Here is a 72,089-nt window from a genome sequence, read left to right as displayed (position 1 = left end):
TGGCCATCTCCAGAGCGGCGTTCTCTCTCTCCTTTTCGGTTTGTCGCGGTTCTGTTTCAGTTTGCTTTTCGCAGGCCCCCCCTCTCCATCGCCCCGCCCCGCCCCAACGTCTCCGGAGCCCCTGCCAGGCCTCTCTGAGAAGCAGCAGCACCCTATCTGTGGGGGAAGTCACTCACTTGTGCTGGTGTTTTGTTTGGTCCTTTTTAAAATAAAAATTTAAATTCTAAACCTTTATTTAACCAGGAGGGCTTTACTGAGATAGAAATCTCTTTTGCAAGGGAGACCTGGCCAAGTCAGCAGCCATACATTGTTACAATATACAGTCCCCGTACAGCGTATGTGACATATACAACAATAATGCATACGCATCAAATTCAAATACGGTTTTCTTTTAAGAAAAGCGACACCACAGTCACTGCATTCTCTACAGCGCATTTAAAATCACCCGAAGATATAAATGTGTGTAATTTTAGCTCCTTCTGCAGAACACACTCCTTCTGCCCTGAACCCCAAATGCTAGACGGGATTTGGGGGCGGGGGGGGGGGGGGGGGGCTCGTGCCAATCCCCACGCTTCAAGGTTAAACGGGACAATTAACATTACGAGCAAATTAATTCAGTGCAAAACCGTGTTAGCTTAACGTGTGCTGCATTGATTTAATTGATGTATTTATATAGTACGTGCCTATCCTGCCAAAATGGCTTTGAGTTACCGTGACGCTGGTCCGTTTCGACCTCTGAGCTGCTGGATCAGCAACTTTTCCCCCTCGTTTATATATTGGTCGCCGAGATCTGTCCCAAAGAAGAGATTATGGACCGGCTAGGCGATCACAGTTTTCACACGTCTGCGTAGAAACAAACCGCTGTCTCGTTGTGGAACGATCCGTTGTCCCTTCTGATTGGACTACCTGGCAACGTAAGGGGCGAGGATTTTAGGTAATTTAATCATCCCAACACTGAATCCACTGAGTCCCATCTACATTTCGCCAGGTCCAGTCTGGCCAGTAATGAAATTCCTCGTCAAGGGGTTCCCCCCCCCCCCCCCCGCCATTCCGACTTTCGTCCCGTCCCCCTAATCCCAGCCGGATTCGGGCAGCATTCCGGCCGGATTAAGGCTCTCCCGTTTCACAGGACCACTGCACATTCACGTCCATTAAGGCGTGCCCCCCCCCCCACACCCCACCCCACCCCGTTTCCTTCCCCGCCCCAGTAAAGAAAAAGAAACAACTGTTAATTACGCAGTCTCGAACGCAGAGGCACCAACATTATCTTAATTCTTCTCACGCCCCCTTGAAGGAGAAATATAGCTTTTGTTCGGCGTGGCGAGGAACGATGTGGGAGAAATGACAGGAACACGGTCTAATGACAGGCCTGGTGCTCGCAGCAGCTGTTTTACGCATGTTTACCCAGCCGCAAGCCGTATAACTATCGAAGAAAGGTAATCTAATAACTCCATTAAAGAGTGTATACCCACATACGCACACAGAAGGTGTGTGTTGGAGATGAACGAGTGGCCCAGAGTACAGGACAAGGTGGTCATGTGACATCCACTCATACTATTATTGGGTAGCTTCAGAGGTGTTGAAGATCAGCATAAATCGGGTAGGCAATAATTTTTCAAAATTAAGAACTGTGTTTTCTTCATAGGGGGGACATTTCTCAAACTTCTCAACTTCTCAAAATGAACTAAAATTTCCTTTAAACTTTTCTATTCTCAGAAACTCACACAAAGGTGAGCAAAAAGGTAGTATAAAAATAAACAGTGCAGGTAATTTTACGATATTGTATCGTTCAAAAATGTGGGTTTTTCTTTGGTACATCCGATCATTATATAAACAACATCCTGTTCATAACGTCCTGTTTAAAGATGCTAGGCTGGGTTACATAATAATTTCAGCTAAGCAGGCCACAAGAGGAGACTTCACTGGCACCAATAGTGATTATTTCTGTGGGTCTGTTTGGCAGAGCCCTACTGACCAGGACAGCCAACCTTCCTGAAGTTTCCCTAGCAACAGTGTCCAAGGTGATGTCAGCATAGAACTCTGAGGGAAAGATATCATCAGCCAACAGTGGACACTGCAGGACGGTCACGTATGCACGTTCGCTTTAAGTGCAAAGTAAATAAACAGGCAAGCAAGGGTCAGTTGATGGCAAATTGCGTAACGTAATTTGAGAGCAGTCCGTCTAATCAAAAGCAGCGGTCACTCAGTACCCTCCTAAGTGGCTTTTCTTCACGTTTCCATTCATGTGACTAATTTCGCGAGTGCCTTTCACTTTGAAAGCGCTGTGCAGTCTCTTACATGTTGCGGTTGACAAACTGTCGGCTAGCAGTTCCACAGAACTCAGCGGGTCGAGAGGGTGTGAATTGACATATCTGACAGGACTACGCCGGCTGTTATTGGTGGGCACAAATCCAGATCTATGAACCCAAAAGCCACAAGCGTTGTCAGTTGGAGTTACAGGGAAAGGAAGTGTGAACACTTTTTTTTATTCCAGGAGACCAAATTGGCATGCTCAGATATTACATGATTACGACTTACACAAGCGAGAACAGGGCTTTTTCTAACGATTCTGTCAGCCGTAATTCAACCGTCAATAAAAAAATCTTTGAACACCTCAATTAATGCTTTAAAAAAACTGGCCCCATATGTACAAAATACTTGTAGATAATTTAAACAATTTTAACATTTGATTACTTGGCAACCTGAAGCATAAATCATTAATGTACCACACGATAAAAGCTAACTACTTACTGAGCTATCCTACAAAAACATTCACGACAGAAGCAATAGCCTTTGCAACAAAAGATCATGTATTTCAGCCATTACCCTAGTTTTGCATCACATTTATTTAGCAGACTCTTTTATCCAAAGCGACGTACAAAAAAGTGCATTTCAGGGTCATGGACAACTGCAAAACGCAGGTTCAATAAGGTACAATACTTATTTTGTACAGCTATTTCTAGCATTCCTTTGCCCATTCGGCCATAACGAAAGGGTTAAATACTCTACTTAAATACTGTAGCTTATTCTTCTGCCTAGTTTGTTTTGTAGAGGTTAGGTCAGAATAGTGTTCACTGTGTGAACTGTGTTCTTGGCTAGAAATAGCTGTACAAAATAAGTATTGTGCCTTACTGAACCCGTGTTTAGCAGTTGTCTATGACCATGAAATGCACTTTTTGTACGTCGCTTTGGATAAAAGCGTCTGCCAAATGAATGTAATGTAATGTACTCACCGTACGCCCCATGTTTGCACTGTATGATGGGTACTGTACGTGAGGCCCATGTAACTATGGTGACGAAACAGGACCGTGCCAGTGCTGATTGCGGCCGGTAGCTCCGTAGGGCGATGCACAGTTGTTGGTTGGATTGCCTCGCCCGGGGGGGAAGGGAAGGTTTAGTCGGACTGGGTTCCACGCATCGTTAACTAGTGACCCCTGCTGATTAATCGGACGCCCACAGATTGTAGTCAAAAGTCAAAAGCGGCAGTGTAGCGCAGTGGGTAAGGTACTGGGCTTGTAACCGAAAGGTCACAGGTTCGATTTATGGGTAGGAACTGCCGTTGGACCCTTCAGCAAGGTACTTAACCTGCATTGCTTCAGTATATATCCAGCTGTGTAAATGGATGCAATGTAAATCCTATGTAAAAAATCCAGTGTAAGTCGCTCTGGATAAGAGCGTCTGCTAAATGCTTGTAATGTAAAAGGTCTTCCTCCAACTCCACTCAATGCCACCTTAGCAGTAGTCAGCAGTGCATGGAGAAGTAGCAATTGGGGTGGGGGGTTGGATATGCTCAGCCCTGCACTGAACACCAAATATATAAAAAATAAAAATATCATAAAATGTTCTGAAATCTTTCGTTCTTATTTACTCTTGAGAGGAAATGTATCTTTGTTTGACGCTGGCAGTCTTGGATCTTTGTTTGACGCTGGCAGTCTTGGATCTTTGTTTGACACTGTCCGTCTTGTATCATTGTTTCACGCTGGCAGTCTTGGATCTTCGATACTAGCACTCTTGTATCTTTGTTTTACACTGGCAGTCTTGTATCTTTGTTTGATACTGGCAGTCTTGGATCTTTGACACTAGCACTCTCGCATCTTTGTTTGACACTTGCAGTCTTGTATCTTTGTTTGACCGAGCATGGAACATTCCCCAGGTCCTGCACTTGCCCACGGCCAACACATGATGTTGGGGGACTCAAACCGTTGACCCCGTGGTGCTGGGTCCAGTGTGCTGAACTCCACCCCCATCCACGTCGATTCAGCAGCACGCTTGAATCTCTGGCCTCAGCACTAGGATCAGTGCAGGAGAGTTCATGAGGACAGTACATGAATGAGGTGTCCATCTGACATTTGAATGAGGAAGTTGGTTTTCTTGGTATCCCCCCCCACACTTCCCACCACACACACACGCGCACACAAACACATTTGATGTGCTTCTGCCGCCTCCTGCAAATCTCTAAAGTAGTCCAGCAGAACCAGCACGAAGGTCAATAGTTCCAACACTGCTGCAGTGACAGAACCATGCTGTGAACATGGATATAGGCAGTTCTGACCTCTTGCAACAGCGACCAGCTAACCTGGTTGACAGTAAAGCCAAGATGGATATGGAGTACAGATATTTTGAAAATGAGCACAATTTTTTGTGCTCCATGTGCTAATGAGTGTAGTACTCAAAATAATAACACCTTTCAATACCTTTCTCTCCTCACACACACACACACAATGCATGCAAGTGCACACACACCCACAGAGTGCTGAGCGAAAGCTCTCATGTTTACCAAAACACACACACACACACACACACACACGCACACACACAATGCAAGCAACGAACCAGTAATTTGAGATTAGGGATGCATTAAATTAACTGACGCCGGTGATGAATAATGAATGCAGGCTTGTTCACAGCGGCTTTTAATCATCAGCTATTCAGAGATGGCACAAGAAAGGTCCTCACTTTGTGTGTGTGTGTCTGCGTGTGTGTGTGTGTGTGTGTGTGTGTGTGTGAGGTATTGAAAGGGCTTTCACTTTTAGGGCCCCAAAACAGGGGATGGGTAAAGCCTCCAGTAACAGTCACACAGGAATGCCCTTAAATGTCCTTTTGCAGAGCTGCCCACGTGACCCAAAAGGAGAACGGGTACATACCGTACCTGAGAGGGGGGGGTGCACGAGGGAGCAGAGATCAATCAGAACAGCCCCCCAGACCGAGTGGTTAACGGGACCATGTTAAGATAAAGGCATCGAAACACCAAAAAAAAAAAAACACTGATAATTTAGCATCTCGGGCAAGGAGTGCGCTGGATCGAATGGGACAGGGTATTTGGGAGGGGGGTCGAGGCACGGCAGACAGCTGAAGGGAGAGTCCAGGAGTCCGGGCTTCTGTTCTGTGGTGCGGACGGTAGACGAGCCCAGGAGAGTAAGGGCGTCTTTACACCTATAGTTCGTTTGCTCTGGTCTGTTTATGAGTTTGTAAACTTGGAGCGTTTTCCCCTTGGTTCGGTTTCTTTTCGCGCAGAGAAAAATCCAAGCGAACCAAAACGCATCACTGCAAATCCACGTGAGAACGTTCACTCCTCTTATTGGTCAGATGCGTCTGGGGCGGGAGCTAGAAAAGTAAACACAGGAAGAAGGGTCCTGTGTTCTGGACTAGTGCATATTTCTGTGAGAGAAACATTGCTATGCACTTTTAACATGGAGCAACGGCAGAGTTAGCATAAGCTGCTACGGTTTGCGTGCTCTGCCGCATCCCAGAATGCAAAGCACGCCCGGCCACAGGAGGAGCCGTTCAGCTCAAACTTGAGTACATCTGCTAGTTGGGTCGGACCGCGTTCCCACCACAAACGAACCGCTCCAGAGTTCGTTTGGGACCGGATCCGAGACCACCTCCTCTCAAGACCGGATCCGAGACCACCTCCTCTCAAGGGTCTCGGTGCGGTTGTTTTTGGTCCGCACCAGAGTGCGATTACTGGGGGGGGGGGGGGGGGATGGGGAAACGAACTAGAGTCCGATTTAACCGGGCTAAAAAGCGCAGGCGTGGAAAACGCCCTAAGTCGCTGAGGGTAGCGGCCGAATCGAGCAGGGCGGCTTCCGCAGTTCATAGATTCTCAAGGGCTGACTCGCGCTCGAGCGCTCGTTCTCTGTCAGCCGCGGTGCCGATCACGCCCGGACGGTTAAAACCATGACGGCTGGCCAGGTAAAGCACTCCAAAAGCCATTTTCTCAGTTTTACCCTTCGCTTAGTTCCTGCAGTTAGGTTTTGTAGGGCAGTGTAGCTCGGGCAGATCCGGCCTGGAAGTCTCGGGCGGCTTGAGAAACTCCTCGTTTGAGGGGCCTGATTCTTCATGTCCTGGGACAGGCCAGGAAAAAAATGTTATTTTTTTTTTTTTTTTTTTAGAAAGTCTATTCATGGAGTGCCTCATCAGCATAAAGTCAGAGAAAGGAAATGAATCCAGCACGCCTTAGCCAAGGCTAGTTACACCGAATATATTTTAACTGACAATTCTGTCAAAAACGATTCGGGCGCAGCGTGTACTGCTACGCTCGTGCACGGCACAGAAAAGAGACGAGAACAAGAAACTAAAACAAGGCAGTCCGCAGAGGAGAAGAAAGGGGTTTCCGGTCTTCCTCTGTCATCACCAGTTATTGTACAGTTATATTGTTCTAAATGAGGTGTCTCAGTCAAGATGTATAAATATGGAAAACAGTAAGAGGAAGCAGATCTCGTGCTTACCTCTTGACGGCCAGAGTATACATCCTCTTGGAATACAGGAAGCTGAGCCTGCAACAGCTTAAAAACTCAGCACAAGGCCTTTACCATACAGCAAGACAGGAACAACTGCTGTTGGGGTCAACTTTACAGTTCACAGTGCACAGCATTTTTTTTAATTTTTTTTTTTTAGTTGGAGCTACTGTAATATCCCTATAAAAACAAAGGACAGAATAGTAGCAATATTCTTTAGGATGGGGGGGGGAGGGGGGGGGAGGGTAACAGAGGCAGGAACAGCACTCCAACAGCGCCCCCTGCAGGGAGAATTAACTAGGTAAGTGAGATGTGTTCCTGTCCGACTGGTGGTCCTGCAGGCCGGCCGGCAGGCCAGAGCAGTCGAATGCCTACAGACCCCGGGGAGGAGTCTGACGGGGCGGAGGGCTCTGTCATCACTCCTGTGCCCCTAAGGCCCCCAACCGTCCAGATGCTCGGACAACACTCCGGTTCCACGAAGAGCAGGACAAGAAGCTTCCAGAACCAGTAAATTAAAAAAGTGCTTCCACTTTTATTTCCTGCTTGGTCTCCCATGTGTCAGCATTCAAGGGGAGAATCGCTGTCTGTCAAAGCCAGATAAGAAATGGATCAAATTACGCACATTATTCTGAACAGAAGGTGAAAAGGGAAGCAACTTTTGGTGAAAACCAAAATCGGCTTCATCGTTTCCCATGGAGGGGAGGGATTCAGCCAGACAGGAAGACAGCATTTCATCACGCACCAGTGACACCTACTGGTTGGCCAGGCACCTTGCACGTTCACCTGTTCATCTATACATTAAGGGATGATTCAGCACGTGAAAAACCTTTCAGCAAGTGCAAAACCAATAACACGACCAATGATTGGTTGCGGTATGCTTTTTGCACCAGTCATTGGTTGTGTTGTTAGTTTTGCGTACGCTAAGAGGGTTTTTGCACATGCTCAAGGTCTTAGTAAATCAGGCCCAAAGTGTTTTCCTCTGCCTCACACAGACACTTGACATCACTTGTTTAAGAGGACAGCACATGCTTGTTTGTGGTCTCCTGAATAGACAGAGGGGGCTTGCAGCAATTGGGGAAAGCCTTTAAAAAAAAAGAGAAACAGCTCAATGCTAAATGTTAGCATTTTCTTTCCACCGAAAGGTGTGTTCATTCACCAGTTTTAGCCCGCACGTAGCAGGAGAGCCACCCGCTTTCTCACAGTGGCAGTGCCCTTTTGAGAGAGCCCGGCTGTGCATTTAGCACTTTAGCAGCAGCCCTTGGGCTCTGTTAAAAAGCACGGCTCTTAAAGGTCCCCCGCGACCCAGAGGCTCTCAGCAGGAGCGCAGCCCCATCCCCGGTCAGCCTCGGTCAATCAGCCCGGGGAGCTGAGCCCACAGTCACACCCAAAACCTTGCAGGGGGGGGGATGTTAAGAGAGCGGCCCAGGGAGCTCCAGGCTTCTCTTTTTAGGACGTCCGCTTGACAGGGTAAACAACGAGAGATTCAGCGGCGGAAGGACCAATCGGAGGCGGACGTGTCGCTGCGCTGACACACACGACACACACATGCCCGCCATTGGTGGAAAGTCGGCGGGAGATGCGGAGCGCTGGCCGTCGGGTGTCACCGTCGGTAAAATTCACAAGGTCAGCAGTTCAAGGTCAAGGTCAGGGCCAGCGGTCGGCACCTGAGAGGGTCACCCCTATGAGTGGGGACTGAGCCCTATGGCCTGGCCTTATAGCCACATCTTTAGCCGATTATGATCGAGAAGTGGCAGTTATTCTTGAGAAGTGGCAGTTATTCTTGAGAAGTGGCAGTTATTAATGAGAAGTGGCAGTTATTCTTGAGAAGTGGCAGTTATTCACACTCACTCTCCTGTCGTTCACACTTCGGCTGATAGCATCAAGGAGACGCACTTGCAGTTTCAGCTTCGCACATGGGAGTAGGTCGAAAGGTCAAAAAAGCCAAAACTGCTCGGGCAATCAGGGAAAAACCCGCTCAAGGAAACCAGTGCGTTTCACGCTAGCCGCTGTCCCTTCTGACCTTGGCTGGGCGGCAGCGTAGTATAATTGGCAAGGAGGTCTTCAAACCTAAAGGTCGCAGGTCCGATTCCCCGGCAGGACACTGCTGTCGTACCCTTGGAGCAAGGTTACTTAACCTGCGTTGCTTCAGTATACATCCAGCCGTATAACTGGATACAGTGTAAATACTATGTGGAAGGTTGCGCAAGTCGCTCTGGATAAGAGCGTCTGCTAAACGCCTGTATCGTAACGGCTGTTCGTTTCAATGGGAACCGAAGCGAGGACGCAGAGCCTGCTGCGGCTGGAGCTCCAGACGCTGCGGCTAACCGCAGGTTTGCACGCCGCGTCATCCTTCGACGGCGGCCCGCGGCGGGACACGCAGTCCCGCCTGAGGCCATGGCTTCAGCGTGGACGAGGGCGACCTGCATCAACAGCAGCCTCGCCCAAATCGCTTCCATACTCAGTAACAAGGGCCGTGAGGAAGATTAGGCTCCTCCCACACCACGAGAGGAACCGCTACAAAAATGGCAACAGCGGTAATAGGTCAGGTGACCGTTCACTCTGATCATCTGATTGGTGGTCAAAGACAGGTGGGAAAAAGCCCCAGGAGTGCATTTAGTAGTGCGTGTCCCTCACAAGTCCAGGACCCACATGTCACCCTGCAGAGCCAGCTTCCCCCCCCCGGGAAAGGGGGGGGTCACGGACAGCGTCCCCGTCCCCCAGCTGCGAGACAGGAAGGGTCGCAGAACAAACACATGACCGCATCGGCTTTTTTCACGCGACCGAAAAGAGAAAAGGACGCAGGAACGCGGAAAAAAAAAAAAAAAAGCAGCGTCCGCTACGTCCGTCCCCGTAAGCCTTCCCCCCTTCCTGTGCTTAGCAGGGAGGAAACGGCGCTCTATTCTCTCTCTCTCTCGTGTTCTTTTTTTTTTTTTTTCTCCTTCCTCTTTGTAATCCGCAGGAAGGTCAGCTGACTTTCAGGAACCAATGAGCACGGGGGCCAGCGGGGGCCCCGACATTCCATGTGGCTGAGCCCTTCGGCCGCAGCAGACTGCCGGAATGTCAGACACCTTTCTCCCAGCTGTTGCAGTTACTCAGCATTCCCAATGAAGGCGGCGTGTGGGGGGGCGAGGCAGGGGGGGAGGGGAGGGGTGGTTTAGGGAGAAAAGGAGGGAGGACAGGCAGCGGGACCGGGGGAGCGGGAGGGGGGGAGGGGGGCACCGAGTTCATTGCGCAGGATGCTTTGAAGATGAAGTAATAGCAGGATGTGGGAAGTAAAATGGGGGGGGGGGATGTGGGGGGGGGGCAGTGAAATGCGATAGCCACATCCCGCAAAATGCCACAAACACACGGAAGTAGGCTGAGCGAACTCTATTTTAAATATGGGCATGCCGTTTCCGGAACGTACCGGTCAGAGAGAGAGAGACGGGCCAGGCACAGAAACACCCCACCCCCCACAACCGACCCCCATAACCACACAGCTACACAAAAACACAATGAATTAGGCGCATAGGGGTCTGAAGAAATGATATAAACTTCAACCATTTGCCTCTGCCCCCCCATAAACTGGCATGATGAGACTTACAAAGGCTTTTGTTACCGAAAACAAAGCTACACTCCTCTGTGACTCTTCTGCAGTCTTTGGAGGAAAGGACCACACAAAGGAACTGCAAAGTATGAAAACTTCACAGTTTTCAACGATTGACCCAGAGCTATCGTTACAGTTTGCTCACTATCTCCTTCCAGAAGATACCAAATTGAATGCGAAGAGCAAGGCAGTGCAGATTTCGTAAATGTTTTCTTTAATATGTAAAAGAAATTTCATCTCCCTACATCTGAACTATTTCAAATCTGTGGCATATAGGAGTGTATGTACGTAGAGAGTCTGAGTCAAGCCCATTCAATAAATAAAAAAAAACATAAGTTTAAAGTGACATTTAAAATAATACAAGGGACAAAATTACAGAGCTCAAGAGTTCAGTGCAGAACTGAAAGTTCAAATGGAGAGAGAACAGAGAAAGAGTGACCTCTTCTGGTATACATCTTCCTCCCTCTTTCCCTCTCCTTCCATCCCTCTCTTCTTCTCTCCCACCCCTGCATGATACACCCCAGGGGGACCCTGCTCTCCATCAGCAATGACTCACAACAAACACAGTGAAAGTGGCCCATTTCAGATTACTGGATATGAATGCATGTGTGCGTTTGTGTGTGTGTGTGTGAGAGCGAGAGAGAGAGAGCGAGAGAGAGAGGGAGGGAAGAAGGGAGAGCATGTGAGAGAGGGAGGGAGGGAGAGAGAGCATGTGAGAGAGAGAGGGAGGGAGGGAAAGAGCAAGAGACTGAACGCAAACAGCACACAAATGAGTCACTGACCCACCAACGCTGCATCAGTACCAAACGCTCGTGAGTTCATCACTTTCTCAGACACAGTCATCCGAATCCAGGCCAAATATCCCGCAGCCCCAGTAACAGTCTTTCCTAATTTGGGAGTCGGAGACTACTCTCAAAGCTAAGAATGCAATCAGTTTCTTAATGCCTTGCAGATATTGGCACAGACTGGGGAAAAACATGAACATTGAACATCTATTTTATACGACAGTATTATTAGCACTTTAAACATATTCAACTAATAACTATATCAAAACCCAGGGCTGATTATGCATTTTTATTCTCACAGTATTTCATTAATATTTTAACCCTTTGGTTTTTTGGAATGTTTTTTTTTTTTCTTCAAAATTTTAAGTGAGTGTTCATGAACTCCACTGCTTTCAATTAACCGTTAGTGACGGTTACATCAGTGATTAGAACGTTCACTCAAGGACATTCTAATCTGTGACCTCACACCTCAAGGGGTTAAAGAAATCTGAATTGCAAGCGCTTTATTTGATCCTGTTCGGAAAGAGGCAACGTATGCACTCAGGGAGCGGTCCATCACTGTCCACAGCACTTGCATACCAACGGCGTAACCACGCATTTGCGGTGTACGCAGCGCGTGGGAGAGACACGCCCACTACAGTAACTCAGGATCACGGATCCGTACATCCCGGACACCCAGTGCTGCGTAGCTCCTAGGAACCGATGACGTTTGCTTTCATCAGACTGGAAAATCCGCAGCACCCTCTCCCTACCCCGATATACCCCCCCCCCCCTCCCCGAATTGTGAAATCGACGCACGGACGGGAATGGGACGTCCAGGAGGAAGGAGCCAAATCCCCACACCCTCCATTACGGCTGTCCGCCTGCGTCGATGACCACTGTGTTCCGGACAAGCGGAGGGGTGGACCGAGCCAAACTCCATTCCGATAAAGTCTGCGCACCGTCACATCTTTTTTTTCATTTTCTCCCCAATTTTTAGTCCTTATAGCAATTCCCCCGCATGTATCACGCAGTCCTGGTCGATGCGCTATCCTCTGTTGGTCTGGGGAGGGTGGAGCCTCCTCCTCCGATACGGCTGGAGTCGCCAGCCGCTTCTCTTCACCTGACAGCGAGGAGTTTCACTGGGAGAGCGTAACGCGCGCGGAGGTTCACGCCATCTCCCCCAGATCCCCTCCTTGCTGAACAGGCGCCCCGACCAACCAGTAGGAGTCGCTAATACAACGATCAGGACTCATACCCTCACCGGCTTTCCACCCGCGAACACAGCCACGCCGGAAGTACCGCCGCCGGGGATTGAACCCGGGTCTCTGCTGCGGTAGGCGAGTGCTTATACCGCTACACTACCCAGATGGCCCTGCGCACGGTCGAATGGCCAGACAAGGTAATCAGGCCAGGTTTAAGTCATTTTCTAGGCTATTGAACCCAATTAAATGCTTAAGCTGTGATTTGTAATCAGGGAAAATATTTTTAAAAAAGAAATAGATCCATACATAAACATGAAGTTAAATGGGGTAAACAGGAGTGCTATTAAGTTATTTAGAGGCTGTAGCCTGGGGGGGGGGGGGGGGGGGGGGCTGGAGACTGATGCCACCGCTGTGAGATGCCCGCCTCACACACAGTGTGGAAATAAACCGAAAAAACAAAAAGGAATGAAAACGAAGCGCGATGGAAAATGAATGCAGACCGAGTTTAGATAAAAAGCTTTATTTTCTTTCTGTCGACAGCCACCCACTGCACATACACGCGCAGTCACAGCCATCCACTGCGCATACACGCGCAGACACAGCCATCCACTGAGCATACATGCGCAGACACAGCCATCCACTGCACATACATGAAGTCATAGCCATCCACTGCGCATATATGTGCAGTCACAGCCATCCACTGCGCATATATGCGCAGTCACAGCCATCAACTGCGCATATATGCGCAGTCACAGCCATCCACTGCGCATATACGTGCAGTCACAGCCATCCACTGCGCATATATGTGCAGTCACAGGAATCCACTGCTTATATGCGCACAGAGACCACTGCGCGTACATACAGTCACAGCCATCCACTGCGCATACATGCAGTCACAGGAATCAGCTGCGGATAGACGCGCAGTGACAGCATCCACTGTGCATACACGTGCAATCCCAGCATCCACAGCGCATACACGCAGTCACCTCTGAGTCCCTTGTCTCTGCTCATCACAGTTCAGAATTAGTTCTCAAATGAAAAATAAAAATTACAGCTCGTACAAAAAAAAAACATAAAAATCAAAGCTTATAAAAAGATTTTTCTTTTAAATCTCAAACAATCTCCATCACCCTACTTGTAGGTACCTTTTTGTATAAAAAAAACATAACTTAAATTTTTTTTATGGACTTCACACACAAGTCAAGCAGAGGAAAAAGTGAAGAAATGAGAATATTAGAGCTAACCAAAGATAATATTATACATTTAATATTTCCAAATGTTCAAGTCTAATATTACTCTCACTCTGACATGTAGAACAGTAGCTACCATACTGACACATGGCCTTTCAGCTATTCAGCTTGTTCTATCGAGTACAATTTTGGCACAGAAAAGACTTAATGTGCTCAATGTTACAGCAAGAACATTTTGTAAAAAATAAAAAATAAAAAAATTTAAAAAGTGGGGCGAAAGAGCAAGCCACTTTACAGATTTTCTGAAAAATTGCTTTTTTAAAAAAAAAAAAAAACAGTCTGTACATCATTGTAATTTAAGTACACCTCTCGGGGTGGGTGCTATTGCAACATGGACTTAATTTGCTTGGAGGTAGTCTCATCGTTCAGATGTTTCGTTGTGTACCTGTGTGTTGGGGGGGGGGGGGGGGGGGGGGGGGGGTGAGGGGGGAGCGGACAATGATGTATTTAGAGAGACAGATTAAGACTTCAAATGACTGAAGGACTGTAAATGTAACTGGATGATTTTTTAAAATCTATTGAGAATATTCCAATTGGTACATTAATGATGTTGATAATTGCGAATTGTATGATTGTTCTTTGTCCACAAAACCAATAAACAGGATGCATTATTTTGCTTTTGAAAAAGTACAATACACTGCCTTTTAAATCATCTACTGCACATATTCCAGTGATATGAAAATGGAGATATGATTGGCTGTCAGAACTGAAATCCTGACCTTTTTAAACTTGCGAACGGCCCTGGAGGGCACGGATTATCATGTGACGTGGATGGGAGCGCCTGATTGGCACAAGGCCTTGCCGCAGCAGGGAGAACGCCAAAGACAGTGTGCGTGTGAAGCTGAGAAGGAGCTGGTCACATGACCCTAGAGAGCCAGGGCCTGGAGGCCAGAGCATGACTCATCCAATTAGGGAGGGTCTGCCCCCTAGCAACAACAAACACTGACCAATACTTTTATTGGCCGGAGCGAATCAGAACAGTGACCCAGCAATAGTGCTTATATCTACAGCAGATGATCTTAGGTTTACTCTGAAAGTACGTACAGTCTCAAATTGTATCTGTTAGTCTGTCGGGCGCAAAAAAAAAAAAGAAGACCATGAAAATGATGTTGCTCACCAACAATGATGGCAATGTAAGTTCATCTTATGTCCTTTGCCTATTTATAGCGATTTTTATTTATACATGAGTCTATTTTTTTTGCCCTGAACGGCCAAATATAGATGGACTGTAACAATATACTGTATCTGGTGCATAATATAGACAGCAAAGCACTGTGTGGGCTTCGCATTACATTTAAAAACTATACGCACCAGGAAGACGATTCATTTTAATTTTATTCAATAATTAGCTAAAGGGGGTTGCATCTAATTGGCAAACATTACAGCTCTTAATCCATAATGCATTTATCCACAGCAGCAGTCTGGCGGACTTGCTGACCTTGCCTCTTCAATTAAAAGCGCGCTGCCAGAGTGGCATTACCAAGACCCCTCTGTCACATTCAATCTGGGCCCGTGTGTCGACAAAAGCTTGAGGAATTTGTTTTTAAAAATTGAATTTACCCTTGCATTTAACTTTAACGCTAGAGTAAAAAAAAAAAAAAAAAAAAGAAGAAGACCAAAACTAGCCTTGGTGAGCACATAAAACAGGGAACAGTAAATAAGGCCAGAATGTCCTGTGGCTATAAAGGTGCCTCAGCTGACCAGAACTGTACCCAGCACAATCAACACTGCAATAACTGCAACCCTCAACTGATTTACCTCGGCCTGCCTGCCAGTGGGCTCGCTTTCAAACGTTCACTGGCCATAATCAGTATTGAAAGCATAATTTACGTAGTTTTTGCCAGCTTTAGAACAACCGTCACAAATGCACAACTGTCAGGTAAAGCAATCAGTGGTTTGACTTGGAGGTTTTATGCCACAGATTAGAGGCTAGAGATTTTTTAAAAAGACAGACCTGAGAGCATTGAGAAGGCCTTCTACGCTGTTGGGGGGCTGGTCTCGGAGAACCTTGATGCATCCTTTCATCTGTCCCAACAACAAAAAAAAAAATATTGAAAAAGTAAATAAGTAAAACTCTTCAGTCCGTAAGGGGGCTCATTGAAGTGGTGAAAGAGAGAGAGAGGTTGTGAGGGGAGCGGACTCAGTAAACAAAAGCTGGAATCCAGACATCCAGAGGGGCGAAAATCTAGGCTAAGAGGTGTTTGGACATAAAAGGACTACGTTCACCCCAAAATAGCTCAGGTTTGACCCGGACATAACCCGGCAACGTCCTAGTCGGCTAGAAAAATTTCGCTTTTCCAACCAAACGTTAGCCGGGTGTTTTCACCGATGATCGCCTAGACGGCGTTCCACTCGAACTAGACGACTTTTCGCCACGAGAAAACGTTCGCTCACGTCGATTTTGGAGGACTTGACGAAGGCCCCGGCGGGGTTGACGTAGTCGTACAGGATGATGACGCCCACCATCACGCGCAGGCAGAAGGACGCGGTCTCCTCGCTGGCGAAGCGGCTGCGGTACTCCCTGAAACGGACAGAAACCCGGTGAGGGAAACCCTCTCACTGCTCACCTTCACACACACACGCGTCAGCAGTAGCGTAACGGGTAAGGAGTTGGTCTGGTAACCTAAAGATTGCAGGTTCGATCCCCCCGGTAGGGCACTGCTGTTCAGCAAGGTACTTAACCTGCATTGCTTCAGTATGTATCCACCGGTATAAATGTATGCAATGTAAATGCTATGTAGAAGTTGTGTAAGTCGCTCTGGATAAGAGTGTCTGCTAAAACTTGTAATGCAACATCACAGCTGGCTGCAGGCATCAACGGTGTACGCAGTCATCTAGGGCCACAGCCCTCCGTGGGCCACACAACTCAAGTTTATAGTTTTTTAGTGAGACATTTCAATTGTACAGTATTGTTATTTATGCCTGTGGTAATTGGTTCCCTAGTCCGGACCTCTCTCCCCAGCCTTGGTCCACAGTACACATAGACGTCTAAATAAGTCTAAATAATATTAGCACCATTGCTAAAGAATACAACGTGAGAAAATGCTGGTATGGTTATCGATGGATTTAAACTAAAATTTACTGTTGAGAAAACGAGAGTAAGTTATTCAAAAATTAATGCCACAGGAATGAATACGTACAAGAGTCAAATTCTTTACACTGCAGTAAATTATATTTTGATATATCACTTTCCATGTTTGTGAATAACCTCCATTCGCACTGCTTTCACAACTCAGAGGTTCTACTACAGTAGATACAGATGGATACAACAGACAATACACACAATAAATAAAACATTAAAAAATAAAAAACTTACGGTGTTTCCAACATGACTTTACACACACTTGCCATTGTGCTTAAGCAGTCTGTTGTGTTCTCTAGTGGTAAATCCTTGTTCTGTTTAAGCCAACAAAAAAAAACATGTTTTTCCTTCAAACTTTACACAAGATGGCACAATCAATTTGCAAGACATTTCAATAAGCAAGCTATCTTTCGGCTGCCATTTAGAAATACTGAGAACTGCATCAACAAGAAGAGCAAAGAGAAATAGTTCATAGCAATAACCAGTGTGGTCCAAATGAAACAAAAAAATTCAGATACTCATGTGTGCATACAATTGCACGTGCATTTAAAATGACACTACTGCTCATCTTAATTAGAACCCTCACCTCCCCTCACAAAATGAAAACGATTGGCGAACGGCAGTGTCAATCGCACAACCGTCCAATGGGCTCACCTCCGAGACAAACTTTAATGTGGCGTCGCTCAATGTTTTCAACATGGGCGTGGCCTCAGCGTAGAACAGAGACATCCGATTGGCCAGCTCGTTGTTAACTTCGTTTTCTCCGACTGCCTGAAAGTAAATTAACTATGGTATGATTTCAGAGCCATTCATTTTTCAAAAGCATTCCAAAAATCTCACTGATGCACTGGATTTGACCTTTTAAAGCCACTAACTTGCTGATTCAATGCATAGTAAAATGAAATGAAAAATGTAGCACATATTTGAAAAGTACACTGCATTTCATTTTGAATGACCAGACTATTGATTAAATGAGCTCATTTATGAGGACATAGGATAAATCCAATCTCATTCAACTGTGCAGTTTACAGCTAGCACTTAAAGCAATGGGATAAAAACTTATGGAATGCAAAGACATTCAACATTCACACCATGGTGGTGGTATTAATGTTCTTCCAACAATACAAAGAAGCACTTCATCAACTGTCACTTTGAACCGCTCGTGATAATGTCATCTGCAGGTATTATTGAAGAGCTACCAAGATGTTTCCATGGGTAGAGATATATTTTACAGTAATTGAGAAGCAGTCTCTTGCTGTAAGTCCGTCTGACGAATGAGACGCTCAGGTTTAGCAGGGCGAAACGGTTGGACTAACTGGGACAAAGGCTCGGTACAAAATGGGCCTGTTCCCCCAGAGGGCCACAGAAATAACAGACCAGGGGAGGATTCACTTTCCTGTCATTTGCTGAAAAATTCAATGCTTTCCTTGCCCCTATTACTCTACTTTTGTATTTTGTACGATATTGCGAAGGTTGGATTTGACTTCCCATCACCCAGTATATTTTTTAGGGGGACTGTAGAGGTTTCCGTGGTGACATTCCCACTGGACTGAACTCGTTCAGTATGTATTTTAGTGCAGCTAAATTTACAGTCCAAATCCACACAGAATCTGAATGGCTGGTCACCTCAGAGATAAGAATTCCTTGTTTTTTTTTAATTTTATTTTATGGAGTAAAATGGAATGGGTGCATGACTGAATCTAATTCTGGTCGGTCGCTCATCACTGCAGTCAGGAGCTCTTCACTCTCAGATCGCGGTCACGCTCCCAGGATGCAGCTGGCACCTGATAGGTCGGCTGTATTCTCGCACACGTCGAAAGGCCTGGGGCCTGGATTGGATTAGCATCGGACCCAGACCACGTCTTCGCCCCAGAAACAGGGTGTGCTGAGCTCGTCAGACTACGTGTGTGTGAAAAAAAAAACGTTTTTAATGGTAAGTGCAAGCTGAGGACAAACCTCGATTCGGTTCAAGCCCTGCTGTGAAGTGAGGAGAAGAGGGGGCCTCAGCCCAAGGGAATCGGGGGGGTTTACCAGCCGTCCTCTTTCAGATGGCCTGTGGGGGGGGGGCGGGGGGGCAGGGGGGGCACTCTGTGCACGCATGACCTGCCATCACCCCCCCTTCTCCCACACTGAATGCCAGCTCTTTCAGCTCGGGTCAGGTACGCTGTGCTACACACACGTGCGGTTGCCGACGGCGACGAGCTCCTGGCGCTGGTTCTCGGTTCCTGGTGCGGCGGCGGCAGGTGGCGTCCCCGCAGGGTTTGCGGGCCCCCGACTTCGGAGGCGATAAAAGCGCGGGGGCCCTCCCCCCCCCCGACCCCCCCCTCCCCGCCTCACGGATCAAGTGAGTTCACCCGCCATCACCGCCGCAGCGATGCGAACACGGCGTCCTCACGCGGCGACGGCCGGGTGTCCTCGTCTGCTCTGGGTGCCGCTTCTACACAAGATTTATCACGAGCCAGCGGCCTTCCTGCAGTTCAAAGACTCCTTTTGTTCTTTTTTTTCCCAGCATGCATTTCATTGTATGTACAGAATCGAAGCGGCGGGTGCGAAGCGGCGACCCGTCCCGCGCGGGTACGGGGAGCTCGCGAGCGCTGGCGTGCGTCGGGCGCTCCCCACTGGGGCACGCGAGGCCCAGACCGAATGTGACAGAGCGGTCTCGCTAACGACACTCTGCAAGCGCCTTTAATTGGAGAGGCAAGGTCAGCGAGTCTGGCGCGTCTCCCACAGAGGTGTTCCCCCCCCTCCCTCCAACCCCCCCGGCCGGGCACAACCGGGCCGGGTAAATGAGATTCTGCGGCCCTAAGATTCGGTGTGTTCCACAGTCTCGCAGTCGCAGTAGCCGTCAGTACACGACACGCCCTGCCAGCCTCTCCGCTGAGCCAGCGACTCTCTTTCTCCAAACTGGGGAAGGGGGGAGGGGGGGTTTGGAAAGCGGGCCCTGTGTTTGAGGGAGTGGCCGTGCCTGGGGGGGAGGGGGGGGGGGTAAGGACAGGGCTCACCGGAACGTTCTTGATCCTCATTCGGCTCAGAGTTCGGCGGTAGTAGCTGAAGTCGTTCTGGATGGCGGGGTTGGTCATCTGCAGGGGGGGGGGGGGGGGGGGAGAACAGGGGGGGATTTTCTGTTAGACGCTCGCAAACCAAACACCGCACTGGAGAAAACAGGCCTTATTCCAGACCATCATGAACACCATGGGCACCCTGGGCATGGGGCTGTACAGCAGAGGCCCCCAGCCCTGTTCCTGGAGATCTACTGTCCTGTAGGTTTACCCTCCAAACCTAACAAAGCCACACCTCATTCAACATAGTACAATCAGTCGCGGCAACCTAGGGTTGGAGTGAAAACCTACAGGACCATAGATCTCCAGGGTTGGGCAGCCCTGCTGTACAGGACACCCACATGAAAGGAACCACAGGAGCAGAGACACAGTCAGGCTAACGGGAACGTTGAGCTCACGGGAACACTTCCACTGGGTTTAACTCAACATTCACCAAACTCAACGTTTGTTTTTCTGACATAAATTACACACCCGCAGCCTTCCATTCCCTCCGTCTACACTCAACATCCGCTAGGACTTGTGAAAACAGACAGATCGGCGGCGGTAAGCCAGATTGGCCAGCAGCGGGGGGGGGGGGAGAGGGACGGCGACCGCTATGCTATTTTGAGGAGCGGGTACTGGGTTGGGGCAGCGCGGGGCGTGGGGGCGCAGGGCGTGAGGCGCGGTGGTTCCCCGGCAGGGGGGGACCGTGTTGGGACAGCAGGGCTGTCAGGACGGGCGGGAGAAGGAGCCCTGCTTTTCGGAGGGGGCGCAGCAGTGGGGCTCAAAGCTTCACGGATCCCCGCATTTCAAAGGGGTTGGTTAACGAGGCGACCCTCCCCACCCTCCCCACAGGGAGGCGCCGCTCCTTTGAAGCCCTTCCTTCCAGCAACACCCAGCCCAGACATTTCACCACTGCGTCTCCTCTATGTGCAGTACGTATTACACCCATTCTCTCTCTCTCTCTCTTTATCACTCCCTCTCTATCGCTCTCTCACTCTCTATCACTCGCCCCCTCTCTATCACTCTCTCTCTCATCACTCCCTCTCTCTATCGCTCTCTCACTCTTTATCACTCGCCCTCTCTCTATCGCTCTCTCTCTCTCTTTATCACTCCCTCTCTATCGCTCTCTCACTCGCCCTCTCTCTATCGCTCTCTCTCTCTCTCTCTATCACTCCCTCTCTATCGCTCTCTCACTCTATCACTCTCTCTCTCACTCTCTATCACTCTCACACTTTCTCTCTCTCTATCTCTCTCTATTGCTCTCTCTCTCTCTCTCCATCACTCCCTCTCTATCGCTCTCTCACTCTCTATCACTCGCCCTCTCTCTATCGCTCTCTCTCTCTATCACTCCCTCTCTATCGCTCTCTCACTCGTCTTCTCTCTATCGCTCTCTCACTCTCTATCACTCACCCTCTCTCTATCGCTCTCACACTTTCTCTCTCTCTATCACTCTCCTATCGCTCTCACACACTCCCACTCATTCTCTCTCTCTCTCTCTATCACCCTTTCTCTCTATTTCACTATCTCTCTCTCGCTCTCTCTCTCTCTGAAGAGGAGTGTTTGGGGAGAAGCCATGACATGCTAAGAGCTGTAATGGAATGCGAGATGCGCGCTTCCATGGAGACGCACACGCATGCATGCGACGCATGCAGCCGCCACACTGCTGATGCTGCGGTTCTGAACCCTTTTAACATCGCAGCTGGTACCTGCAGGGGAGCAGATAGGCATGAACTCCACTCTCAGGTGCAAAACCTGCAAGTCTGCATGAGTTTGTACAGGTTTGTCTAGGTTTGTGAAAGTTTGCAAAGGTTTGTGTAAGTTTGCATAGGTTTGCGTAGATTTGTGTAAGTTTGCATAGGTTTGTGTAGGTTTGCATAGGTTTGTGTAGGGTTTGTGTATGTTTGCATAGGTTTGTGTAGGGCTTGGATGCAGAGAAGAAATTTCACACATTAAGCAAAGGATACAGCTCTGAAATAAAAAGAAAAGCAATAATCTTGAACACTCATGCACGCGCACACACACACACAAGCACAAATACACAGACATACACACACATATAAGCACAGACACACAGACAGACACACAGACACTTGATGCTCATGGCTATGAATAGCTGCTACATTATGATAGAATTGTACTTTATCTGACCAGTGTTTGTATTTGTTCCAATATCCTTTAGTATGCACTTATTGTATGTCGCTTTGGATAAAAGCACTGGCCAAATAAAATGTAAATGTAATATAATTATGAATACATGCACACAGACAGATGTGCGCACACACACACACACACACACACGCACACACAAATTAGGTCAGGCAGCTGGGCCGTCAGTGGGAGATTTAGTGGAAGTGGAAGGCCAGCTTGTGCCCCCTCCCTCCACACATTTATCACTGCGGAGAGGAGAGGCAGACTTTACACCTGGGGGGGACCCAGCACCTCAGCTACAGGGGCCAGGGTCTAGGATAACCAAGAGCCCCAGGGAGTACGAGCGAGCGGGTGAGTTTTTGGGTATTGGGTAAGAATAGCAGTGCTTCTTCACATCTCAGACTAGACTCACATGATGACCCACGCAAACAATCCAACAGCAACAGAGCAGGGCGTGGTGTGTCAGTGCAGGGCGTGGACGGAACAGGGTGGGCGTGGTCAGGACAGGGTGGGCGTGGCCAGATAGAGTGGGTGTGGCCAGGCAGGGCGGGATGGGACGGTGCAGGATGGGGCAAGAAAGGGTGGGCGTGACCAGGAAGGGTGGGTGTGGCCAGGCAGGGCGGGATGGGACGGTGCAGGATGGGGCAGGGCAGGGTGGGCGTGGTCAGGTAGAGCCGCGTGGGACAGAGAAGGTTTGGGCAGAAAAGGGTGCGGGGGGGGAGGGTCAGGTAGGGTGGGTGTGGCCAGGTAGAGCGGGCATGGCCAGGCCGGGGCGGGGTCCACCCACCTTCAGCTCGTCGAAGCGCAGCGTGAAGTGCAGGATCTCGGCGAACTGCTTGGCGAGGGCCTGCTCGCGCTCCAGGTGCTGCGTGGGGGTGTAGCGCGTGCTGGTCAGCACCGCCAGGAGGTCACGCAGCGTCGCCTCTGTGACGGACAGGAGAGGAGGGGAAGGGGCGGGGCTTCGGTGAATGGCAGCCTTTCTGTCATTCTAAACCCCCCCCCCCCCCACCCCCGCCTCCCTCCAAAGCGTGGCAGGCTTTTTGGAATGAGCAGCAACATCATTGAGAGCAAATAATAATGTTACAAAGTTACACTGGCCTTATGGAAACTCTGGGGTTTCTTACTGGGGTTCTTAAATTGTACCAAAGTATCGGGGGAAAAAAAACAACTTTTTTTCCCCAAAAGACTCTACAGTCTCCGATGTCTCAAAATGTGCTTCACCAGAAGGGTGGAAGAGGGAGAGATCTGAGGCGACTGATGATGGTAGCGCTGCAGCCGTCAGGATCAACTGACATCAAGTGACTGTCGAACCCGCGCCAAACCCCATCAGACCTCAAGATTTATTGCGAAAACCTGCAGACGACTGCAGAAACCCACAGTGAGCCAATCACAGGCAGCCGTCAAGCAGCGGCATTTCTTAATGACAAGAAAGCACATGACAACATCAACAAAAACTTTAAGACTTATGGAGACTCAAGCCAAATTATAATTCTGGTTGACTGTAATTCTGAATTAAAGTGGTGCTCAAGGTGTCCGGCTTGTGTTATGAGTTCATTCAGCACATTATCTTATCTCAATTATGAAAAAAATGGTTTCTGACCCATAGTGGAACCTGACATATGAGGGTGGCAGTGTAGTACAATGGGAAGGGAACTGGGCTCGTAACCTAAAAATTGTAGATTCAATTCCCAGTGATAACACTGCATAAAACCAAGGAAGTGTTCAGTTGGACAGACCAAGCATTGAAGGGATCAGCATCACAAGGGCCCGAGATTGGTACGATCATTTTCATAAAGCCTTTCTGCATTTAAACAGACTTGTTTTTAAAAAGAAGGGGCTCAAGGCTTCAAGATGGCTTTTGTGGGGGCGGGGGAAGCCCAAAAGGTTTTAAAATGCCTCGAGCTCTCAACATTGAAAATCCCACGAGTGCCAAGCCAAGGCTGGATTACGCAGTAAGTCAAGCGCGTCTGTCAAGATTACCCACACGTTGCCATGGTTAGCAGCGTCATTACATGCAAACAACAAAGAAGCGATACGGATCCCAGACCGCAGTCCCGCGATAACATCCCAGGATTAAGTCATTAACATCACGCGTCTCTGTGTGAGAGACAAAGAGAGAGTGTGTGTGCTTGTGTGTGTGTGAGAGACAAAGGAAGAGTGCGTGTGTGTTTCTGAGTGTATGTGAGAGAGAGTGTGTGTGCATGTGTGTGTGAGAGAGAGAGAGAGAGAGAGAGAGAGAGAGAGAGAGAGAGTGTGTGCATCTGAAATGAGATCCTGTTGACGCGGTGTTTTGTGCTGGAGTGAGCTGGGAGGACACGCCCCGCCCTGCGTGTGCGCTAATCCCATTAAGACGGGCTGGAGCTCTGCCGGATGGCTCTCCCAGCGCGGCAAGCCAGCGCACGCGCTCCGTCCCCCAGGGAGGACAGCCCAGCCGCCAGCCCATCCGTCCTCAGCAAACACGCCCAGCTAACTAACAAACACAGCCACTCTGAGCCCAGCCGCTTCGGGTGTGGCAGTTCGGGAGTTCCGGGAAAATTTGGGATACTCCTGGGACTGTTTTTTGGCGGGGGGGGGGGGGGGGGGGGGGATTTCAGTCCTGTAATCGACTGCGTTCAGCTTCTGCTTGTAATTAAAAAACGAGCAGGGAAGTAAGAGCCTTGATATCTGGGTATCGCTGAAAGCAGCCATTAGAGCTGGGTGGCTTCAGGACTACCGGCCTGGTGCAGACTGCCCCCCCCTCCTCCCCCCCCAGCCGGGAGCGGTCGTTAGTCTGCCCCCCCCCCTTCAGGCTGCGGGTTCACCGAGTTCATCGAGTTCACAGACGGCGCTGTTTCAGAGGGGGCGGGTGCGTCCTGCTCGGGAGAGGCTCGGGGCGCTCTCGTCTGCCTCGAAAAGGAACGGGCGGGGCATCCCCCCCCCTGCCGCCCCCCCCCACCACCGTCCCGGGTTCCTGAGCGGAGTGGAGGAGCGGAACCCGTAACGGAAAGCAGCTGGGGGGGGGGGGGAGGAGGGGGGTTCGCCTGAGGATCTCGCTGGAGCGGCGCCCCACCGGCCCGAAGGGGCCAATCAGCTCTCTCCAAACAAACTCAGCGGCCAGATAAAAAAAAATTAAAAAAAGAGAGCCATCGGGCGGGCACAGTATGTACTGTATCATGCATGAAGCACTGTAAAGCCCCCCCTCCCCCCCCCCCCGGCTTCCTGCTCGCGTTAGCGGAGCACAGTGTAAAGGGAGAGAGCTGACCTACATAGTTACATAACCGGCTGGCGGGGCGGAGCTGGTTTGGGCCGCCGCCGCGATCGATGGAGGGGGGGGGTTGGGTGGAGCGGCAGGACGCGCTTCGCTGGCCGACCTTCTCTGAGGTGAAGGTGGCCGATCTCAGCCCCCCCCCCCCCTCGTCCGCCGCCGTAGCCGCGCCCGTTAGCCAGGCTCCAGCTGCACGTTCTGCAGAGACGCCGACTGCAGCGCGGAACGCAAAGAAGCAGAGCGACTGCGCATACGGCCGCCGCGTCAGCGACTCTGCAGCCGGCCACGGCGGTTCTGAGAGAGGGGTTCTGTGTTTGCTGGTTTGGGGGTGGGGTTCTGTGGGTGCGTGTATGGGGGGTGGGGTTCTGTGTGTGCTGGTTTGGGGGTGGGGTTCTCTGTGTGCTGGTTTGGGGGCGGGGCTCTCTGTGTGCTGGTTTGGGGGTGGGGTTCTGTGTTTGCTGGTTTGGGGGGTGGGGTTCTGTGTATGCTGGTTTGGGGGGTGGGGTTCTGTGTTTGCTGGTTTGGGGGGTGGGGTTCTGTGTATGCTGGTTTGGGGGGTGGGGTTCTGTGTTTGCTGGTTTGGGGGGTGGGGTTCTGTGTGTGCTGGTTTGGGGGTGGGGTTCTCTGTGTGCTGGTTTGGGGGATGAGGTTCTCTGTGTGCTGGTTTGGGGGTGGGGTTCTGTGTTTGCTGGTTTGGGGGGTGGGGTTCTGTGTGTGCTGGTTTGGGGGTGGGGTTCTGTATGTGCTGGTTTGGGGGGTGGGGTTCTGTGTGTGCTGGTTTGGGGGTGGGGTTCTGTGTGTGCTGGTTTGGGGGTGGGGTTCTCTGTGTGCTGGTTTGGGGGTGGGGTTCTCTGTGTGCTGGTTTGGGGGTGGGGTTCTGTGTGTGCTGGTTTGGGGGGTGGGGTTCTGTGTGTGCTGGTTTGGGGGCGGGGCTCTCTGTGTGCTGGTTTGGGGGTGGGGTTCTGTGTTTGCTGGTTTGGGGGTGGGGTTCTGTGTTTGCTGGTTTGGGGGGTGGGGTTCTGTGTATGCTGGTTTGGGGGTGGGGCTCTGTGTGTGCTGGTTTGGGGGGTGGGGTTCTGTGTGTGCTGGTTTGGGGGTGGGGTTCTGTGTATGCTGGTTTGGGGGTGGGGCTCTGTGTGTGCTGGTTTGGGGGTGGGGTTCTGTGTGTGCTGGTGTCGGGGGTGGGGTTCTCTGGGTGCTGGTTTGGGGGCGGGGTTCTGTGTGAGTGGGTGTTTGGGGGCGGGGTTCTGTGTGAGTGGGTGTTTGGGGGCGGGGTTCTGTGTGAGTGGGTGTTTGGGGGCGGGGTTCTGTGTGAGTGGGTGTTTGGGGGCGGGGTTCTGTGTGAGTGGGTGTTTGGGGGCGGGGTTCTGGGGAGCCTGTGCTTACCTAGCCTCATGGAGAACTCGTAGAACTTCTTGAGCATCCCCACCAGCGGCACCACGGCCCCCCAGGACTTCTCCTGCAGGCCCTCATTGCTGGGGTGCTGGATGGCCTGCAGAGGAGAGACCACACAGCGGGTCAGCGGTTTCTCTCCAGGGAGGAGGTGAGACCACACAGCAGCTACTGCGGTTTCTCTCCAGTGAGGAGGTGAGACCACACAGCAGCTACTGCGGTTTCTCTCCAGTGAGGAGGTGAGACCACACAGCGGGTCTGTGGTTTCTCTCCAGTGAGGAGGAGAGACCACACAGCAGGTCAGCGGTTTCTCTCCAGTGAGGAGGTGAGACCACACAGCGGCTCTGTGGTTTCTCTCCAGTGAGGAGGTGAGACCACACAGCAGCTACTGCGGTTTCTCTCCAGTGAGGAGGTGAGACCACACAGCAGCTACTGCAGTTTCTCTCCGATCCCTCAGCAAGCTGGTCCACACTGATCTCCTCAGTGAGGTGAGGTCCACTGATTCTGTGGGTTTGTGCGGATCCCTCTCCTCTACACCTCTTACAATGTTAAAAACACTATACACTACTGAGACAAATACACCACTTATACACTATACATTACTGAGACAAATACACCACTTATACACTATACATTACTGAGACAAATACACCACTTATACACTATACATTACTGAGACAAATACACCACTTATACACTATACATTACTGAGACAAATACACCACTTATACACTATACATTAATGAGACAAATACACCACTTATACACTATACATTACTGAGACAAATACACCACTTATACACTATACATTACTGAGACAAATACACCACTTATACACTATACATTACTGAGACAAATACACCACTTATACACTATACATTACTGAGACAAATACACCACTTATACACTATACATTACTGAGACAAATACACCACTTACACACTATACATTACTGAGACAAATACACCACTTATACACTATACATTACTGAGACAAATACACCACTTACACACTATACATTACCGAGACAAATACACCACTTATACACTATACATTACTGAGACAAATACACCACTTACACACTATACATTACTGAGACAAATACACCACTTATACACTATACATTACTGAGACAAATACACCACTTATACACTATACATTACTGAGACAAATACACCACTTATACACTATACATTACTTACGATAAAAAAAATTTTTTAGTTTCACATACAGAGCTATACATACAGTAGTCCCAAATAAATAAATACATACATCTACCTCTGATTACACAGGAAATTATAACCCAGAGGTGGAAAATCCAGGTCCAGAAAGTAAAAGTCCTCCCCAGTACTTTGTTCCGATCACCTGGATTTGTTAATTAGCACGACTCTTCAGCCAGGAAGTAGAATTACCTGATGAAATCAGCCGGCTGAGTTCTTGGCTGGAGGAAACGCATGGCAGGACTTTTACCTTCCGACCCCTGGACTGTCCACCTCTGATGATGATAACCACAAGGTACTGTAAGCTCTAACCAGACCCATCATGAGGTCCCGTACAGGACCCTTTCCCACAGGGGACCGGACTGTGAGTTAAGAAGGGTTACAGACCCGTATCGGGCTGGTACCAAAACGCCCCCCCACCCCCCCGTCTGCCTCCCCCCTACCTCTCGTATCACCTCCCCCGCTCCATCGTAGGACTGCAGGTCGTCGAGTATTTCCCGGCCGTCCTTCAGGACCACGCTCACCTGCTCCCAGAGCTCCCTCTCCGGCTCAGAGGGCTGGGCGTCTGGGGCGGGGAACAGGAAACGCGTCCGTTACATTACATTACATTTATTTGGCAGACGCTTTTATCCAAAGCGACGTACAAAAAAGTGCATTTCATGGTCATAGACCACTGCTGAACACAGGTTCAGTAAGGTACAATACTTATTTTGCACAGCTATTTCTAACACAGTTTAGTTCACACAGCGAACACTATTCTGACCTAACCTCTGCAAAAGCCAACTAGGCAAAAGAATAAGCTACAGTATTAGGACAAATACAAATCACCAAAAAGGTGCTGGGATGGGGCAACATGTAACAAGTGTCACAAAAAGGGGTCCGTCGCGCTTATTCGGTTTGGCCTGTCCGCCAAAGACCTGGACGACGGCCCTGCGACGCCGCTAACAACGAGTAGCAGACGCGTGGCGTTAAGTGCCATCGATCGCATCGATTAAACGCCTCCGTGATTAACCGCGTTAATTAAAAACTCGCATTGGGTGACACACAAAAAAAAAAAAAGTACGAACGAATAAAAAATGGCTGACGGGCGATGACCAGACGTCTCTCCCCGGACGTTCTGCCTGTGCTCTCGTTGCTATGCGGATGTTAGCTGCGGTACGCAGGGACACGCCCACACTGTGTGAGACTGTGATGGGCTCCACACGCGCAACACAAACCAGGAGGAAACCGTTCAGCCTGACCAATCGAACATGTTACCTGAACCTAATCAACCTTATTTTTTGACTAAAAATAAATGCAAGCATAAACATTTTTTTCCACAAATCCATCTTTTTTTCTAAATCCAGAAATCGTCTAAATCAGGACTGCCCAACCCTGTTCCTGGAGGTCTACCATCCTTGTAGGTTTTCACTCCAACCCTAGCAAAGCACATCACACTCAAGAGTTGAACATCTCACTGAGCTGCTAATTAGTAGAATCTGGTTTAGCAAATTAGGGTTCAAATTAAGACCTACAGGATGGTAAACCTCCAGGAACAGGGTTGGGTTGCCCTGATCTAAATGAATGTGCCAAACTGTTTGTAACGAAAAGGCTGAACACATGTCATTTTGAATTAAGGATCAGTTTTGATTTGACATACCAGTAGAAGCAAAACAGAGACTTTGGTGCTGTCATTTGACACAGCAAGTGCACAGCTGCAAAAACTATTTCAAACTGCGGCAATAAATACTGATTTTTTTTGTCACATCATTGCTTCACCAAGAATGAACACGTCCATCCAACCAGCGAACAAAACTGCAAACATGCTAATCGACAAAAAAAAACATTGTGCAAAAGCCTCTAATTGGCACCATCCATTCCCAACACTGCTTCCTAATTTGCAGGATGAATTATTCAAAAAGCTCATATAGCGTCTGAATGGAAGAGCTGCCATCCCCCTCTCTCTCTCTCTCTCTCTCTCTCTCTCTCTCTCTCTCTCTCCCTCCAGTCAGGAGCAATATGCTCTCCGCTCGCCGCGGTCATAAATACTTAAGCAGCGCGAACATGCAGAGCCATGAAGTCTTTTTGTCGTTCCCCCGGTGGCGGCGGCGGAGGCGCTTTCCCGTTGGCGAGCGATGTGGCGAGAGCGCAGACTGGCGGGCGAGGCTGGCGGGCGAGGCAGGCGGGCGAGGCTGGCGGGCGGGCAGGCGGGCTGGGCCGGGCCAGGCTGGGCCTACCACCCGCTTTCCCACCAACGTTGCGTTTCCATTTCAAGACGTCTTACCAGCTTGGCCCCCACGCCAGTCTGACTGACGTGTTTGGGGTTGCACCGTGTCTGTGTCTGGCTGGTGAGGACTGCGACGGGGGGGTCGGGGGGGGGGGCCCTTTGATGCTAAATGATTAGAAACAGGCCTCGCGCGGGATAATTGGCATTACGTGAGCTCGCGGGTGATGGGGTGGTGGTGCTTTCCCCGTTTGCTATGATTGTTTTTACCGTTGTGGTTTCTTTCATCACATTGTTCTTCTGTTTAATGGCTGAGTAATATAATGTAATGTAATGGCTGAGTGTGCTCTATGCACTGGGAGCGTGACTGTAGGGTATTTTTGAGTGAGGGGACCCATCAGTGTATTGTAAAATTGTGATGAGTAAGGGAAGGGTGTGCGAGTTACGGGAAGCCAGAGGCAGCTAAGAGACCTGAGTACCCCCCAAAAAAACTTGAGTCCCCACTCTGGTCTGCAACCGCAACCCACCCAACAGCCCCCCCCCCCCCTCCCCAAAAGCTAGAGTGCAATTCAAACCCTGCCTGTGTGCCTGTATGTGTGTGTGTGTGTGTGTGTGTGTGTGTGTGTGTGATCGTGTGCATGCATGCAGGTGTGAGTGCTTGCATTAGTCCTTCTATCCAGTCATACTTGTGAGACTTGTGAAAGTGTGTGTGTGTGTGGGTACCATGGTACATGATCTCAGTGTTCATTTCTGTGTGTGTGTGTGTGTGTGAGAGAGAGAGAGAGAGAGAGAGAGAGAGAGAGAGAAATGATGGTGGTCTGGGGGTTGAAGTCATTAAGCAGTAAGGGGGCTTGCTTTAGTTGCTGATGGTGATCAGTGCAGTTTCTATGAGCAGGGTGGGTCGGTCGGTTGGTTAGTCGGTCTGCTGGTCTGTCGGTATTGTCAGTATGTCTGTCGGTCTTGATAGTATGTCAGCTTGTTCCCTAAGCGCCCCGCCATGTCTGAGCGCATAATCGCTTCCGCAATTAAACGCAAAAAACGGTGAACCTTTTTACGAGCGGCGGACCGTCCCGTACAGCAGGGAAAAAGCGGGACCGCCGATCAACGGAGAGGCCGAGCGATGGCGCGAGGCTCGCGTCCGACGCGGTCCGCTGCCACGGTAACGAGTGCGGGACGCGAGCGCCGCGCGTCACACCGACCGCCAGGGCTTTCAAACGCACAGCGGTCATCCTCACACACGGAAACACGAACGCGCACGCATACTGACAGTGACAACGCAACAAAGCAGATCCCCGCAGTACTTTTTCTCTTGGAGTAAATCTGGAGCCTGCATCAGAATTTTAATCCAATAAAATGGCAAAAGGGTACAATACATTCGACAAAGAACTGTACAGAGAATGTGTTAGCATCCACGCAGTAATGCTAATGCTAGCAATGCATTCCCCACACGATTCCCCCCTGATTAAATCTCCTGATTCAATCTATTTAAATAGGTTCATTTATTCTTAAGGCGGATGTGCTGATGAGAGTAAAAAAAGGGTCGCAGCCTCAAATCGAAGGAAAAAAACTGATTAAGATAAGAGAGAAGTAGAGAGAAAGGGGGATGATAGGTTCATTTACAGCGACAGGAAGTGGCACAGAGGTCCTGGACACCGAGGACAGGAAGCAGGAAGGAGAGGGGATGGAAGGCAGCCGCACGCCATGGCGTGACATAACTGGGCCGCGTTACACTTCTGCCATCCTGCCTGGCACCCATATCACACCCCCCACCCCCCCCCCCCCAAAACCCCACCCACACCACCATGCCCCTCCCAAACTTCCATTGCGACCTGGTGCCCTGTATCAGTCTACTGCAGCCAGGTCCTACCCAGATGTGCCAAGTCAAGCCCCCACCCCCCGCCCCACACCACCACGCCCCCACCTCCCAATGCAGCCTGGTGCCCCGTATCACTCCACTGCTGCCAGGTCCTACCCAGATGTGCCAAGCCCCCCCCCGCCCCCCCCACATTAGTGTGGGTTTCCTGTGAACGCCCCACTTTGCCAGATGTCCCCAACGTATCTGAGCCCCGTTTCGACACACCCCTCCCCAGGGCCCCCCGGCGGTGACCGATTTACAGGAACCCAAAAAAGAAAAAAACCCGCCAAGCGTAGCCTCTCTCCGCTAATCTCTCCACCTCTGTGAACTCCCAGTGGGTAAAAGCCCACAAGAGCAGAAGTAAGCAGTTAGATGTGAACCTGCAGCCCCCCCCCCCCCGGTCCCACCGCCGCTACCCTCACTTACTGTGTCAAACACCCTAAAACCTACTGAGACAACTCCAGCTCACCAACAGATACCCATGATTCTGACTCGGCGCAGTTTTAGCGCCTCCCTTCCAGACGCGCGCCGACGCCGGCGGAACACGACGCGCCCGCGTCGGTCTCACTTCCTGTGTAAATTAAACAGTAATTCCGCAGAAGATCCCGGCCGACCGGAGCCTTTGAGCCGTGGGACCGTGACCCTGGGTGTGACCCAGCAGGCACGGCGGCAGCTCTAACCCAACGCCGCCCCAACCGATTCTGAGAAACCACTTCTGATAAATCACCAGCCCCCCCCCCGAAAAAGGCAAAGATTTTAAAAAGACACGCTGCTGCAGGAACATGTCCGCCTTTCGTTTAACACGTTCCTGATCTTAACTCAGGCCCACGTGGAAAGGGCACGGAAACGAAAAGGCCTGGAAACCAAAAGGTACGCAAACAAAAAAGAAAAACAGTTCGGTTCATGACCTGAAAAGTCACGGGAGGAGTGGACAAAATGAACACTCACCCGAGGTATTCGTACGCATCGCAAACGAATCAAAACACGGCAAGAACCTCTGACATTGCGAGCGGTAGGCTAAAGAAAGCTGTACACGGCGGCAGCCCACTGCTGTGCAGCAGCAGGCAGGCAGAGATAAAGCAGAGTTACTGTACAGAGGGCAGTGAAACTGGTGAAAGAGAAAGAGAGTGGAGTTTTTGTCCATTTTTGAGCTTAGCTGTGGCACCGGAATGCCTCAGTGCTACCTTAATTCCTTACTCCTGCTAATCCACCCCCCCCTCCCCCCCAAAAAAAAACAAACAAACTTTGTCATTCCCTTTGGTGAGAGGGGCACGCCAAAATGGAGCTTGGAAGAGATGGGGGGGGGGGGGGGTTCGGGGCACTTACTTTCAAAATCCAAGAAGAAATTCCCAGCATTGTTGTCTATATCCCTCGTCAGCACCTTAATTAGATTCCCCATCCCGGCACACCTGAAACCTGGAAGAGAGAGGAGAGGTTTAAGCAATGGGCAGAGAGGAAGTGATGCGTGTGCACTTCCTGTCATCGCAGCCTCCACTGTCTTCCTCCTCCTCCAGAGTCAGCGGTTTTGGACCTGGAAGTCACTACTCACCTGGAGAAGGCGCCACAGAACCTAAAGGAACCAGGAAAGCGGTGCTGACAGGACAAGACAAGGACACAGAAGGTCGTTTCTTAGCCGCATGGCAGCCGGTCAAACGCGTGCAGGGAGACCCGACCTGACCTGACCCCCCCGCTGTGATCGTACGGGGCCCGAGCGGACACACGCCGGGGTGGGGGGTGGGGGGGTTGGGGCGCACATCGCTAAACGCTCTCAGGCTGAATGCCCACACAAAGCTTCACTGTGCTTCACACTGGGCACGCTCAGACGGTCCTGTTACCAGGGTTATTCATGGCTACAGTTCCAATCGTGACCCCAGAATGACCTCAGAGCTCACTTTGCCGGAGGGTAAGCAACGATTCTCATTAGGCCCTGTGTATGCAGCATACTGGACTTACATAAGAGGCAACAGTGCAGAACATAAACATAAACATGCTTCGGTTTCTCCACACTCCAGACTGCAATTTCTTATGCTACATTACTGTATAATTCAGGTAGAACCCCACCTACATTTAGACATTGACAAATAAAGCAGATTTCCGCAACATAATTTTATATGTGCATGTGTTTTTATTATATTTTTTTTAGGCTTTCTTGCCAAGTGAAAACTCTCGGCTCACTGATAAGCCATTTAACTCTTTTCCATCCCCTGTTTTCAAAGTTTCAAATAATTTCATTTCCTGGAGGGTCGCATAACCTCCAAACAAAACAAAGCGAATTAGCACAGCATGTTTTCGAGTAATACTCGAGTTTCCTATAAATAAGTTTACGCCGCGTTGGAGCGCAGGCAGAAATAGAGGCGCCGGATCGATGGAGACCGGGGGGGGGGGGGGGGGGGGGGGGCAGGTCGCGCGAGAGGACGTGAAAACCGCCGCCGTTTCGATCGGCTGTGAGCCGCAAAAGCCGTCGCTTCCTCTTCGGCGGAGAGACGCGGAGTCTGAGTGCAGGCGTCTAGCGCAGCCGAGGGCGAGCGGGGAGGGCGAGCGAGGAGGGCGAGCGGGGAGGGGCGAGCGAGGAGAGGGGAGGGGAGCGGGGAGGGGGGAGCGGGGAGTGGGGAGCGCGTGCAGTAAAGTGCTCGGCGTCTCGGACTTTGAGCCCGCTCTTAACGGGTAACGTGAAGCGACAGGCCGGCTAGACGGCGGAGTGGAGCCCGCACGCGTCCGGGCGCTAAACCGATCCGTCGGGGGGGGGGGGGGGGGGGCACTCGCGCCTCGTGATGAGGGGGCGATGACAGGCCGGGAAGGATTCGTGACTTTGGGTGGGGGGGGTGGGGTGGGATTTTGGCCAGGGAAGGGAAAAGATTTAGATTTTTTTGTGGGGCGAGGGGGGGCAGGTTGGGATTTTGAGAGGTGGGGGTACAGTATTTCAGAAGTTATTTCCGAATACGAAGCGTGTTCCTGAAACGTAAGAAGCGCACGCCCCGCGAAAACAGCAGATTTCTCTCGCTGTGTCATTTCCTTTTCAATCGTGCAGTAAAACACCGCATCTCCACATCAGCACACCGCAGGGACATCTTCATGGCACCAATTTCCAGGATTATATAGAAAGAATGTGTAAAGATTCCCTTGAGATGGCCTTGCAGTCATAAGGATGTTTTTGGTGACATACATTGGACCGATCTTGAAGACATCTAGCATTACAGTTTTCCATTCACCAACCAGCGCCCAGACCTTAATAACTAATCAAACAAACAATTATTTTTATTACTATTTATCACAGTAGCCGAGGCGAGCAAAAACTATTAATAACAAAATGACAATAATTAAATGGTAGTTTTCCACAGTTAGTGACTAATGCTTACAACACATTAAACTGACAATATAATCTTAAGGGGCGATCAATTATTTGTCAGTCTGCGGGGAAAAAAGTAGAGTGGAATCTGGTTTTGGGTGAAAGGACTTAAGAACCCAGGTGGCTGTCAGCAGGGGCGAGCCTTTGGAAGAAATCAGGGACTGGAAGTCCAGAAGTTCAAAAGTTCACCGCGCCGCTGGTCTGGCAGACAGCCTTATCTGGAACGATTTGCATATCTCCTTCTCAGGGCGGAACGGACGTGACTGCAGCTTCAACGGCAGCGCCTCACACCTGGGAAACGAAACTACAACCCAGAGCATTCTGGGACGAATTCCCGAACATCAGCAAGGGGGCTGGCGAGCTCTGGCACAAACACAACCTAGGTAACGAAACTACAACCCAGAGCATTCTGGGACGAATTCCTGAACATCAGCACAGGGGCTACCGAGCTCTGGCAGAAACACAACCTAGGAAACGAAACTACAACCCAGAGCATTCTGGGCCGAATTCCCGAACATCAGCACGGGGGCTACCGAGCTCTGGCACAAACACAACCTAGGTAACGAAACTACAACCCAGAGCATTCTGGGACGAATTCCCGAACATCAGCACGGGGGCTACCGAGCTCTGGCACAAACACAACCTAGGTAACGAAACTACAACCCAGAGCATTCTGGGACGAATTCCTGAACATCAGCACGGGGGCTGGCGAGCTCTGGCAGAAACACAACCTAGGAAACGAAACTACAACCCAGAGCATTCTGGGACAAATTCCTGAACATCAGCACAGGGGCTACCAAGCTCTGGCACAAACACAACCTAGGAAACAAAACTACAACCCAGAGCATTCTGGGACGAATTCCCGAACATCAGCACGGGGGGCTCCAGAGCTCTGGCACAAACACACAGGCCGGAGAGTTCCAGCAGCTGAGCCTCATCCATCTTGCTCCAGCGCTGGCCTGGCTTACTCTGCCTGGGGTTCACTGCAGTGTCTGATTTTCACTCAGGACAAATAAGGGAAAGGAATGCCTCCAAAAACGCGGGATTCTGAGCAGGATTCCACACTCCGGTCCCGTCCCGTCCCAAAGCTCACGGAGGGGCCGCACGAAACCGCAAGGGGAACGCCAGCCTGTCGACTGTTTCGCTGTCTGATCCGTGAGTCTGTCAAGCTCACTCGTCCTGACCCCTCCCTGGGGAAGGTGGGGGGGGGGGGGGGCTTGTGTACTTTTGGACGGGTGTTAAGGCCTGACGGCATAAGGTAGGGCGACCCTACTGTCGACAGTTTAACCCCTTCACCGCAGTAGGGGGTGGGGGAGGCCCCCCTCCCCTTGTTAGTTTTTGTCAGTCAGATCATAAATAAATGATGCGGATGCTGCTGCTTACCAGGCTGTGCCTCAAACACCCCCCCCCCCTCCCCCAAGGGATCTACCTCAGCTCTTTTTCTGTCATCTTCCTGTCAGTCTGCGACTTAATCCCAAAGCTTCCAGCCCTGTCAATCTTTCTCTGCTCCACCCCCACTCCACCCCCAACCCCCCCCCCCAATTCCACCGCCACCATCTCCCCCCCTCCCCCTCCTAAACAGCCCTCAGATCACACGTTTAATTAGCAAAATGAGGTCACGGAAAGGAGAGGGATTTTTTTCCGCCACCTAAAAGCGCTGTCTGAGGTACTGTAATCCAGACCAGGCTGGTCAGCCAGAGGTCGAGCCGTACAGGCGTGCGTGCGGTCTTATGGAACCGCTGAACCGTGTGACCGGGGGATGAACAGGGCTGCCCGTTCCCTGCTCTGTTCCCTGCTCGGTCACCCTGAAATACCCTGAAAAAAACCACAGCTCTGTCACCCTGAAACACCCTGAAAAAACCACAGCTCTGTCACCCTGAAACACCCTGAAAAAACCACATTTCTAAGGGACATTTAGATCACCCAGGAATCAAAGACTGCAAGGGTATAACTGCAAGACTGAACTAGAAATACTAATAGTTAATATTCATGATGAATAATTTACAGACGGTTAAAATTCTGTGATACAAACGCATTTAACCTCAGTTATTTGAGGGTGTCGATAATGTTTAACAATGTTTAAGAATAAAACATGTTTAACTTTGCACACAGAATGCATGTTCGATACAGAATCTGTGTACTTGACACTTCAAAGGGGGAAATAAAAAACGATTTTAAAAGGCGGAATGTGGAATAAACGCAGGGTCTAATGGATGAATTAATATGGCGGTATTATAACAGCAGGGATTCATGCGTCGTAATGAGAAGAGAAAGTGCTGACTGTGCCGCTAAGTGGGGGGGGGGATTCTCTTGGGCACTCTGTGTGTGTGTGTGTGTGTGTGTGTGTGTGTGTGTGTGTGTGTGTGTGGGGGGGGGGGGGGGGGGGGGCGGGGGGAGACCTCCCCCCCCTCCCCCGGGTGCAGCTGGCAGGCTGGGCACGGGTCGCCTGGACACCGGGAAGGGGAGGAAAAAAAAGAAGAGAAAAAAGCCACGCTTGTTTTTGTTTTGCGCCCCCTCCCCCCCCCACCCCCACCCCCCCTCTTCAGAGAGCTCGCGTGCCTCGAGTTTCAAGGAGGGGGGATTGCCCATTCGACAACGATGCTCCGGTGCTGCGCTCCGATTGGCTGCAGCGAATCTCTCAGCACTCCGCTGTATCCATGGAGCCAAAAAACAAGCCCTCAGCCAATCAGGAGAGAGCCTGCGAAGGAGAGGGAGCACAGTAGTGAATCTAGGAAGCGTATGAATACACGACTGCGGTTTGGGAAAAACAGGCTGACAGCTGAAGTGGGCCACTATAAAAAGGTGGAATAGATCCACAATGAAGCCTGAGCTCTCTGCTCCAGGAACATCATAAAATCCACAAACGGCATTTCCTTAACCAGGCTTTACATCCTAAAATTTAATATGAGTGCAAACCATTCATGAAATGCTAAAAACAATGTTCTTCCCTCCTGTCAGTTGAGCCCAATTATGAAATTAAATTATATATTTAAAAAATGTATTATAATAAATGCTTCTAATAAACGGTGAAAACTAAAGAGCACTGGGAGTGAATTTAGAGCTGAGTATGACGGAGGTAAAATTTCTTTAGCCTGCACAGGACAGTGAGCCATAAATGCAACCCTGAGCTTCTTACTAAAAATGCAGGCCATGCATTAGAACATTATAACAGGACAACTAAAAAAATAATAAAAATACAGAGAAACAGGAGCTCTGAGGGAGAGAGGCGAGAGCGGAGGAGCTGGCGGCGGCGAAGGACTGAGCGCAGCGTGGCGCTGTGAGCTTCCACGTGCTCGCGGTGCTGCTGCTACTACTACTACTACAGCCCCGCCTGTTTGAAAACAACACCCCCCCCCCCCCTCCCCACAGCCCGCAGCCCCCGCCCGAGCGCTCCCACACGTCACGTGGGCCACGACAAGCCTCGTCGGGGAAGGGGGGGTGTGGGGGCATTTCATGGGCATACTGCAGTAGTAAGGGAGGGGGCGGCAGCATCAGGGGAGGGGGCATCAGTGGGGTAGGGGCGCAGCAGGGGGAGGGAGCAGGGGGAGGGGGCAGGGGGCTTTAAACCTGACCCACATTCTCGCGGCGAGACGCCATGTCGCATTAGTCCAGCCGGCGCGCCGGGGGTCCGCTGGAGCCGCCTGACAGCGCCGGCGGCTGCCCGGATGAGACGGGCGGAAAACAAGAGCTTCTGGAGCCGAGGCTGGCACACGCGTGCCCCCCTGCGCTGCCCAGGCCCCGCTCCCCGTCCTCAATGCCCCCGCCTCACACCCAACTGACCCCGCCGCCCGTCCTCAATGCCCTCCCCTCACCCAACTGACCCCGCCGCCCGTCCTCAATGCCCTCCCCTCACCCAACTGACCCCGCCGCCCGTCCTCAATGCCCTCCCCTCACCCAAGTGACCCCGCTGCCCGTCCTCAATGCTCTCGCCCCTCATCCAACCAACTGGCACGTTAAGTAAACTGACCTGCCACTCACCCAGCCACCCCATCCCTCACAAAAACCAACCTGCCACTCAGCCAACTGACCCCGCCCCCCCAATAACAGCCCATTTCTGGAGAAAAACAAATCTTGCCCTGCACATGAGGGAAGTGCTGCATCTAGCTCCGTTTGGTTTCTTTTTCGGTTTTGAATCGTCCTCTGGCCCCTCCCCCCTTCACCACCCCGAAGGAGCTGGTCATTAAAAGCCTAGTTCACCAACTTCACCCCACATGAGGAAAGGCAGAAGCAGAATGAGACATTCGCCGTAATGAAACACTTGACCTGAACTATCCAACTGTATCAGTTCTGTTCAGTCCCCCACCCACCCCACCCAATGTTTTTTTCATTACAATTCTTAATAAAATGGCATTTTTTACACTCATCAGTGTTGTAGACCTGAACCCTCATGGGCTGATCTGGCTTCATATACCAGCCTGGGGAGCAGCAGGACGCCAAACCCTGGAGTAAAGTGAGCAGGGAACCAAAAACATTTCGGCATCTTATTTGTGCGTTTAGTAGCTGTTCGCTGGAAGATCTAAACCCACAAAGCACTTGAGGGAGGAGTGGGAGAGCCTTAAGGAGGACTGTCAAACCCGCCGTGCTTCTGAACGTTCGCATGACAGGCACAGGTGATTTTATTTATTTTTTCCCGACTTGCCATTTTCCCAAAATAGCTGCAGCGCTCCTTTAAACGGGACAGATCCAGCAGCAGCGCACCTGAGCGGAACGCTTCCCCCTTCGGCTTTAATCAAGAGCTCGAGGACGCTCACAAATCGGACGTGAATTACACCTTGCTTCTTTAACCTCCCCCCCCCCCCCCCCCCCCCCCCCCCCCCCCCCCCCCCCCCCCCCCCCCCCGTGAATTACGGCCTGAATTACTGCCGCCCGTACGCGGGGGAAAAGGTGCTGAGTCGGCCGGACGCATCGATCCGCAGAGGGGCCGCTGCGCTCATCTGCAACCCAAATTTCCGCCGCCTTCCCTCGAGTCGGCACAAATTCGGCGCGCAATTAGGAGCGGCCTCCCTCGGGGGAACGAACAGGGGTCACACTCCATCCCCCCCCACCCCACCAATCAAACACTCCCGCGAAAGGCGCGTGTGGAAATAAAGCAGCCGCCACGTAATCAATTAAACAATCTTGGCGCTCGCGTATGTGGCAATCATTATTATTATTATTAAATTCCATTAGCTTAGCGTGTCGTCAAGTGCATTTCCTGCGCATCTCCAAAAGGCAGTGAACATTTGGGGGGGGGGGGGGGGCTGGCTAATGGGAAGGGGAGTTAACACATTAGTCAGTGCTCTTAAAAAAAATACACTTCATCTCAATGGGACTCACATGGATAAGGAAAGATAAATAGACAAATAAATAAAAATGAAAACTAAACTAGCTGCAGATATTTCACTAACATTTTCCTCCAACTCTGGATGACAGCACTGAACTACAGTTTATAGGTCTATATATCTCACGACGCATTGGGATTCAGCTAACGCTCTCTGGACAGATGTGTAAACAGTAAGGCACTTGGAAATTAAGCCCAAGGTGAGGGTAATGTTTGGATATGAAAAACAGCTTGTTCTTAAATGCTTGTTTGCATATCTGGTTGTTCCATCAAAAGCTCTCCCAGGGTTTGCTGTTCTCAGGCTGCACAAGGTCATTTTCACTGGAAGTATTCACACCTTCGCCTGGCCTACAACCCAGAAAGAGGAAAGCTGGAAAGCTGACAGCTAATCCCACGCTGTCAAAACATTAAAAGTGAAGATGCCCGGTATCCAGAGAAACGTATTCCAAACGTTCCCCGCCCAAATTCCATTCCCCGCTCGACGCAAGCCCGATCTCGCCTTCGCTGAGGTCACCGCTCTCTCCGCGCAGGTGGGCGTGGCCTCGTCTAAGCCCGAGGCGGGACGCGGCTCGGATCCGCAGTGTCAGCGGTGTGCTGGAGGACTGTGAGAACCGCTGCAGACTAAAGAAGAAGAGGAGCCTCCAAGCTGGTTCCCGCACGTGCTCAATAGAACACAAGCGACGAGCGACACACCCATCCCCCCACATTTTCCCACTTAAAACCACACATTACAGTGACACACCCATCTCCACAGTACACCGCTTAAAGCTGCATATTTTGGTGACATGCCCATCCTCACATTTCTCTGCTTTGCCCTTTAAGGTGTGAGGTCACAAATTATATGATTAGAATGTTCTTAACTGAAAATTCTAATGCTGATGTAACAATCACTCCTGGCAATTGAAAGCAACGGAGTTCTAGAACACTGGCTTCGAATTTAGAAGAGAAACAAATTCCAAAAAAAAAGCTACTCGTCGAAGGGTTAAAGACACAGATTCCCCTCCAGTGTCACCACTGGCAGCAGAGCAGAACCGTGCCAGGCAGATCACAGAGGTGTGCGCGAGGGGCTGTCTCCGCAGGTGTGTGTCAGACACCATCTTAAAATCCCCCCCCCCCCCCGGCCCAGTATGATGTGTTGGGGTTATCTTTTTAAACAGACGGGGGGGCAGGCGGGCGGCGTGTCAGACGCGATGCGCAGGTTACCACCTGCGTTAGCCCCATCTTTTAGCACAACACATTTTGACAGCGCAGGCAGGCAGGCAGGCAGGGCTTACCAAGAGCAGGGCTTCAAACAACCAGCCTGAGCCGCGCAGAAAATCGGGAAGAAGAAGAAGACCTCCTGCTGCCTGTCAAAAACGACGCTTCTCCGTTTGGCAGTCAGACGTCGCCCCCTTGAGGACGCGCGTGTAACGGCAGGCACGCCGCACCGCCCCACAAACCCGCACAAGACAAGACACCTGACGTGCGAAATATTCACGACCGCCTCGGGGCTGCTTAAAAACCGTCCCAGGAAGTTCGTTAGCCGTGCGCGGCGCTTCGCGTTAATGTGCACGCGGTCGGTAATAGCGCAGGCTGCAATACCGCGTTACGTCCCGACCGCAAGTGCCAGAACGACGCAGTTTAAAAAAAAAAAAGGGCACTTGTGAACGACCTTGTGACAAGGGCAAGGACGCGGAGCGCCGAGGGCGTCCGAGAGGACTCGGAATGGCGCAGGGTCGCCGTGCAGAAACGCGGAGAGAGCGCGGCGCTGTCCCCCGCGGCTGCTTTACGGCCGTCTGACAGGTCAGCTCCCCGGGGGGGGGGTCGGCGAGCGATTGCCCTGCGCCCCCCCCCCCCCCATCCCCTCCCCCCCCTTTTACAGCTCTGATTTAGATCAAGGCAACTTCAGACACCCCCCCCGCCCACGGCCACCATGGCCCCCCGTTACTGTGACCCGGCTCTGCAGCGGCACCAGACAAACTGACGGGGGAAAAAATAAATTAAAAATAAGATGAATTGGGGGGAAAATATTCAAACACATTTTAAAAAAAATGTTTTGACATTTCATCGGTTTTAAAATAGCGGTTATGAAATATACGATTCATTTGCTTAGGTAAGCAATTATGGTCATTAAAAAAAATAAATACATAAATAAAAACCAAGGACGTGTCGCAGATGAAAATTAACGACACAGTAAATTAATTCAATTAAAATTGATCCGAAGCTGCAGGGGGGCTTTGACGGACCGCGGCTCGTGTGTAAATGTGAGCGCGAAGACATACGCACGCGCGCTGTAATTAGAACACCTGATAACGAGCGGAGCCCCGCGGCCCATAATTAGCAGATCGCCGCGACGACGGCGCAAGGCACCGGGGGGCCCCGGCGCGGGCGGGACGGGTCAGCAAGCGACCCCGCCCCAATCGCACCTCCGCCTCCTCACAGCCAGGAGTGCCCACGCCAAAGTGTCCGCAAACGTGAAACGCTTCGGCTTCCTGAAGCAAACGATTCTCAGCGCTGAGAGAAAGGCTCCATATGATGCTGGGGAGGGGGGGGGACTCCACAAAATGCTGCCTCCACAAATTCAAATTTTTTTTGTTTTTGGGAATTAGCTAAATGTATCTGTGCATTAATTACACACGCCAAATGCTTCCAACTACCGTTTCCTCTAGCTCTGCGCAGCGACAATAAAATATTAATTAATTCCGTTGCATTTTGGCAAGGGCACTTTCAGTGCTGGAGGACGTTGAAGGGGGTTTGTTATGGTATAGACGGGGGGGGGGGGTTTCAGACAGGCATTTTTGAGTATGGCTGAAGCTGGTAATGACAAGGTTTGTTTCTTGAGATCAAAAGAAAAAACTTAAAGGAAATTTAGAGTCAAGCCAAGAGATTTGAACTGAGCAAGCCAACCGCAAAAACTGCCAGGTTTGAAAGAAGCAGTTTAAATCCAGGGCCTTGGGTTTGTGGTGCGTTTGGGTTTGTGGTCATAACACGCGTGTGCACAGCACCACACCCTGCAGTAACACGCGTGTACACAGCACCGCACCCTGCAGTAACACGCGTGTACACAGCACCGCACCCTGCAGTAACACGTGTGTACACAGCACCGCACCCTGCAGTAACACGCGTGTACACAGCACCGCACCCTGCAGTAACACGCGTGTACACAGCACCGCACCCTGCAGTAACACGCGTGTACACAGCACCGCACCCTGCAGTAACACGCGTGTACACAGCACCGCACCCTGCAGTAACACGCGTGTACACAGCACCACACCCTGCAGTAACACGTGTACACAGCACCACACCCTGCAGTAACACGCGTGTACAGAGCACCACACCCTGCAGTAACACGTGTACACAGCACCACACCCTGCAGTAACACGCGTGTACACAGCACCGCACCCTGCAGCGACACGCGTGTACACAGCACCACACCCTGCAGTAACACGCGTGTACACAGCACCACACCCTGCAGTAACACGTGTACACAGCACCGCACCCTGCAGTAACACGCGTGTACACAGCACCACACCCTGCAGTAACACGTGTACACAGCACCACACCCTGCAGTAACACGCGTGTACAGAGCACCACACCCTGCAGTAACACGCGTGTACACAGCACCACACCCTGCAGTAACACGCGTGTACACAGCACCACACCCTGCAGTAACACGCGTGTACACAGCACCACACCCTGCAGTAACACGCGTGTACAGAGCACCACACCCTGCAGTAACACGCGTGTACACAGCACCACACCCTGCAGTAACACGCGTGTACACAGCACCACACCCTGCAGTAACACGCGTGTACACAGCACCACACCCTGCAGTAACACGCGTGTACACAGCACTACACCCTGCAGTAACCCGCGTGTACACAGCACCACACCCTGCAGTAACACGCGTGTACACAGCACCACACCCTGCAGTAACACGCGTGTACACAGCACCACACCCTGCAGTAACACGTGTACACAGCACCACACCCTGCAGTAACACGTGTACACAGCACCGCACCCTGCAGTAACACGCGTGTACACAGCACCACACCCTGCAGTAACACGCGTGTACACAGCACCACACCCTGCAGTAACACGCGTGTACACAGCACCACACCCTGCAGTAACACGCGTGTACACAGCACTACACCCTGCAGTAACACGCGTGTACACAGCACCACACCCTGCAGTAACACGCGTGTACACAGCACCACACCCTGCAGTAACACGCGTGTACACAGCACCACACCCTGCAGTAACACGTGTACACAGCACCACACCCTGCAGTAACACGCGTGTACAGAGCACCACACCCTGCAGTAACACGTGTACACAGCACCACACCCTGCAGTAACACGCGTGTACACAGCACCGCACCCTGCAGCGACACGCGTGTACACAGCACCACACCCTGCAGTAACACGCGTGTACACAGCACCACACCCTGCAGTAACACGTGTACACAGCACCGCACCCTGCAGTAACACGCGTGTACACAGCACCACACCCTGCAGTAACACGTGTACACAGCACCACACCCTGCAGTAACACGCGTGTACAGAGCACCACACCCTGCAGTAACACGCGTGTACACAGCACCACACCCTGCAGTAACACGCGTGTACACAGCACCACACCCTGCAGTAACACGCGTGTACACAGCACCACACCCTGCAGTAACACGCGTGTACAGAGCACCACACCCTGCAGTAACACGCGTGTACACAGCACCACACCCTGCAGTAACACGCGTGTACACAGCACCACACCCTGCAGTAACACGCGTGTACAGAGCACCACACCCTGCAGTAACACGCGTGTACAGAGCACCGTACTCTGAAGTCCAGCCCTGTGTGTGACCTCCAAGCCCTCCCCCCACCCCAGAATGCAGTCCACTGCAGTCCAGTTGCCAGAGCTCAGGGCTAGAGTAACGCCACCCCCTCCATAAAGCTGACCACGCACAAAAGCTGATTGGACGGGGCTGATTTGCGACCGGAATTCATTAACCAATAAAGAAATGGGAAATCTCCGGTCTTTTCACGATTCCGCATTGACACCACAGACCCGGGGGCAGGGAGAAGTACGTAAGCTGTGTTCTTTAAAAAGAAAAAACCACACTGGATTCAGGAGGTTGGTTAACGCTCTCTACTGAAAGTAAATGGCCTACATTCGCTCCCTTCCACTCCAAGATCGCCCACCAGCAACGAGAACACAGCTAGTCACCGGGCAGCAAATCTCAAACAACATTATCTGCCCAGCAACCGCAGGATCTGAGGTGCTTGGCAGTGTCGCCACCCGGTGGCCAGAAGGGGAAGTGCTTCTACTGCATTGCAAGGGAGCGCAGCGGACTGTAACGTGCTCCTGACTGAATGAGGTACCTCATCAACCACCGGCCTACTGTACATCCTCCTCTCTTACCCACCTGCGCAGCTCAGAAAAGTATATAAATACTGCAGAAATGTACAGCTTCCTGCCTGAAGATTTGAGACCGCACATATAGGACCGATTTTTTATTTTTTATTTTTTTAAACACATGACTGCAGGGATGGCATTGAGGGTTATACACACATTATATATATCCATGTATGATAAATGTATTCCCTGTAATGTCATCAAGTTAATTAATACGCTGTATTAAATCAGTGACACATACACACACACACGCACGCTCGCACACGCCAGTCTGTCCGCCGTGACCTTTTCAAAACCGCCTAGAGAAATGTCACAACCTAAAGGATTAACCTAAAAACTGCATTAAAAAAATAAAAAAGGATCTTTATTAACGGCAGTGCCAGAGGTAGTACCGCAGTAAATTGAAAAGTTCCCACACCTCACTTATGACCTTGAAACGTTCGTGAGACAAAGACCTACATTCAATAAACCACAGCGCCCCGAGCCAAAATAATAAACCTTTTCCGAAGCATAGGTCACATACACTTAGAGCTACTCTTTATTCATTAACCTTTCCATTCTAAAAAGCGTTATAAGTACAGCTTGGGGCGCTTTGATAGTTTAATAGTGCTTTGCACTGACTATTTAATACAGCTACACACTCCCTTTTGTAATTGTACACAGTGTGATAAGGCCTTGCTGAAGGTGTGCATCACGGCTACATGGTAAATCTGACCAGTCAACGCTGAGGGTGGGGCGGGGGTCGTCACGGTTTCTGGGCGGGACGCTGATTAATGGGCCTGTCTGCGGCACAACAGCCGGCGCCCGCCCCGCCCCGCCCCGCCCCGCCCCGCCCCGAGGAAGCCGGCGAACGATGTCCGCCATAAAAATAAAATAAAATAAAAACGCAGCAAAGCGGCACAACAGCCGGCGCACCGCCCCGCCCCGCCCCGCCCCGGGGAAGCCGGCGAACGATGTCCGCCATAAAAATTAAAAATAAAAACGCAGCAACGCGGCGAATGAGGTCACCGCGCAAAACCCCTCGACCCCCCAGCCCCACCTCCACCCGCCCCCCCAATTAAGCCAATCCTACGTCCTGAACGGCGTGGAAAAACGCACCCCTGAGGGAGACCTGAGTCGCACCCTCCTCCGAGCTCGCCATGTGACCTCCGCAAGCTGCTTCAGGCGCCCCAGACACTGAGGAAGACCCTCAGACGCTGAGGAAGACCCTGGCTGGTCTGCCCCGCTCCGCTTTTCCCTCCCAGCGGAATCACCGCGCTGAAACTCCACACTGAGACTGTCGGGGTGAATTCCACAAGAATCGCTCCTGTGTGCGTTCAGGGGCAAACGCTGCAGCGTGAACGCCATCGCACGGAAGACTGAGACTCCGCCTCCACGTGACGTTAATAGTTAATAAATTCACATTTTAAAACAGATGCAGCATGATGACATCCCTGGATCAGTAAAGATCAAGGGTAAAAAAAAAATTTTAAAAAAGCAAAGCGATTAATAACCAAATAAATCTTTGCTGAGCTCAGTAACTCCGTTATTAAACTGCTGTAACTATCCGAATATTAAAAATGTAATACTGTTTTACTGCAGAACAGAATTTTTTTTTACCATAATACATTATTATTCATAAGCGGCCAATACTTTGCCAAAGACAATTCTGAAGCTTTAATTTCATCATTGCCACACTGCTGAGACCCACGTCATTTAACTACACCGCAGAGCTCTTCCATTTCAGTTCACAAAACAACCAGTAGGTGGCAGCATTGCTTCTTCTGTCAAACTTCACCACTGAGAAACCAGCTAATTTGCCTCCAGTACCTGGCTCTCAAAACAACCAGTCAATCTATTCCAGCGCTTACAGAAAAAAAAAACCTGCAGCACTGAGGCAGAATTTGGCGTTCCCCAAAAAGCTGGAGGTACTGCGGTAGACTGGGTGTGCAGGAGCCCGCCGCAACAAGTCGCATTTCCACCGGGAGAGTCGCATGGAGCTGCGCTGGTGCAGTCAGGAGCACCGCATCTCCGCGCGGCAACCAGACCGCCACTGCCGTGGCAACGCCTCTGTGGCTAGCTCCACGGTGACGGGGGGGGTGGGGGCGGGTGGGCAGTAATCACAGAAAGCATTACATTACATTGGGCAGTCACTTTTTATCCAAAGCAACGTGAAAAAAAAACAACGACAACACACAGGTCTGATAAGGTACAATACTCATTTTGTGCAGTCATTCAAAAGCCATTAACACAAAGTCCAAAGTCCAGTTCACACAGTGAACATCGCTCTGACCTAAGCTATGCTAAGTCAAGCTAGGAGGCATGACGAGCTACAGCATCAACATAATCATATAAGGCACAATAAAACAAACGTAAAAAGGAGCTCTGGAGCGTTTGATCACTGCTGTAGTCAGGTCTGCATTTCTTTCCTCTATTTTTCTGTAAACAACTGTTTTAGATAAATCATACAATAATCCCAACAACTGAAGAACAACGTAGACAACATCCAGGGAATCTAAAATCAAGAACGCACCCTCATCTTACCCTCGCGAACGGAACAAAGTGTACAGACGTCGAGCTATAACTGTTCAAAGTAATAAAACTTTCCCTTTGTAACCTCACAGTCTCCAAAAGCAAAGGAGCAAGGACAATAAGGTGACCCAACTGATTTTAATTTGAAATTGCTCAGCTGGCAGTGCGTCTTGGCCTGCTTTCGTCTTCTAAAAACACCCAATTAAATTACTCTGGACAGAACAAAAGACTTGAAGCACACAAAACTGGCATGTTAGAAGATTAAATTAGGCAAATGATCTACAACAAGTCAAAATTAATAGAACAGGATCAAATAAAGTGACAGCAGAGGCTCATCCATTAGTCATGTCTGCAACAGACATTGGCCCATTACTTAAGACCAGTTAGAGGAAAATAAAGACTAGAATAAAGTGAATAAAAAGAATAAAGAATAAAGTGGGGGCCCCTTACCTTTTACTAATGTTTCCTCTCTTCCAGGTCTCGAAAGCTAGAGAGGAAAAGTACTGTTAGGATCATAATCAGACCTGTCGTAACTGTTCAGCTGAAACTAAGCACTGTACAGGAGCACGTTTAATTTAACACAAGAAAAACAGTAATATGGTTGTCAAATAAACTACCTTTCAATATGACACGTATCAAGGCAACTGAACTTCTCATTTTTAAAAATATCAGTAGAGATGAAAAATGATTTCAAATATGAAACTGGAAGAGAACCTAATTAGATCTCCACTCTACGTTTTTATGCTCAGTGTAATATTTTTCATACATCTCCCCCCTCTCACCACAAGCTCAGGCACGCTCTGTAGACGGCCATGATTGTGGCATCCTCTCGAAAACCAACAATTAGTCACAGCGGTGTGAACACCTGACTGCAGCAGCGCTAGGTGTGATCAACTGCTAAAGTACTCGGTTCCGCAAACTAAAATGACAAAGGCCCTTTGTGTGTGCCTGCATTTGTGTGTGTGTGTGTGTGTGTGTGTGTACGTGTGTGTGTGCCTGCATGTGTGTGCGTGTGTGTGGGTGTGTGGGTGTGTGTGGGTGTGTGTACGTGTGTGTGTATGTGTGTGTGTGTACGTCTCTGTGTGTGTACGTGTACGTCTGTGTGTGTGTGTGTGTGTGTGTGTACATGTGTGTGGGTGTGTGTGTGTGTGTGTACATGTGTGTGGGTGTGTGTGTACGTCTGTGTGTGTGTGTGGGCATTAGTGTCAAGTGACAGGCAAAGGGTCAGAAGGCCCTTCTGTAATGCCCCCAACACTGATTGCTAAGTGAGATGTGTAACTGCATATGACAATATTGTGCTGAATAATTTCAAAGTGATGCTAGAGCAGCTGGGTTCAACTCTTCTTTTTTGACCATTTTAAAGGTAAATCACATAATATTGATTTCCAGAGTTGTTGCTGCTAGCTAACTAATTGCTGAAAAGCAATTTAAGCCTGTTCTCCAGTGTTGCTTTACGGAAGACCTTCAAAATTGCAATGGTTAGGACAGAGGACAAAACACAGAATGATAAACACAGAATAGCACTGCATTTATTTGCAGAACTGATATCATGTTCACATTCAGGAATGGTAGTCTACTTTTTATTTCACTTATGGGTTCGTGGCATGTTTGACTAGAGTTAGCGAAGATGCTAGTTAAATGTTATAAATTTGTTAGCCAGTTTGTTGGCTAGCAGGGGTCAGACTGCAATTGTTTATGGTGGTTCCTTAGCAACCCAGTCAGTGGGTCTGCTGTCAGTAGCAGAGACGGTTCGACCTCAATCCACTTTTCATGCAGCGGTTTCATCAAGGGAGTCAAGGGGAAAACTTCCCTTGGGCTGATGTTGCACTGTTTCATGAGTTACAGTGTGTCATTGTTAGCCTAGCATGCTACATAAACATGTTTTATGTCACGCTTGGTAACGTTTAGCCATTAACCAGGTGATATTGTTGGTCATATTTGGCAGGTATGATCTATGAAGCCACTATGGCATGTTTGTGAAGGCATTTTTTATGCTGTGTAAAGACTTTGAGATACAATTCATTTAAAGTGTGACCGAAAACCTTTTGCTAGCTAGAGAGAGGCAAGCCTAGAAGAAACCCCACTGTCATCCACTGGTGAAAACCTTGAGCCAAATACTCACGGACACATCGTTTCTGTGTGGGAAAGTAGAGAATATTAAAATGGCAGTTTTTTTTTTAAGGCCATTTCGTCTTGCAGAAGGGGGCAGTATTTTAAAGCCGGTGATTGTGATTCTAAACACAGAGTAGACTGTCGGGCAAAATTACACCTCTTCAAATCAAACTATACTGTCCTTTGCCCTTAACGTTCACAAACAAGTTTGAAGTAAGTGCTGTACTTGTTCTGTGCAAGCAAAGAGAAAAGCAAAAATCTGCAATAAGACAGAACAGAGGTACAGCTTTCTCCTAGTTATAATGGGTCCTAATGAGGCTGAATGAGTCTACACTTCGGCCCACTCTAACCGAGAGACTCTTATCAGACTAAAAAGCGCTTGTGGAGGAGAGATGATCAAACAGCTATTATGAGAACAAAGAATACAAATTGAACTCAATTAGAAGACAAAGATAACCAGATGGCAGATGGCGCTCGTTAAAATGAGGATCGCAGACAATGTAACATCGGCTGATTCATCCAGAAGATATATTTATTATATGACAAATACTGCTAATGTTATTATATTAAAATCGTTTATGAGATATATAAATGTTTTCCACAAATCGTCAGCGCAGGAAGAACGGGCCACGACATCACAAAAATGCCCTCTCAGCGAGACTATCGGGAGAGGAGAGGCCGAGGCCAGCGGATCTGGACGACCCTTCCCGCCTACGAACACGGAATGAGATTCAGCCGCTCGACCGTCGTGGGACCACAGCGAAAGCCCGCACACGCTGTGTTCTGCCTCCGAGGTCCTGTCAGCAGACTTAGCACGGTTTTTGGCAGGGAACACACCCTGGGACGACAGTGACAGAATCACATCTCTGTGTAGCTCTCTCAACAGGCCCCCAACATATTTCATTTTGTACCGAGCGTCAAATTGACACTGACAGATACACACACCAGGATTCATCTTTTGATCTCTCCCAGAGCCTATGCCACATCCTATACAGCTCTGGGATGGATTTCCGGAACATGGTAACTTAACTTATACCACAAGGGGGCAGAGAAACCATAGTATACATATGATAGGTGGCAACTGCTATTAAAATTAAGATGGATGCAAAACATCAGAAAGTTGTGGAGGGATTCAGTATTCACCAGTAGGGGGCGTCAGATCTCAGGGGTCCAAGGTCCAGCCTGGCAGATGGCCGTGGTCTCAATAGCCTTGTGGGGTCAGTGCCTGGTGGGGTGGAGGGTTTGGGGTGGGGTAGGGTAGGGGGAGGGGGGGACAGAGGAACATGAGGAGCATGGAACCCTTAACTGACCACAAAGACCAGGGCAGACAGTCACAAACATATCTACCAACACTAGCTGGCATAGAATGGAGTGATATGGAGGGCCCCATACAAGTTACATGCAACCATAATGGCAGAGGAGTTTCAAATGAAACTGCATAGGAGTACAGAACATTCAAATGTACTTCTGTGCAATGTTCCTGTATAAAGTGAAATAATAATAATATGTATGCAGCACTAGGAATACAAAACACACATGCACTGGCCCAGACAGACAATGAAAAGATAATGAATGCATATAGCTTGGACTTGCAGTATGCAAAAACACATCTTCAACTGATCATTGTTTTTGCCTGGCAGGAGATATAGAGATATATAGCACGCACGCACGCACATATATGGATATGCAAATTACATTACATTACATTCATTTGGCAGACGCTTTTATCCAAAGCGACGTACAAAAAAGTGCATTTCATGATCGTAGACAACTGCTGAACACGGGTTCAGTAAGGTACAATTACTTATTTTGTACAGCTATTTCTAGCCGAGAACAATGAACACTATTCTGGTCTAACATCTGCAAAGCCAGCTAGGCAGAAGAATAAGCTACAGTATTAGGACAAATACAAATTACCAAGAAGTGCAGGGATGGGGCAACATGTAACAAGTGACAGGAAAAATGTTTTTTTTTTAATTTTTTTTTATTATTTTTTTTATTATACAGCGTGGTGGTGGTTAGTCTAGGTATGGAAAACAAAACATGGAAGACGGTCCAGTGCTACTACGACGAAAGGCCTCTCTGCTGTATGGACGGATATTTTCATTTGAGGTAACCGAGGGAAACACACATTGGTTTGGTCACGCGTGAGCTCCTTCACGGACATTCCATGAATCACTCTCTGCCTGTTCACTCGAACGCGCCCGTCATCGGACGCTCGACCACAGTCACCCGCTTAGACGCAACACAATGCTGTCATAACAACGTCAACCATTCAGCACAACTCAGAAACGTTTCAAGCGGGTGAGGTAAATTTAGCGAGCCACCACCACGCTCCAATTTATCATCCAACTGTTCAAGCGGGTGCCATTAGCTCACTTAAACTGTACTTAATAATATTACTCTGTTAATTTGTACAACTTCGCTGAATTTAATGCACTTTGGAGACGAGACGTGCCACCAAGCGATGCACTTGCTTATGAATGCAGTCCAGCAGAGTTCTGCTTTTTTCGGTAGCGTCGAATTACGTATTTCACGTCAGTGTCATTTTTCCAAATGCAGCGTCAATCTTCCTGCACTCCTTACTGTGGGTATCAAAGGGAAAATTCTGCAGGTTTGCGTTTTTCCATTCCCGAAAACAATCGAATGCAGGGCCTAAACATGTCTGAACCTGACATGGAGGGTCTCACGGTCGACCGTCAAAAAACCTTCCTGAGGTACCAGAAATTTGTTGAGTCAAACTCTTGCATGCATGCATGCACAACCAAATTTCTTTAGGGTCACTTCCTGTGTTCACACGACAGAGGAGGGTGGCACAACAACTGAAGGGGGGGGGGGGGAGGGTGTTATTACTGGGGTTTGCACTCGCCTAATTAAGTGGTCCCTCAAAGGGGTAAGGGAGAAGGGGGGGGGGGGGGGGGGGCGGTTGTGGCGGGGTGGATGTAGATGTAATGAGCAACGATCTAGCTCATACAACCCCATACCGCTGCAGTCCAGCATCATGAGCCCAATGCACTCATTCATCCTCCTTCAGGCCCAAGGGCAGAACATTCGGATCCACTTCCCCACTGTAGTCCGCAGGCTACCGCTGGCATCTGCAGCCACACACGGAGAGAATCCTGCAGAGTCTGGCCCCCCCCCCCCCAGCATGGCATTCTGCTGGCCCCCCCAGCATGGCATTCTGCCCCCCCACCCCCCAGCAGGGCATATGCCAGCATTACGCAGTGTGGAGCATCGTTACTCTAGTCACCAAAGCGGGCATTTTAAAAATTAAGAAAAAACCAGATCCTTCTACTCACAAGGCCATTAAGTCACCCCTGCAACACAAACTCAGAACTCAAAACCCTTTCGAACCGTGCACACACCCAAAAAAAAAAAAAAAAAAATTAAAAAAAAAAGAGCGAGCTCATTTGCAAAACAGGAAGTGCTTTTTATATAGAGCGGGCAAGCGTCGATCGGCGTTTCGGTATGTGTGAGATGCGCTACCGGCGTGCGGTGGACACACGGCTCTTTTATTAGACTCCAAATTAGCCCGAGGAGAAGCGAGAGCAGACGGGGAGGAAGCTCGAAAAGGTCAGCAGGAGAGAGAGAAACCTCACTGCTTTCACCTTGAATGGTCTCCCTTAGCTGCCCGGCGTCACCTCAACAGTGCATGTAAGACTGAAGTGCTATCGGGGCGAGATTCTACTGGGCTGCTATAATTGAGACCCTCAATTGGTCAACATTCACAGAACGAGGCTTGTGGTCATTTCACCTGTAAACAGCTCTCCCCCCATAGCCCCCCCCCCCAAAACCCAGAGGATTTTAATTTAAAAATCATTTAAAAAGGGGCCCAATTCACCAGGTGTTCCAGGCGTAGTTTTTTGTGTGGGGATAAACTGCAGTTTACTGTCTTACAGCTGAACAAGTAACTGGAATTCTCCATCACTTTTGAACTGCGTCGTATTGGGCTCACTGAGAAATACAAATCACGAAAACAAACCTCCACCCAGTCAGACGGCACCCCTGGTTTATCGGTTTTTATTCAAAGCCACCTTGGGGGCTTCAACAGCTCACGCCATGCAACTCCGCAAAAACCATCCGCGGTTCTGCAGTCAGGCCCGACCGCTCCTTAAACGCAGCCGCACAAACAGCTGTTCCGGGGAACGTGGGTAAAAAAAGGGGACAGTGAACAGGGGCACACCTAGCCTTTTTAACCATCCTTAAAGCTCCGAAGGAGGTCATTTTGACCGAAAGCTCAGGTAATTAAACTAGATTTGCAATATACTCAGTGTCCCAAGTTCTTCCTTTGTTAATCCATCTTTGTTCTTGTAGCACCTGAGCCATAGTTGGGCTGAACGTGCGGACGTCTTTTCGCTATTTAACCATCCTTAAAGCATCGTGTGCCACTGCGTTTCCTAAAAGCAGCCCATTCAAATGATGTCATGCAACGCGGTCGCGGTCACAGAAGGTTGCGCGCACACCGAAACCGTTCAGGGACAGAGGACAGCGTTTCGGACAGACGCATGACACGGCACGGGGCTGCGGCAGTGACAGCTCAGGGCGCTGGGCGCCGGGGGGGGGGGGGGGGGGGTGTCACTTCCTTTATCGACTCTTCAGACGCACACAAACAAACGGTTCAATTCTCGCTGCGCGGCGAAGGGCACTGTAGAGAGAGAGAGAGAGAGAGGGAGACACAAGCCTCCAGTCTCGCACTCATTCTTGCCGTCTGTCAACCTGCGGGCAGCGCTGGAGCTGTGCTCAGGTACCAGGGCAGTAGTCTGCTTCTCAGTCACTCCACCTGTCCACCTGCCATGTAACCTGCTTGACAGTGACAAGATCGCAGGCAACATGCACGGAGGACATACCGAATGAGAAACACAGCCTATCAAGCGCAACGTGGGTGAGGCGGACCCGAGCGAAACACAGAACTGCGATCGACGCGCACAACAGGCCGCAGTCCACAGTACCTTTTGTGGGACTTTCGTGACACCTGAAACTGTGCAACAGTGATCCATGAACTTCTGTTGTTACTCACAAGGTAACAACGTATAGGTGGGAATTACCCTTCCTCTGCATAAGACTGAATCTCTGCAGACAGCCGCAGGGATTGCAGGGAATTACTGATGGCTTGATCTTTAGAATGGGAGGAGCTATAATTTTCCATCAATGACAAACTCGTCTGAACTCTAGAACATTACTTTCCACAGCAGGAACAACCTGTTTTAACCAGCTAGTTATCAACAGCCCCAACTACTGTTTTTATTTACTTTATTTAACCACACTAGTCACATTGAGACTGACATCGCTTCCGCAAGTGGTCCTTGGAGCCTAGGGCTGGACAATATATCGATATCGTGATATGAGACTACACATCGTCTGGGATTTTGTGTATCGTAATATGGCGTAAGTGTTGTCTTTTCCTGGTTTTAAAGGCAGCATTACAGTAAAGTGATGTAATTTTCTGAACTCACCTGACTGTTATAGCTGTTCTATTATTTGCCTTTACCCACTTAGTTATTACATAAGCATTACTGATGATTATTTATCAAAAATCTCATTGTGCAATTTTGTGAAAGTACCAATAGTCATCCCCACATCATCACAATATCGATATCGAGGTATTTGGTCAAAAATATCGTGATATTTGATTCTGTCCATATCGCCCAGCCCTACTGGAGCCTACACAACTTTGGACTGGGGGAGGAAATCGGAGTAACTGGAGGAAACCCACGCGAGCAACAAGCTAACGCAAACCCAGAACCTCCTTCTCACAAGGCAACAGTGCCAAGCACTGCACCACCATTGCCACTATAGCTCATGAGCACCCATTATACTATCACTATTCACAAAGGCACTCGGGCCACCGAGTGATCCAGAACGTACAACCACAAACCACAGCTGTGTCTCCTCGCTCATCTTGTTAGTGAAATCGGCTTGACATAACTCTCGCAATGAGACATAGCTTTGATAGTGAACACGTTGGCTGCCTGAACACTACTTTTGCCTTTCCACAGTGTGGCACAACAGCGGAGGGGGAAACTGGAAGCCATTTTGTTTACTTGTTGCTCAGAAGCTCCAAGTCTCTGCTGAGAGAGATGCACCAATGAGAAGCCACCTTTCTCAATCCTTCTGCCCTTGTGATGTCATTCATAGCCACCAATGAGAAGCCACCTCTCTCAATCCTTCTACCCTTCTGATGTCATTCACAGCAAATCAACTGCCCAGGTGCCCTCTAACATGCAAGGATGAAATAAGGACAGTGGATAACAGTGACATGCAATCAATTTCAGTTTGACAGACAGCCAACCTGGGTGACAGAATTGGTTCACCCATCAAAATTCAGCAGGGAGATTGGACAGTAGTATGAAACAAAATTTACTATATTCTATTCAAAAGCTATTTCCTTGGATTAAGCATGTCCTTTATATAGCAAAGTATTTCCTGAACAACAACTGAAGCAGAGACTATAAAAGGTTTTTCTTTAAGTCCAAAATAGCCTACAACTTCAAGCAGAATCATGGCATACAACCCTGTATCATTAAGAGAGGCCATTGTCCCTCAAACTCAAATAAAAAAGCCATTGGTTTCAAAAGAATGTGTTGCATTCATAGAAGAGGAAGCACACAGTCTCCTTGCTAACTGTGTGCGTTACCATGAGGGGACACCCAGCCAATGAAAATGAAAGTAGTCGGACATTTTGGTAAATGCTCTGGGCACACAGCTTATTGAAGCTTCCTTGTACAGCACTGGGTGATAACTGCCACATATTTCATGAGCTGGGGAAAACATGTCCCTGTTCTCCCTGTTCTTCTCCTATGACTGAAGGGACACATTCACCACTGCAAGATGATGAGAAAAATACATTTCATATAATAAGAGCAACAGCAAGAGACATTCAATTTCCCTTGAGAATTCATGCCCCTAGACACCCCTAGATGGTTGCAGTTCCTGGGGTCTATGCATTTCAACACGCCCAATACTCAAACTAAAGTTGCGTCCTTCAAATTGGATTAAGCAACACAGTAACTCGTCTGCAGTTAGCTGACAACAGTCTAAGACAAACCTTGGTTCTAGCCGTGGGGGGTCATGAACGCATCAGCCCCTCACGCGGCCTTGCTAAAAGTAGCTGCGTGACAAAGAGATGCCTCTCCAGCAACAGGTCCCATTTCGTGCCTTCTGAGAGAGCAGCGCCTTCTTAAAGCACCTTATCGTAGCGCTTCTGGCTTTTCCTGTGGTGAACAGTGACCGGCTCAAACGCAAGTGCAATGGAGGATCGCACGCACTTCATGGAACACTCCATACAGAGTTGCCAGCTTTAACTTGTCAAAGTTAAACCAGACCAGTTAAGTCAACGGGACACCATCATCGAGCATACACACGATGTCAGAACCGATCAGTTATCATTGCGGGGGAGGGGGGGGCTGAGGGAAGAGAAAAACAGTGGAGATATGAAAAATTGATTGAAATTAATTTCTTTTATCACACATTTTTATAGTTTCGGTAGGGCCCGTAAACCAGACATTCCGGGCCGAAACCGAGCATCTGGCAGCACTACGCCCGTAAGAACGGGCTGCGTAGCAACTTGAGAGCGGCAACTGGTGATTTTGCACGGGGGTGGGGGAAAAAAAAGGGGAAGGAAACCCGTTGATAAAACAGCAATCTGCTAACAGCACGTCATAAGTCAAAGTTGCACAAATTCCCCAGCCCGACAACACAAGAGAGTAGCGTAGTAAATTTCATGTACACGGTTAACCGTTAACCCAAAAACAACACAGATCCCGAAACCAAAAGCAAAATTCGTAACAGGGCATCAAATTTTCATTTTTTAAAAAAATGGTTTCAGTCATGTTTCTGCTTTTAAAAAAAAAAAATCTGCACTACACTTTAGATGAGTGTGCACTTTTGACGTGTGGAGGTGTGGGGGCGAAGAATCTAGGGAGCGTGTGGAGGTGTGGGGGTGCAGACTCTAGGGAGCGTGTGGAGGTGTGGGGGTGCAGACTCTAGGGAGCGTGTGGAGGTGTGGGGGTGCAGACTCTATGGAGCGTGGGCAGGTGTGGAGGGGTGCAGACTCCAGTGAGCGTGTACAGGCGGGGGTGTGCAGAACCTGTTCGTGGAGCGTGTTCAGGTTGCGGGCGCTGAGACAGATGGGGGGTGATCGGGGCGCCGTGTCCACGGCAACAGACCGTAGCCGCATTCCCGGGCGAGTGAGAAGGCTGCTGGGAGATTTCAGCCACAGCGCGACACCAACCGCTGACCCCTGACCCCAGGGATGGAGAAGAGGACACGCCCACTTCTACTCCCCCAATAAGACTACGCTCCGCACTGTCTGTAGAAGGACTGCTGTATCATCATAACCAGAAACTGAAAACAACCCTCACGCCAATAGCTGCTTGGCTTCCCTTTCCGCCTAATCAACTGAATGCCCACAGAAGCCTCCCCACCACATCTATTTTAATAGTCAGGCCGTTTCTGATGTTTTAAAGTCAATTATACAACGCTGCAACACTGGTGACGATGCACTCCCTAAAGCAGACAGACAAAAGAACATGAAAATGATATGACTGAAGACTCAGAGACCCCCCCCCCCCGCCCGCCCCCCCTTCCCTGATAATCCCCCAAAATGGTTCCTTCGGTTTTTTTTTTTTTAAACAAAGCTGGCATGTTCCAACAAGTCTGTCTGGAGCCGCTAACAGGGTCCGCAGCCATCATGTGACTAATTTTTTTTTTTTTTTAAACGACAGAGGAGCCCAGAGCGTGAGCTCAGCAGGTGAGACCCTGAGCACTGATTCAGCCTGAGCACAAAGACCCCAGAACCTGCGCTCTCCCATTAGAGCCAGAGAGACTGGCTGGAACAAAGTCCAGCGTGTGCACCGGCCCTCCAGTTATGCACCCTGGCATTATCCTTTATCAGCTTTTACACACCCCCAAAAAAAGCTCTGATGTTTTCAGTGGCACACAGACTCAGGGGGGTGAGGCACACAGATTCAGGGGAGTGATGCACACAGACTCAGGGGAGTGATGCACACAGATTCAGGGGAGTGATGCACACAGACTCAGGGGAGTGATGCACACACACTCAGGGGAGTGATGCACACACACTCAGGGAGTGATGCACACAGACTCAGGGGGGTGAGGCACACAGACTCAGGGGAGTGATGCACACAGACTCAGGGAGTGATGCACACAGACTCAGGGGAGTGATGCACACAGACTCAGGGGAGTGATGCACACAGACTCAGGGGAGTGATGCACACAGACTCAGGGGAGTGATGCACACAGACTCAGGGGAGTGATGCACACAGACTCAGGGAGTGATGGCGGTAATGCACACAGACTCAGGGGAGTGATGCACACAGACTCAGGGGAGTGATGCACACAGACTCAGGGGAGTGATGCACACAGACTCAGGGGAGTGATGCACACAGACTCAGGGAGTGATGGCGGTAATGCACACACACTCAGGGAGTGATGGCGGTAATGCACACACACTCAGGGGAGTGATGCACACAGACTCAGGGAGTGATGGCGGTAATGCACACACACTCAGGGAGTGATGGCGGTAATGCACACAGACTCAGGGGAGTGATGCACACAGACTCAGGGGAGTGATGCACACAGACTCAGGGGAGTGATGCACACAGACTCAGGGGAGTGATGCACACAGACTCAGGGAGTGATGGCGGTAATGCACACACACTCAGGGAGTGATGGCAGTAATGCACACAGACTCAGGGAGTGATGGCGGTAATGCACACAGACTCAGGGGAGTGATGCACACACACTCAGGGAGTGATGGTGGTAATGCACAAAGACTGCAGTGATGCAGTTTTAAAACAATAAGCAGAAAGTAAAAGGGAGAGTGAAACTGATTCTGAGGTTAAAAAAAAAAAAAAACCACTCAGCACAACAGCCTGTTTCCTCTAGATAAGGCAGAAACATCGTTGGTATTCTCTGCAGTAGTGGGCATTTCCATATCAGCTGTGCAGATTTGAGCTGAATCCCTTTAGACACACAACATTCCGCCTCCCCCTACCCTACCCCCCACCCCCCACCCAACACACACACACACAAATACACACACACACACATACGCGTCTGCACAAACACACACGCGCGTCTGCACAAACACACACGCGCGTCTGCACAAACACACACGCGCGTCTGCACACACGCACACACACGCCTCCTCGAAGGCGAGTGGGTACATGATTTTGAGCATCAAACGCTCGTGCTCAGGTTTCAGAGATGACTGGAGCTCTAAAATTACCCAGAGCAACTGCACAACCTGCTCTGCACATCCCCCCCTCTGCTGCAGCCCGAAAGACCATCACTAGTTTACCTCAAAGCCACTGAAACCCCAATGGGAAACTGACATATTAGCAAACTTCAGTTAGCACTGTGCACTCAGCAGCTCTTCCCCTCATTAAAACCGAACACCGTAGTTTTGCTGCGCATTACCACATCCTTGTGCATTTCGCATTACACTATTAAACCTTGTTAATGTACACCAAGCCAACTAGTGGGAAAGTAACAAATCGTTGGTCACACCAAATTACCTGTCTAGTATATTTCCAGATTGCCATAAAACATCTACCAAAACAGACCCAGTGGGCTCTCCTCCTAGGTTTGTGTGAGAGAATAACATACCGTGAACAGATTAAGCCATTTTATAATTAATTCCCAGGTTATCCATTCAATTTTGAACAAAGACAACACAATTACTACAAATGATCTATAGCCGTTTGTCAATTCTACTCAAACAACATTAATTTGGCATTATGGACAAGACACAGCCACACAGAAATTATATCCAACAATCATATCTTACACCCCTTCCTTATCATCCATCTAAACATTTGTCTCTGCTGTGTGGTGTGGTTATATTTGCCTCACAAAGTGGTAAGGAGGCACGAACGGGTGCCCCCCCCCCATCCCCAAAACATAATTATAGTCACCCCACCCCACCCCACCACCGATTCAAATCAGTCTGCTTTGCCATTCCCAGTGAGTCCTGTCCTCTTCACTTCAAAAGCAGACCAATCACGCTGACCGGCTCGGCGTTTGAGGATTACGGGGGCGTTTCAACTGCACACCTGTGATTTCGGGTCTGGTTGATCTACTAAGAGAGAGAGAGAGAGAGAGAGCCAGACGGAGCCGGAAGGACGAGCAAGCCGTCAGACGGCGGCGTAATCCGGGGGGTGGGGGGGGAGGGGGGCCTCAGGCGTTCCTGAAAGCCACCCGCGGCTAAAGGTGACATGCACACACTGTCAGGGGGCCATCCTTAGGCACAAGTCCACTACCCCAGGCAAATTGGTAAACGGTAAATGGATGGTAAAATGGACTGCATTTATATAGCGCTTTTATCCAAAGCACTTTACAATTGATGCCTCGCTTTCACTAGAGCAATTAGGGGGTTAGGTGTCTTGCTCAGGGACACTTCGACACGCCCCAGGGTGGGGGATCGAACTGGCAACCCTTCCGACTGCCAGACAAGCGCTCTTACCTCCTGAGCTGTGTCGCCCTGGGAATTAATTATAAAATGGCTTAATCTGTTCACTGTGTGTTATTCTCTCTCAGACGGAGAGCCCAACTGGGTCTGTTTTGGTAGATGTTTTATGGCAATCTGGAAATATACTAGACTGGTAATTTGGTGTGACCAACAAATTGACTGTTACTCGCAGCACAAGGGGAGGCTCTTATGCTCAAAATATACAAAAATACACCTGCAGAGCTGCAGCCACGACACTCAGACACCAGCCCCTTCGGTCTGGATGAGCCCGCCGCTCACAGGTCAGTGTCAGCTGCAATAATGTGGCCACTCTTTGCTCCAACTGGAGCCTTAACAGACATTTTCAAAGATATGGAGAACTTCTGTGACATGCAAGGGGGAGGGGCTGTGATGAACACAGCAACTGACAGGTTTAGCCAAATGTTCACACGGACCATTTCAGACCATGCGTAGTGAAGGCACTGTACAGCAAATAACATGATTTTTACACTGCTACGGTTAGAGTACACAGCAAACGCACACGCCTCTTAGGTTCTCCGACGTTGCTTTTCCTCGGCTTTTAGACCAGAGCTTAAGAACCGCCTCCACCAACGGCCAGGAGTTCCAACATGTCAGATCCCCCTCGCTTCCCCCGCAGAAAATAATCCGTGATGCGCCGCCGCCGCCGCCGCCGCCGTGGCCCAGCATGCTTTGCTGCCGCATTCTTTCCCTGGCTTCTGCCGGCCGGGTTGCGGCATGTCTGAGACGAGCGGGACCGCACTGAGCATGCTCAAACGCAGAGGCAGAGAGAGAGAGAGAGGGAGAGAGGGAGGGAGGGGATAGAGGAGTTGATAAACTCTTTTTAACTGTGAATAAAATAGAAAAATAAAAATAACATACAACATATAAAAGAGAGAGGGAAGACACAGACCTATCTCGTGATGGTGAGACAGAGAGAAAAATGTTCCTGTCGACTTTGCAGGGAACATCAGAGAGAATCTGGAGGCCACAGGATTAGATGGGTGTTGCTCATTGGGTTTGTAAAATGAGTTCTTGAATGACAGAACAGCATGTTGCTTGCAGGACAGCAGACGTCCTCGTTCAGTGTTACAAAGAAATAACTGCAGCAAAACAGCAAAAAGTAATAACCACTGTACAATACTGAACACAGCGATGGACTCATTGAACAATTAGGCAATTCTTAATGACAGACCAAGTTCAACAGCTTAAGCTGTAGCAGCTTAGTACCTGCTGCTCTCAGGATCGTTTGCACCGCTTCAACAAAATGGCGGGAGAAGGTTGACAAACAAGTCCAGCTCCTCAAGTCCAGCTCCTTAAACCCAGCTGCTTATTGATTGATTGCAGTTTGTTTGCCTTTAAAATGTGAAGAGCTCGCTAATCACAGTCCTCGTACCATCTCGCTCATATATCATCTTTGTAGAAATCATTCTGATATTATGAGGCGGTCTTGCAGTAAAAAATGATAGCTATGAATTGTTCAATAGAGGTGTTAATCCAGCATAAAACCCAACCGCTTCATTGCTGGAGCACCGAACCAAGCTCAAAGGCCCAATTCCAGACTCTTCTGATCACTGCTAGCTCAAAGAGACAGGGGACCAGGTACGAAATGGAGCGCTACACTGACTTCCTAATCATAATTTTTTATTCCAAAAATTGTTCCAAAGATTGTAAAAGATAATCATTAGCGTCCCTGGCACTGACAGAAACAGTGTGAGGAAAGACTGAGGCTAGCACGGGACATTCTGTTAGCGCACCGCTCACATACTGGCTACTGTAGCACGATGAGAGAAAGTCGTTCCCTTTTCAAACACAGCGACAATAGTGCGGGAATCACCATGGCAACGGCAATGAAATAAAGCAAGGACGGGTGACATCACTGGAGAAGGCTGGCGGTCCCACCCCCTTATCAGTCTCCCAGTAGTCAAGCAAGTGTGTCCTGAGGGCACGTTTTACTCAGCTGAAATAACCCAGCTGCATGTCCCCTCAAGGGCTGAGCTCTCAGCAACACAAATAAAATTATCAAAATGATCTAATTATCAAAAATAGAGCTTAAGATTTCAAGGGGCACTGCACAAAATATGACTTTCTGCTGTCAAATGCAAACAATATACATTCTTTTATGTCTTTATAGCCAGGTGTGGCAAGAGATCGGTGTCCCTGTCCACTGTCTGTATGGATTAGAGCTTAGCTCTGTTGGGAAAAACATGTCAATTCACTAAATTATTTACATGCGCAGAATATAGACTGTACGCAGTCTGACATGTCATTCTAACACAACATGTGATGCCAGGGACTGTGGACGTGAATAGATTCTGGTATGATGAGAACATATTGCGATTTCGCCATCATGCAACACCTAGCTGAATTTCTCAATGGGGGAATTACGTAGGAACCACAACACTGCACACATTGGGGCAGGCAGAAATACAACAGTGACCGTGAAGCAAAGCCTGATGCATGCAGTAGGCTATTGAAAACCAGCAATAAGTGCAAAATCTCCACATGTAGCCTGTGCATTGTTATTGCTATAGACATGCACTCTCTCAGCAAATCTTATTCAAAGCAATATGAAGGCACACTACATATATCACGGCATACATCTACCCAAGTGTTATAAATACAATGTTTGTGCAATATTCAGGAAACTAACACAGCACTGAGGGCCCAAACATTCAGTGGAAAGGAAGTAATACAATGAAATCCCTGACGAGTTCACTGCATTATATTTAAGACCAAAAAAAAAAACGAGTAGCCTATATGCCTTATAGGCCTAAATCTCTTTGGACAGGCTGAATATATTTTTATAAAGATATATATATATAAAGAAGAAGCTCTCATGTAGGTTCCCGTACAAAGTTATTTAAAGAAACAAAATCGGTAAAACCCAATAGCAAGTTACACGTGCTTTGAAATCAATTTCAAATATAAAATGGCATGCAGAGTTCTACTTCGAACAAGGCTCCACAGCCAAATCCACTCAAAACACTATGAATGCGAACGACAGTTCATGTTGTAACATGCGGAAACATCGCAAGTTCAACATGTGGCGAAGGACAATAACAACCAGGTTAAACACCAAGGATAACTAATAACATAACTAATAGCATAACAAACTACGCCCTGCGCGGTTTAAAAAAAAAATGGTTACATGCGTTCATAAATTTGCAAGTGTAGCACGCGTATGATGTCAAGATTTGCGCCTAGTTCCTGTAACTAATTTGCAAACTAACTGCAAAATTCGACTAGGAAAGGAACCCAAGGATGTCGACAGCACAACGTAGACCATGAACTCGCGCACGTCCCTGTGCTACACTAGCTGGTGCTTAGAGAGTTGTGAATTACAATAAAGAATGCCTTTAACACTCCTACAGGGCATCAAGGGAAAGTATTCAAGCCCTTACCTTCAGAAAACAAAACGGAGGGGCCAGGAATCTGTAAATCGCATAGCCTGCAGATATTTAAAACTACCTATTTACATTTTCTGCTGGACAGAAATAGGAAGGAAATGAATATGATGAGTCCGTTTCTTATACATTTGGCCAAACGCGGTCCGAACACGGCTATCTAAACATCGCTGCCAGCCGCTCAAGCTCGTGCTAGCGGGCGTCTCCGCCTACGCACCGTGGTGTGGACACATCCTCTTTTCGCTCAGCTCACTTTCCTGTCACTTTCAAATCAATGTTTTGAAAAACGTATTTGTGAGGTACATTTAATATTCTACATTGCTTCCATTTACAGAGTTCTTTTGAAAGTTATTGAACCGACAGTATACTATTACACGTATTCAATGTGAATTAAAAAATGATCGCAGTCTTCTGCTGTCTGTATGCTGTCGATTAATAACCGTTTCGACTCCTGGTGTCCACAATAGCCTTGAGTGCTTTGGAATTATAGTTATTTAATAACAGAAAACAGATCCACATCAAATACCAATCACAGATACACACTGGAGGTCAACTGTACAGTAAGCCACACCTTACATCATCGTTACTGAGGCAGGTGTTTCACAGGACTTACAAGCTGCAGTGTGCTACAGTAATGTGCTGTCCAGAAACGATACTGGAAATGTTACAGTAATGAAATTAGAGTACAGTCATGCTCGGGACGTTCCAAAATTATTCAATTTCGGTCACACGCGTACAGAAGAGCTCCTTTGCAAATGGCGGTTGAGAGAATTCCAGGTAGCTCTTGTTGGGTGCCGCACAGTAAAAGCCAAACCCGAATGCACTGGCCAGAACAATTTCACAGAACTGCGTTGGCTGGCTTCTCTCCCTCAGTTCTGCACTAGCACTTAGGGGCAAGGGCATATGCCAAGACTGAAGAGTTTGCACATCACTATCAGGCTACTAACTGTATGCAAGATCAAGGGCTTAATTCCATAGCAGCAGGGCAAACCGAGGTACAGTTTCAGCACAGAAAGGCTGAAACACACCGCTAATCTTCCCTGTCAGTGAAAGTAAAGCGGCTCAGACTCCATGGGGATGCTGCACCATCTCAAACCCAATGAACAAGATATGCTACGGTCAGAACATTATGATGCACTCAGACAGCATCAACAGGGGAGGTCAAATCAGCAGCCAAAACAGGGAGCGGTGTGTGTTTGTCTGTGTGTGTGTGTGTGTGTGTGTGTACAGTATGTGTGCATGTGTCTCTGTGTTTGTGTGTTTTGTGTGTGTGTTGGAGGGGGAAAGCAGTACATATGCCTGTGTGTGTGTGCATATATGAGGGGGGGGGGGGGGAGAGACAGAGAGAGAGAGAGAGAGTGTGTGTGTGTGTGTGTGTATGTATGTGTGCATATATGAGGGAGAGATGTGCATATGAGGGAGAGAGAGAGAGTGTGTGTGTGCGCGCATATATGAGGGAGAGAGTGTGAGTGTGTGTGTTTGTAGGGGCGAGGACAGAATAAATGAATGCATGTGCATGCTCTGCATCATTTTTCTTACTCATACGCACTCAAACACCCGTTCTGCTGAGGTAATTTCCTGTTCCTGACATTCTGTGCGCCGATTTGTCCCGGTATAATCTGACTTGAAATCAATATCACAGCCATGGGGGATAGAACCTTCTGGAAAATGATGTGCGACTCTTCTACAGTAAATAACGGAGAATCACATAATCCCTACTTCTCATCGCTCCGATCCTCAGCACACAGAACGCCAAATTGACCCTCGAAAAATGCATTAACAGCAAATGACAAAGATTTAGGCCCCACTTTAAGCTTTTAATTACCACTACAGCACGGTACTAAAACACGATAATGAGCTCCACGTTCGAATAAATCTCAGTGCTGATTTCTCCAAGACCAGAGGATCAAATTGGCTTAAAATGTGAATGTCTACTATAGGCTGAATACATTAATGTTTGCTTGAAATCTGTTAGGCTTTTAAAATATAGAAAAAAATAAATAATGATCCTTGCAACAAGCCAACAAACTCATAAAGGGATACTTTTTTCTGGGGGACCTTCATATTGTTATAGGGTAAATTTCCAATTGGCAAAATACTTTTTCTGTTTGATGAAGGATATTTATTACAGAAGTTTCAGGCTTTACCATGGCTGGTATAGGGGAATTGGGGGGTTTGGCATTTAAAGCAATAAAATACTCTTGAGATAAATCCAAATTACCTATCAAAAGTGCACCACCCCTTTAATGCTTGTGGTCCATTAAAGGGGCGGTACACTGTACACACACACACACACACACACACTGTCTTCTCAGGGATGTGTGTGTAAATCAGCGAAGTCAGTGAGAGGCACATACAAAGAGCAAAGTCCAACATATTGGGAAAATAATGTAGACTACGTCCCCTGGTTTAATTTCTAATATTTTAAGCAGAGACAGAGGAGTATATTGCCAGGTATTTCGAAAAAGCCTTTTCCAAGGACACAAACATATTTTTAAAAAACTTTTTCATTCATTCATTCATTCATTCATACAAGTGAATGCAGAAGCTGAATTGTGCATTTTATAAATGTTTGAATAATCTGAAACCCAGCCCACTGTACTGCTGAGTGATAAGCATATTCGGAAATGAAGTCACATACCGTAAGTTTGCCATTTTAGTAAGTAGGGCGTGTTAGATAATATTGTTATGATAAAGGCTGAGAACGTTGTGGAGTTTCTCAGCTGTTTCAGCTTCATTAGCTCTTTTGGGCCCTTGAAACATGGTTTATTTTTTGGAAAACATAATAAATGAAATCAAGCAAGCGATCACATCAACCCAGTTCTGAGCCTTCCTCCAGATCATTTAGAAATTCACTAAGGTTAAGCTCTTGCAAAAAAAACAAGGGCCACAATCCTGTTGAACTCTTTGAATTAACTTTACCTGCATTTCAGTAATTTTGCACAAAGCTGCCAAGGTCAGATATTGACTGGAATGCGTTTACACTGAAAAAACTCTTATAACAAGACGTCTGCAGTATGCAAACAATCACGCAACTGTAAAATAATCCAACCATTAAATGAACCACCCCTGAACATTAAAATTAAGCGAAGGATCGATTACACAAAAAACAACAGGCTACAGCCAACCCACACAAATATCAATATCAATCCGAGGAGCCATAAACATCTCATTCTCGCAGACAACAGAGCCAATGTCAATTAGCAGAGCACACAAAATAATGAAATGCTTGGTCAAAGACTGATTGTCAAAGGCAATGTCCATTACTTCTATGTTCCAATCACAGCGAGCCCCCCCCCCCCGTAAACGAATCACCCGCGATTTAAAGAGAACACAATGTATATAAGGCTGCATTGTACTACAGCCAGACAACCATACCCAGAAAAGGGTGTACGGTCATAACACACTGCTTTGAAGGATTCATACCAGCGCATCTCTTTGCCACGGTTTGCGTTTACGCTGAAAAAATTTGCACTTGTGTTTCTTGGCATATTACCGTGATATATTTTCCGTGTCAAAAAATAAATTCCATATGATTTTCTTGAAGCTTATTTTTGCAGGTTGTCTCCTGAACTGGATGTCTCTTCGAGTGTGTAGGTGTTCGTGGTGGAGATGTGAAGCCAGGAAGAATCTTTTTTTTTTTTTTTTTTTTTTTAAAACGCACAGGAATGAATCTGAGGAAGATTTTTTTTAGACAGATATGGAGGAGAGTCAGAAAATGAAAATGCAAATGTTTGGAGAACGCCTACCAGTCACAACTGAATCAGAATACATTCCAACACGCTGAAACCGAAAGAACAATAGCATACCCCCACATAGCGTAAACATATTGTTGTTGTTATTATTGCAAGTGCTGACACACAAAGCTCAATTCTCCAGCAAGTTAAATGCAGTCAGCTCCATTGTCTGAATATGTACTGTACACATTGCACTACTCTAACTTGCTGAGCAGTTACAGCTACAGTGTGGGAAAAAAACCTACTGCTATAGAGCTCTTGGTGTTTCACTCTCACTGTGGGGACCCATCAGAGAGCAGACACTTACAGCCGCATTAAGAGCAGAGCAGCCTGGACTAGTGTATCCTGCACATTGCACACTTTATGAACGTTAAAAAAAGAAGTGACTTCGGTTTCTTTAATACCAAATGCTTCACGGAGTCAAATGCTTTTCATGGTCATTGCTGAAAAGTATTAAGCCAAACACAGCAGTGCCAATTTATAGACACAAAAAGAAACAAGTCAGCACTTGAAACTATGAAGTACACAAGTATACTGTGTATATACAGTACTGAGTAGAGGAAGGAAGCTGTTAGCTGGCTAGCATATCACACAGCAAGTACTTGGCAGATGGACTTTGCAATGACTACTTCTCCATCTAAACAAACGGCTATTTCATACTGCTTTCAGTTCTTGTTATGTCCTCCAAATCCTCCTTGGAAACCCCCTGCCTCATTCAATTTATCTATCTATGGATCTATCTTTTTTTTTTTTGAAGCTTTTGAGTTGATGAATTCAGATGAGGTGTTCAGCATCACTGTGAATGGCCAAACATGTGGTATTATTTTAAACATAAAGACAAACCAACGTAAGAGATATAAATCTCGTGAATAGTATAACCTACACCTTATATCCCAATAGACACGTTGTAGAGTATTGGCGATGGCAGCCTAGTCCAACATGGTAATTCCGCACTAATTTCAAATAGAAACTAAAATCAGTAAGCTTGAAGGCTTTGGCGCTGAATCACCGTGTGTAGATTTGCATATAATAGACAATAAAACTGACAGTGTATGAATCTGATATTTTCAGTAGCCTGCCCATGGCAAATTCGACCTTTATCCTTCACTCATTTCACGCGCTTATATTACACCATCCGATGACCGATTTAAATGTTAAACTAGCGTATTCTGTTGACAAACTTAAAGCTAATAAGCTACAGTGGCGGCGACAGACGACGCTACACCAACGGGGGTATTTAAAGCAATGAATAAACTATCTGTATAAACAAAAAAGAGGAAATGCCATGTTTTGTATGAAAAACAGACGTGCCTTGACAAAGAGGAAGTATGCGCTCAATGCCCCCACGCGCGCTATGAGGTCGACCTCACAATCCCAACAATGTACAGGCATCAGCCTGAAATGGTGTTTAATAGCAAATTGCCAACAAAAACTACCTAAACCAACAGTGCTCAGTTCATTGAAGAAATTAGAGGCTCACTGAATAGTGCAATGAACTTAAAATCAGAAATTCAAGAGAAAATATATAAATGTGGAAATGTTACAGGTGTTCTCTAACACGCTTAGTCTTCAAGTTTAGAATTAATCCGTTGCTTGATTTCATGAATAGGTTTTATGATAGTTCGGTAACGTATGCGAAGCACTTATTACGAAATCATACATTGAGGACACATTGGGGAAATAGCTGCCGCTTACATTTTCAAAAAAGGACAGTACAAACATACCAACATTGTATGAATGTGAAATTTCCATAATAAGCAAATTAGGCAGAGGAAATAGGGAGCGGGAGATGATTGTTAGGTACATACCTTAAAAGATCGAGAGACGCTGCAGGTTGTGAAATGAACGCACGGTAGCCACTGTCATGAAAGATGAAAGATGCGTTAGCTTCTTTTCACACAGCTGTCGGTAATTTCCGGGTTAGGCACTATAGCGTCACGTTTGCTGCACAGGTTCTGACACAGCACGTCGAGAAAGGCAGGCTTTAACTATAAAAGGAATAGATTTCATACGCGGCGAATTGAGGAAGGAGTGTACACTCTGATGTCCCGGAGGCGCCGGTTTTAACAACGCGATGTAAATGAGCGCAACAACTGACAAAGAAATGCACTCTGCTAGCTCGCACAAACACGCACACAGTTTATCAATACCATTGAGTTTTTAAGTATGCTATTTGCGCTAATGTGTCAGATGTACAATAATTCGCTTCAGTGCTTCGTGACTATGCACGAAACTGATAAAAAAAATAAGGTCAGTAATATGTTTATCACCTTAAAAGTCTGCCACACAGAGAACCCATACACACCGTAACTTCATGCGCACCCCGTCATAGCGTTGGAGAAGGCTGGGGGTTAACGCAACTGGAAGTTTTCGGTCTCATACATTTTTCAAGTTTGTACCTTAATATTTTTATCTTGCATTCATAGCATTAATGTAAGCACTCAAGTATCTGTGAAAGTATAATATTTATATCTGCATAATCCAACCTTCTGTCGTCGGATAATGTGTTGACGAGAACTGTGGTTGTTGGCCGATATGGTGATTGGAGCGTCAATTCTAAAAATTCTAAAAAAAAAATCTAGCCACTGTTTTCAAACACCCTCGCATTTGACATAAAACCTCTACTGTGGCAACATGTGTGAAGCAAGAGAAAGAGGCGACAACCAGCCAGTCCCAGAGCACAATTAGTGCAGGAATCCCCTGCTGGCTAAAGGCGAGAAATTATAACAACTACTATATTAGAAAAGAAAAAAGAAAGAAAACTGAATTCAAGCCACTGGCACTTTATGGAGCAGGCAGGGATATATCCTCCTGACCAGTGACAGGGAGAGATACAGCTGTACTGTCCTCACTTTAACGCCCCGTGTTCTGTATTCATGGTGTCGTGTCTTATGCTAACTCTGGAGTATCTTAGTTTGGGGTACGGGGTGAGACTGTGCATGGGGGGTTGAGACCATGGTGCTGCAGGCTGGAATAAGGGGGGCTTATAATTTTTCCACTATCCCACACAATGCACACTGAGGAGCTGGGGATAACCATTTCAGCTG

General features: G+C 48.8%; 1 protein-coding gene across 4 annotated transcripts; it reads right to left on the bottom strand.

Annotated features, from left to right (window-relative positions):
• Positions 1-12,793: 12,793 nt before the first annotated feature.
• Positions 12,794-71,035, bottom strand: fam49ba (family with sequence similarity 49 member Ba). 4 transcript variants are annotated; one of them, XM_035430544.1, is made up of 13 exons: positions 70,851-71,032; positions 51,554-51,635; positions 48,749-48,785; positions 33,054-33,143; positions 28,113-28,234; positions 26,444-26,549; positions 22,601-22,737; positions 19,627-19,704; positions 17,279-17,395; positions 16,859-16,938; positions 15,937-16,063; positions 15,497-15,567; positions 12,794-13,927 (listed from the first exon to the last, which is right to left on the bottom strand). In XM_035430544.1, exons 4-13 carry the CDS (start codon positions 33,124-33,126, stop codon positions 13,864-13,866), a joined length of 975 nt encoding a protein of 324 aa, XP_035286435.1. In that variant the 5' UTR covers positions 33,127-33,143; positions 48,749-48,785; positions 51,554-51,635; positions 70,851-71,032; the 3' UTR covers positions 12,794-13,863. The 4 variants fall into 4 exon arrangements, with proteins under 4 accessions (XP_035286435.1, XP_035286436.1, XP_035286437.1 ...); XM_035430545.1 differs by lacking the exon at positions 70,851-71,032 and adding an exon at positions 65,303-65,479; XM_035430546.1 differs by lacking the exon at positions 70,851-71,032 and adding an exon at positions 53,395-53,413.
• Between the last annotated feature and the right edge of the window lie 1,054 nt (positions 71,036-72,089).

This window comes from Anguilla anguilla, chromosome 8 (genome assembly GCF_013347855.1).
Source record: "Anguilla anguilla isolate fAngAng1 chromosome 8, fAngAng1.pri, whole genome shotgun sequence".
Taxonomy (NCBI): Eukaryota; Metazoa; Chordata; class Actinopteri; order Anguilliformes; family Anguillidae; genus Anguilla; species Anguilla anguilla.
This window is presented reverse-complemented; position numbering and strand designations above follow the sequence as displayed.

Bases quoted from the DNA above. Each gene is read 5' to 3' on its own strand.
- fam49ba (XM_035430547.1), bottom strand. From the start codon at position 33,126: ATGGGGAATCTAATTAAGGTGCTGACGAGGGATATAGACAACAATGCT. The intron at 19,705-22,600 runs GTGGGTGGACCC...CCCCCCCTGCAG, and splicing joins TGCGCTTCGACGAGCTGAAG to ATGACCAACCCCGCCATCCA. The intron at 16,064-16,858 runs GTAAGTTTTTTA...TGTCCGTTTCAG, and splicing joins AAAGTCATGTTGGAAACACC to GGAGTACCGCAGCCGCTTCG.